This window comes from Mytilus californianus, unplaced genomic scaffold, assembly GCF_021869535.1.
Source record: "Mytilus californianus isolate M0D057914Y unplaced genomic scaffold, xbMytCali1.0.p SCAF_10, whole genome shotgun sequence".
In the NCBI taxonomy this organism is placed as follows: Eukaryota; Metazoa; Mollusca; class Bivalvia; order Mytilida; family Mytilidae; genus Mytilus; species Mytilus californianus.
The window spans coordinates 47,214,456-47,286,544 of NW_026262582.1; the positions used below are offsets into that span (position 1 = coordinate 47,214,456).

Here is a 72,089-nt window from a genome sequence, read left to right on the forward strand (position 1 = left end):
TTGAATGGCTGTTCTGTCTCGCCAATATACTGCATGCCACATCGACACTGAAGAAGGTATACAACATTCTGTGTTTTGCAAGTTACATTACAAAATATAGTGTACACAGACCTAGTGGAGTGGCAAGTAAATGTTTGAGTACTAGTATTCAGTATTTGTTGGCAAGTCAGACATCGTCTGTTACCACACGACTTGAACCATCCTGCAGTTGAACAGCTTTTATTAGAGGAGACGTCAGCTCTCACAAATAAGTCTTTCAGACTTGCTGGTCTCCGAAAAGCTAAGACAGGAGGATTGGGAAAGATCTTGCATAATTTTAGGTGATTGGCAATAGTTTGCCAATTGGCACGGATCAAACGTGAAAGGTTAGTAAAGGCGGGATTGTATGTTAAAACAAACGGAACTATTTTGCTGCGCCTCTTCTGTTTGTACTGTAATAGGTCATTGCGGCTGTTGTTATTAGCACGGGCAAATCCCTTATCTATGTCCAATTTCTTATAACCTCGTTTGGTAAAAAAACCGCGAAGTTCCTGTAACCGTTTAGTGACAGCCTCCCCAGAGGAGCAAATCCGCTTTACTCCGAGAGCTTGACTGTACGGGATACTTTTTGTACAGTGTTAGGGTGACAGCTTTGGGGAGAAAGGTACTGATGTTTATCTGTAGATTTACAGTAGAGATCTGTTGATATGACACCGTCCTTAATAGATGTAGAAGTGTCTAAGAAAGATATTTTGGAGTCGGAAATTTCATATGTAAATTTAATTAACTGGTGTACGTTGTATGCATGTCTGATAAAATCATCCAATTTTTGTTGGGATTCAACCCATTTCATGTCAACATCATCGATGAAACGGAACCAAGACAGGGGTTTGGATAAAGATGTTGAAATAATTTGTTTCTCTAATTTTCCCATGAAAATATTGGCGTATGACGGTGCCATTTTCGTCCCCATCGCTGTCCCGTTTATCTGAAGGTAATGTTCACCATTAAAGGTGAAATTGTTGCATTTCAGAACCAGAGTGAGCAGCTGGACTAAACATTCGGTAGGTGGTTCTAAGGTGTTGCGAGAATCCCATATTTCCTTACACGATTGTATTCCGTCATCATGAGGTATGTTGGTATACAATGAGGTGACATATAAAGTGACAAGGAGGGTTTCCGGAGGAAGAGGGTTCATGGATTCCATTTTACGAAGATAATCTGTTGTGTCTTGAATGTGAAAAGGAAGATTTTCTACATGAGATCTTAAATGCAAGTCTACGAATTCCGAGATTTTCTCAGTCGGGTGGCCGTTTGCGGATACAATGGGTCTACCAGGGTTGTTAACCTTGTGTATTTTGGGAAGCAGATACAATCGACCAGGCTTGGTGTTCTCTGGTTTTAAATATCCGATTGTATCCTCATCTATGTGACCGTCATCGTGCATGGTTTGTAACGCAGTAATAATTTTGGAACTAAACTCGGAAGTAGGGTCATAGTCAAGCTTCTTATAAAATCTCTCATCAGAGAGCTGACGCTCTGCTTCAGCGATGTAGTTAGCTTTGTCCATTATCACAACGGCACTTCTCTTGTCTGCTGGTTTTATCACAATATCATCTCGGTTTCTCAACGATTGTATGGCTTTTTTCTCGTCAGAAGAGGTGTTATAAAATTAAGAGTACTTGTTGCTAGCTAGATGAACAACATCCGATTTGATTTTGTCGATAACATCTTCCAGTGTAGCAGATTAACAAGGTTTAGGAATCCATGAACTCTTCTTTTTAAAATGCGGAATTCTGATTTCTTCCTCCGAGTAAGACGTGTCTGAGTCTTCCTCATTATCCTTGTTACCAAAATATTCTTTGATTCTGAGGGTTCTGGCAAAGTTATTAAGGTCATCTTCCAGTTTCATATTATCTATGTTACTGGGAGTAGGGCAAAAAATCAAACCCTTAGATAAGACTTTAATTTCGTCCTCAGTTAAAGAGAATGTTAATAAATTGACAACCGTGTTGTTGGAATTGACCGGAATTTGACTTTTTCTTCGAAATCTACGGTTGCGAGGCATTTTATTTTTATTTGAATTTTTTGAAGGTCTGATTAAAGGGTGATTAATTTGCACACCATTACGTTTAAATTTGTTATATTTATAAGTACGTCTGAACCAGTGACAACACTAAAACAGATTAATCCATCGGATCACCAGCAGTAATGGTGATACATGGCTGTGTACATTCTGTATATACAACTCGTCTAAACATCAGCCCAACAATGTTAGATCTGTAAATTTGCTTTCGCAATTTTTTTGTTCTTCCCTCGCCAAGATTCGAACTCATGCTACTGAGATATCGTGACATCAAATCGCCTGCACTGTATCCGACGCATGAGTTCGAATCCCGGCGAGCAAATTTACAGATCTAACATTGTTGGGCTGATGTTCAGACGAGTTGTATACACAGAATATACACAGACTTGTATCACCATCACTGCTGGTGATCGGATGGATTAATCTGTTGTAGAGTTGTCACTGGTTCAGACGTACTTATAAATATAAATTTTTCTGTGACTGTATCTTGCATTAACTTGTAGGATCCTTCACAATAGATATTTCAGCTGATCTGTAACAATTCCATCTTCATGCCCTATATATCATGTACTGTATTACGACGCTAGATTAAAACTGACGAGGAAAGGTAACACCCAGCCACCGAAAGCTTTATTATGTGAAGCCTAGCTGGTCGTGTGGTCTATCGCGTCGGATACAGTGCAGGCGATTTGGTGTCACGATATCTCAGTAGCATGAGTATGATTCCCGGCGAGGGAAGAACAAAAAATTTGCAAAAGCAAATTTACAGATCTAACATTGTTGGGCTGATGTTTAGACGAGTTGTATATATATATATATATATATATAAACAAGTCTAAATTGAAAACAACGTTCAAACCTATGATTGCGTTGGATAGAAACCGCAATTTTTATACGTGTGCATGCAAAACAAATTTCTTGGTAGAGGGGTCTAAATACAGTATACATATATACTAGAAAACACCCGCGAAATCGCGGGCATTAGAGCGTAATTGAAAGTATGTAAGCTGTTGTAGAATGAATTTTTGTAAAAGATTTATGACTGGAGAATTTCAGGAAAGGTATCAAAAGTCTTCGGTACTTGGGGACAGGACAATTTTTTTTTAGCCCTCCCCCTTTTTTCCAAAGTCCGTTTTTTTTTCTTCTGTTTTTTCTGTATCCATACATATACTTTAAATAAAGTGTATTTGCTATTTACTATCAAAGTTTACTATCAACGGCGGTAACTGATATATTATATAGACTAAGAGACTATCTACGGCGGTCACCGATATATTATATAGAGACTCTCTATATAATATATCAGTGACCGCTGTGGATAGTAAACTTGGAATTGATAGTAAATAGCAAATACACTTTATTTATAGTAGATGTATGATCATAGTATACAGAAAAACGCGAAAATAATTGTCCTGTCCCACAGTACAGTAATTTTAAAACAGTCCTAAACGGAAGTCTTTTCTATGACTTAAAAGTCCGTCCGATGACGGAAACAATATCCGGACGCCTTTATTTTCGTTTTCTTCCCAAAATAATCCAAACTGAATAATCATAAGCGAGAATGACAAATGCGAATATGCATGGTACCTATAGGACACAGAGGCACGATGATTAATTTATTGTGGAAGGAAGAGAAGCGACACACAATGAGGTCTTCTCGTTTAATAGTATAAATATTTGAAATTTTTCATTTGTTGCCGAATCTTTGCAAATGGATATTCTTAATTCTTCGTTATTTGAAGAAGAAAAAAAAAGATTAAAACAAGTCAAGAAATAGAATTCCGAAAATGATTGCAACTGGATGTTCAATCGTTTCATTCACAAGACAGTTGGTCTTTCTCATAAACTTAGTATTTTTTTTTAAATATTTGTCACTGAGCGTTACGTAATCAACGCCAAATCAATTATTCGATATTTGTTCTGCTGTTGTGAAAGGAGAAAATGTATACCTTCACGATTAATTTGAAGAAAACAAAACTTTTTTGAAACTACACGTCCTATTAGTTCTTCAATTTTAGTGTAGAGAAAACTATTCAAGAAGAAAGACACGACTCTCGGATCCGTGAACTTCATTGGAAATCTCATGTCAACAAATGCATTTTCATGCCTTACTAAATAACATATATATTACACTCCAAGCTGTGCTGTTCGTGCATTACACGAGGGTCTGGGTGGAACTAACAGAACAGAAATAAACGAGTAAAACATGCAGAATAAGGGACAGAAACAATAAAGCACAGAGAATAATACACAATGTAGGATGTTAAAAAAGAAAGAATAGAGGAAATTGGTTTAACACGAAAAATCCAGTCCATCTTACATATTGAAAGGGTGTGCTCTATATATAGTTATATTCATATAGATTGATATTCGATTGAAAATAGTTCGTAGTTGTCAATTCCTAATCATTACAAAAGAAATAAAAGTGTAATGAATTAAAAGAAAACCGTACTAGTTTACTTATAGCTTTGTACGTAAGAATGAGGATTAACTATATGTTATAGAGCGACAATGGCATTTTTTTTTTCTAGACTTAGAAGGGTTACTAATAAAACGTTTTTAGAACCATATTTTCCCGCATGTTACATTGGATAATGCCATTTAACTTAAATCTGCTCTATACATAGATGGAAGGCTTGCTTGTTGTTTTATCCACAGTATAACGCATAAAATGCATTTCAGGACGAAAGCATTGGGTTTGTGACAAACATGCGTGTAGTGAACTGTCTGACAAGTTGCTAGTAGTTCTCCTTATTCGGATAACTTTTCGAACTCTGATCAGACTATTTTATCCCTTTTCTCTGAAATACGTTGTGGCATGTCGAGAAGCAGCAGTTATCATTTTTAAAATGATATTACAAGTCCAATCAAAATACTCCGTAAAGGTTGACAAAGTAATTATAATTGATTCTCGGGTACTATGATTTTTAATAAGACGGTATTAGATTGTCAACTGTACAAAAAATAGATAATGGAAACGGGGAATGTGTCACAGCTGGCACCTATATATACAACAATCCATTTTCCATGAAGTTCAGCAAAATATACACCACACTTAACTAAAAACACACATAGAAATCAAATAAAATTAAAAAAAAAAAGATAAAACACACAAGACTAACAAAAACAAGAGGTTCATGACTTGAACAAAAACAATTTCAAAGTTCAGACACAATTTTAAGATTTATGAAAAAGCAATCGTCTTATTTTCGTAAAATTTAATGAAAGTTGGCATCGTTTTAGATTTAAAAAAAATAACACTTGAACATCAGAATCAACCAACACATTGACGTGCTGACGAAGTGTTGGATCTCTGTGTATAGCTTCCACGAATGTTATCATCACGATAAAAATAAAACAACTTAAAATCAAGTATATCACAACCAATGCCATAACTCGAAAAGGCCCCCAATGTAAAAGCATGTATAAATATTTTGATGCCAGATATACATAGTACATGTACACAATTTTCAGATGATTTTCAAAAAGACTATTCAAAGTATCTGTACTCACATTTTAAACATAACATTCTACCAAGTTTTATCAGCTCTCTAGTTTTAAAATTATTTGAGTAGCACAAATAAAATTTGACCGTGGACGTTTGTTCTGATTGGTTAATATTACAACGCGCTCTGCAGGCCAAAGAGCACTTTGTCTTTCAGGGGTCAATATGAGACTTATTGCGAGGAAACGTTCTGCCCTATCAACAACACACCTTATATTTTGCATTGACAGTTTGGATTTCTGGTCCTTTATCATGATCGACAACCCCTTTTACAGCCGATTGCATTGAGTGTGTAGGTGAAGGTAATATCTTTGGTTAACTTGCTTGTATATAGACATTGACGAGCTTGCTTGTATATATATATAGAAATTGACAAGCTAACTAAGTCATTATTAGGTTAGGTAAACTACCCTCCTTTAAGAGTAGACTAGTCTGACAGATAACCAATCTGTCTGTAGGACTAAACTACTTCGAAAGGAGGATAGTATACCTTACCTAATATACTTCACGGTTAAATATAATGATGCAGTATAAAGTGAATATTACACTCTTTACACATTAAAAAACTCTTGCGCGACAACTGTTATATAACTAAAGGTATTTTAAATGTATCGCAATATTTGTAATACTTCATACATGTATGCATTAAGCATTTATTTTTTATTTAATTCCTTATTGTAACGCATTTTGGTCATCATCTCTTATGTGTGGGTCATTTTTGACTTTAATAATCTTAAAGAATTATTTGTATATAGGCACGACGAAAACGTTTAGCCAAGTTTCATCTGAAAACGATTTGGTTAACTCATTTCGTATATATCAAGATAATTTATTTACAAGAAGCATGCTATTACTATGTGCATCTATGATAGGGAGGAACCTCGGCAAAAACATATACTATTTAAAATACTTAATTAAATATGTAAATGCTATATACCAATCATTTTATCCGAAAATTAAAACCCACGTTTTCAGTTAGTTCGTTTACCAATACAATAAACGAATTTATTGTATGTCGTCAAAAATTGGTCACGAGACACTTGATTGACAGGTATAGTTTTCTATATAATTGATTTTTCTACAATTTTTGGGTTAGTAAGAAGCGCACTCGATCATAATGGGGTAAGACTATTTTATTGAATGAATTTAATGCGAAGTTTTTTAACTATAATTTTCATATATAATGTATTAACCCCACGGAACAAAATTTAAAGCAACAGTGTATGTATATTTGCTATTGAGAAACATTATTTGAGCCAAACCGCTTGTCTCATACATACTTATCGTCGGTGTGTTGATATTGAAATAAATTTAATCCCTGAAATCATTCAAACTTCGTAAAATAGTCATTCAAAAATTCGAGCATGATGGTCGTAACTAAAACAACAAAATAATTGAGGATTTAATTTATCGTAACGTCAATCTGTGAAGGTCGTAACTCTTAAAAAAGGTGTTTTTTTATTATATGAATATATCATATGATATATTTGTAATTTTGTTTTACATACAACGTATAATAAAGCAATTTTGTTCCGTGTAACACTTATCAACTCAAAATTTTAAAAAGTTTTTAAATCATAGTTTTTAAAAAAAATCTTTTAAATAGTCCTTTGGTTGAAGCTACAATTTTAATCCTATATGGCAATGTCTTTGAGAACATACATTATAGGACTTTAATTTGAATTATGCAAAAGTCACTAAAAACATATAGTGTTTATTCGGACTAAGTCTTAATCATAAAATAAATATTAATGTTTGGATTGTTGAATACTAATGATGGCACCAAGAGGCGGATCAAGCCATTTTAAAAGAAGTTGTCAACCAAGAATAAAGAAGGGCGTCTAGCCGTATGTCCCTATCTAAATGCACTGATCGTAAATAAAAGGGGTTCCAACTTCCAGAACCCCTCCCCCAAAAATGGGGGTTCCTACGTATGCAATCTGTATTTTTGTATGTCAAGCGTGTCCGGTCGTCGGGTTTCTAATCCAGTCACACCGATCCCTCAATTTGTTCGAATACGAATGTTTGTCTGATATATAAGAAGATGTGGTATGAGTGTCAATGAGACAACTCTCTATCCAAGAGCGCATTTCTTTCTAACCTAAATGTTGTAAACGTTGTGTGGCGTTTAATGTCGTTTGCTAAACGCTACAAAAGTAGAAACAAATACATTGTTTAATCATTGTTTACTGAGCCTGTTTGAACTTTCAAAAATGCATGCACATGTTGTTGGTGAACAGACTTACTACGCGGTTATTTTTAAATACCGCCGGGTTCCTTCAATCAACATAGTAATAAATCTCAAGACTTTACACCGATTTTTCTATTTCATATGACTTGTATGAATGTTTGTTGCCTATTATTAAGATTATTACTAACAGTGTTTCGGAATTTTTTGCTAATACTGTAAATTAAGCATGGGTCCCTTTTCAAAAGTCTCCCAACTATTGCCTTTATTTAGCAAGTTATTCTTTTATATTTTTGTTACGTTTATACAATATGATTGACACTAGGGCGAAGATTTCACTGAATTGTTTGTCTTTTTGCAGATTGTTCCAATGTTTTCTTATAATTTTACTAAAATTCAAGGTTGAAATTAGAAAAAAATGTCGCGTTTGTACTAACAAACGATGAACGACAAACTGTAGACGCATTTTAAGCGAGTGCATAGTTTGTCAAGGTTTATGTAAACTTTTCAAACGTATGTAAGAAACAAATTATCAAAATATGTGCGTACTTAGCCGTTTGCATCGTCTGTGTTAGAAAGAAATGCACTCCAAGTCACAATTTATAAAAGCAAACCATTAGAGGTCAAAGTACGGTCTTCAACACGGAGCCTTGGTTTTATTAAACCTTAATTTTTTAAATGTGTTAATGATTACCTTCATTAAACTGATACATGTAGGTACTTTGGGTCATACTAATTGCGTTATCTTCAGCCTCTTCTAACAAATACAACGCCTGACTCAAATAGTCGTCCGTCTTATACCCGTCCATATTGACAACTGCTTACAATGATCATGATGTACATTTTTGTATTAAGAATGCACGATCTAAACTGTTATATTAGCACATGGATTTAACGGGAATATGAAAAACAGCAACTTTGACATTTGTAAAATCTACTCACTTGTCAGAGTTTGAATAAAGATGTCAACGAAGGTTACCAGTGAGGTTTCATTTAATTTTTTTTTTTAATTAATCATGGTTTGATATTGTCAATGAAAATGTTATTAGTTCTGTTTCATTTAATATTCAATATAAACCAATATTGGATTTAGCATCGGGTGTAAATTAGTGATACACTTAAGGATACGGCGTGTCTGAATAAAAGCACGTCCTGCCTCCGTCCGTCGGGGTTTCTTATCCAGGCACACCTATCCCTTAGTACTGCTGTACCCCTATTTTTGAAATGATTCCATAATATTTGGTTTTTTTTCACACACCGTTGTTAATTTAATGTAATTTTTTGCGATTGTCATACACAGAGGTTTAGCTAGATATAAAACTAGGTTTAATCTACCATTTTCTACATAAGAAAATGCCTGTACCAAATCAGAAATGTAACAGTTGTTATCCATTGCTTTTAAGTGTTTGAGCTTTTGTTTTTTTGCTATTTGCCTAGGGACTTTCCGTTAAGAATTTTCCTTGGAGTTCGGTATTTTTGTTATTTTATTTTTCTCATTAAAACCATTGACTAGCCAGTTACTTTCAGATGTTGGGTTGTGCTATTTTGTGGGAGAAAGGGTTGAATTAATATATATCGGTCATTGTTTCTAATTATACAATCATACATTTCAGAAAAACGAGTCTAACGACAACATCATCCACTATAACAGTGTCATGGGGCAATAGGTTTGGTAAAGGTACCAAAAATGACAAAATCAATAGTTTTGATATTAAATTCAGAGATTCGAATTCGGGATTGTTTAATGCTGTACAAGCATTAAAAGACGACACTAGTATTGAAATAGATGACCTCAAGTCCAGCACTGAATACCTAGTCAATGTTTACGTATGTTATGAAGACGGAAAAATTATGCAATTTTTTCCAGGGGAATGTATGACAAAGGAATCTAAGACAAGTTTCCTCATGCAGAAAGCATTAGCAGACAGAACTCAAAAGCCTAATTTCTTCCACCTGCAACCAGTGAACACAGACATACATCCATTACAACACGTCAAAAACGAAGAAAATGATACGCCTGTTATTGATTGAATTCGAATTTGTGATATGAGTAAGTTTCTTGAAGATTGATTGAAATGCAAATATTTGTTTTACACATTTAAATGTTTTATTTTAATAGCTCCTGTATACAATTACCTTAGTCGTCCAGGTAACAGGCTAAGGGTCCCTGTTTACAAAATGAATCCAGGGGTAATAGACGGCTAAAAATATAGTCCACTTTTTACCTTGGATTTACAATTAGTTTCAAAAATATATCCCCATAATGTTAGAAGCATCGAACAGTTCTATGTCTTAATTTCAAAATATAAAGTAATTAATAAAATACCTATACAAAATTTTAATATGTGCATTTACTACAATAAATATGATAGGCCAACACTTTTTTTTATTATCATTTTTATGTATGAATATATCGATGAAATCGACTTCTTATACAATAAATTATATTTTATTTTAATTCAAACTATTACTAAATTTACTGTCTATTTTTTTTCTTAATCAATGACTTTAATTTGGTCTTATCGATGATGTCAATGCCTTTCAATTGAAGATCAAAGTTTACATTATTTTTCAAGTTATGTCATGAATAAACTGCAATTAACAATTGAACTTGCACTTTATGAACTAATGAGAGGTGTCATAAACTATTATGGATTTGTTTTTATCTGTTTTATTGGAACTAACATGGATTTTTTTTTGACAGTTTAATACATATCCAAAATTGTATTTCTTTCAAGTTATTAACAATTGACCTCGTGTCGCCATCCTTCCCAACAGACATTAGACGTTGTATATACGTCATTTAGACGTTGGACCCTGACGTTGCACCTACGTTATATTTTGGTTGTATATGATATTTTTTAGACGTCAAAATCTGACGTCCAGCCGACGTCGTGAAAAACGTCTATCCAACGTCAAAACCTTCATTTTAACTCTTTAAATATACTCTGATGTCAGTACGACGTCTATTCAACGTAATAACAACCACCTATAAACCTCTTTAAATATGCTCAGATGTCAGTACAATGTCTATTCAACGTAATAACAACCGCCAATAAACCTCTCTAAATATGCTCAGATGTCCGTACAACGTCTATATAACGTAATAACAACCACCATTAAACCTCTTAAATATGCTCAGATGTCTTCACATCATTCTTAAATAGTAAAGTACTGATCAAAGTACTTAAGTTGGTCAAGAAGGGGTCAATCAAACATAATTCAAACTAGTAAACGTCCTGAATAAGTGCTTGAACATCAGAAAATCGTTCTATATATCAAATTCTGGAAACCTTATGCTGAGTGCTTGTGAACATGTCACCACAACTACCTTGTACAACAATCTGATGTTATACATATATACAAAAAATAATCAAAAATCAAAAACATATGCATATTTAATATGGGATTTTTTAAACATTTAAAACATCATTGTCTATCATCAGCTCCATCTCTATTATTGGCATCTCCATTTCCATTATTGTCCGCTCCATTTGCATTGTTGGCCTCTCCATTTCCATTGTTGGCCGCTACTATTCCTGCTGCTGCATCAGCTTTTTTCTTACGCCCACCTCCTCCCATTCTGTCAGGTGCATACTTCAGGTATGCTGCAGTCACCTGAAGAATGTTATGTTCAGTTACTGGAAACAGATTCTTGGCAGTTTGTGGAATAAAAAAAATAATTTTTTTGTAGAACCAGACAGTGTTAAAATCAAGAATTAGTCAATTTTCATCCATATGACACATATAAGGTAAACATTCAAAATAATCTTGAAACAACTTCATATTTTTTCTCTATATTTAAAAAATTATGAATTAAATAAATCAAAGCTTTAAAATAAACCAATTTGTCTATTTCTTGCTCAAGGGTTGAAAAAATCTCATTTCTTTTAAACTTTAATAGCACAGAGACATGTTTTATTTTTTATTTTTTTTAAATTACCCAAAATCACAACTAGAGGCTCTCAAGAGCCTGTGTCGCTCACCTGTATTTACTGATGCTTTGGAAATCATGTAAAATAAGGTTAAAATCATAATTCATAGTATTAGATATTAGATATTATAATGATATCTAAGATAATAACAAAAAACTGCAGAATTTCTGTAAAATTACTAACTCAGGGGCAGCAACCCAACAACGGGTTGTTGGATTCGTCTGAAAATTTCAGGGCAGATAAATCTAAATCTGATGAACATTTTTTCCAACCTGTCAGATTTGCTCTAAATGCTTTAGTTTCAGAGATATAAACCAAAAACTGCATTTTACTCCTATGTTCTATTTTTAACCATGTCGGCCATGATGGTTGGAAGGCGGGGTCATCGGACAAATTTTTTTAAACTAGATACCCTAATAATGATTAAGGCCAAGTATGGTTAAATTTGTCTCAGTAGTTTCAGAGAAGAAGATTTTTGTAAAAGATTACAAAAATTTACGAAAAATTGTTAAAAATTGACTATAAAGGGCAATAACTCCTAAAGTCGACTGACAATTGTGGTCATGACGACTTATTTGTAGATCTTACTTTGCTGAACATTATTGCTGTTTACAGTTTATTTCTATTTATAATAATATTCAAGATAATAACCAAAAACTGCAAAATTTCCTTAAAATTACCAATTCAGGGGCAGCAACCCAACAACGGGTTGTCAGATTTGTCTGAGAATGTCAAGGCAGATAGATCTTGACCTGATAAGCAGTTTTACCCTATGACAGATTTACTTTAAATGCTTTGGTTTCAGAGATATAAGCCAAAATCTACATTTTACCCCTATGTTCTATTTTTAGCCATGGCGGCCATTTTGGGTGGTTGGCGGGGTCATCAGACACATTTTTTAAACAACATACCCTAATGATGATTGTGGCCAAGTTTGGTTAAATTTGGCCCAGTGGTTTTATAGAAGATTTTTATAAAAGCTAACGACGACGGACGACGGATGCCAAGTGATGAGAAAAGCTCAATGGCAATGCAATTCCAAAACTGTATTGACACTGCTTAAAAGAATATTAAAGAAGCAAATAAATTACCTACCCACAATAACCTTGCATATTTCTGTGGATTCAAAATTTAATTTTCCACGGTTTCCCTTCATGTTGTATTTTGCCATGAGTTCATTGGACATTACTCTGTAATGATAAATATATGTCAGAAAAGGAAGAAAACCTTTTTTGAAATGTCAACAAATTTTTCAATTGAAAAAAAGTCAGAAAATTTTATGAAATACATAAGAACTCTTATTTCATTCACAAACTTATTTTACTATTACAGGATTATAACAGTCACATGACAGTTTTGAATATTTAAACCTCATATCATTTAGTTGTTAATTCAGAAATACATGAAGCTGGTTTATGTTTCAATATTATAATTATGCAAGTTTTCTACAAAAAGGGTAAAATAGCACATAATGCCACAATCTAGTTTAGATATTGGTAAAATAAAAGTTTCACAAAAATAGAAGTTACCTTCGCAAAAATTTCTGGACATTGTCTTTATAATCACTGCCCCCTATCCTTTTCAGATGTTCTATCTGAAAAATAAATAAGTTATTACATACAAATTTATCATTATAGAGTGGCAATATATAGAACTCATGGAAAAGACAAATTTAGCAATATATCTTTTATAAAGAAACACTGCATCAACATAAATAGCAATAATTGTCACTTTTAACAATTGGTTAATTAAAAAGGATTTTTATTTATGTTAAATAATTAAAATGAAATCTTTAAATTCTATGACAACAATATAATATTTAAAGTTTTACCCTGGTCTTTTTTTCTTGGGGTCTCTTCAACAATTCATTTATATTGTTGAAGTCTTCTTCTGTGTCTGCCTTTGATGTTAATAAGTCAGGCAAAGGACATACACCTGCACCTACATTTTGTATAGGTCTCCCAGCCAGATCATTAAGCCCCGTCCTCAATTCCAATAAGAGTTGGAACACTTTTCTCTGAAATTCTAAAATTATCAAACAAGATTATTATTAAATCATAAATATAGCATACATTTAGTCAAATAAAAAAATACTTGTGTCAAGGATTTTTCCGTAAGGAAATATATGATGAGAAGGAATCTTTATTTAATTTTATGATGGATAAAATCATAACTGAATGAACAGTACTGAACTGTAACAAAAGCTTTATTTTAAAGATAAACTGCAAATGCATATTTAATTAAGAGTTAAAACATAGATTTATACAAAACCATACTTACTGGCCTCAGGCATGGGAAAGCCATCAGAACTTTTTTGTGCATTTTTACCGTCTCTCTGTCTTGATGCTGATGGGGTTTGTCCGTCATTCAGTCTAGCTGGAGTGCTGTCACTCTGTCTGGATTTCCGTCTTGACGTCAAGCTGGGTAGTCTGCTGTCCTTATGTCTTGACGTCATGCAGTCTCGTCTATTGTCTGACTGTCTCGACCTGTCTCGTTTTGACCTTGATCGGTCTCGTCTATTGTCCGTCTGTCTTGACCTTGATCGTGATCTGTCTCGTCTACTGTCCATCTGTCGTGACCTGTTTAGTGTCCTGTGTGTTTGTCTTGACCGAGATCTGGACCTGTCTAGTCTATAGTCTGACCGTCTTGACATAGATCTTGACCTATTTCTTCTTTCATCTGTCCGTCTTGACAGAGATCTTGATCTGTCTTGTCTATAGTCGGATTGTCTAGACATAGATCTTGACCTGTTTCCTCTTTCATCTGTCAGTCTCGACATAGATCTTGATCTGTCTCGTCCTTTGTCTGTCTTGACATAGATCTTGACCTTGATCTGTCTTGGCTATAGTCTGTCAGTCTTGAACATGACCTGACTCTCTCTCTTGACCTTGATCGATCTTGTCTGTTGTTGTCTGGTTTGTCAGTTTGTCTTGAATTTGACACGACTTTACTTCCACTCTCTCTTGACCTTGATCGATCTTGTCTGTTTTTGTCTGGTTTGTCAGTTTGTCTTGAATATGACATGACTTTACTTCCACTCTCTCTGGACTCGTGTGTTTTTTTCTGGTGCTGCTTTTCTCGGCGGTGGCGGTATTTGATAATCATCTAAAACAAAGAAAATGGTGCTTAAGGTAATCTAATGTATAATAGTTGAATCAATGGATGAATTACATAAGATTGTAATTCATTGATTGATTCAAGAAAGATAAGACTTTTTATACAAATAAATATATATATTACAGTTTATATTAAATTTTATAAACGATGTTGTCAAAATACTGTATTATACATGTTATAATACAAAAAAAGTACACCTTTAAGCTCAGAATTAGATTGAGATTTATTTTGTTCAAAAAATGTTTATTTTTATACCTTTTTGACTAGAACTATTACAGGCATTCTGTGACTTAGTTGTACTAGTCTTGGTCTGACTGCTGGAGCTATTACAGGCATTCTGTAACTTAGTTGTTCTAGTCTTGGTCTGACTGCTGGAGCTATTACAGGCATTCTGTGACTTAGTTGTACTAGTCTTGGTCTGACTGCTGGATCTATTACAGGCATTCTGTGACTCAGTTGTACTAGTTGTCTTACTGCTTGAACCAATTCTTTCATCATTTTCAGATTCTTTGGACATGTCTTATAATAGAAGATTGTATATTCTTATATTGCAACTATGTGTGTAATTACATTACTTGTTTTGCTTTTAACATTTTTATAAAATAATTTTAATTATAATTACACCTTATGTAAGAATCCTGGGTTTTGATTGGTTGATAGCCAGTGTATTTTTCACCAATTTACTTTTATCTAATGAATATCTTTCATTTTTAAACGCCGCCAGGGTATATGCAAAAGGATATGCCTTTTTACCCTCTCTGCTGTGGTATTTGCCAAAAAATACTCTATCCGACTGGACGCTTGTAACGTCACGATCATCAATGTGTTTTTGTACGTTAATAGTCGGTGTAATTAAACAGATATAGCATGTTCTTGAGGGGTGTTTGCAAAAAATACCTGTCTTGAGAATGAATTTCCCTCGCCTTGCGTCTTGCGAAATTTAACATTCTCTCGACTGGTATTTTTTGCAAATACCCCTCCTTAACATGATATATCTGTTCAAAATATATTTATGATAAATCCTAGTATTGACTGAATTGTCTGCTTTATAATAGACTGTTTTTTTCACATGAACAATAATGTAAACTTCTTACAATTGCTACATCAATGTAGAAGGTATTTGTTGTAGTCTCATCTGTAAAATTTTAAATTCACTATTTTTCTATGTTAGCCAATCATTCAAAATACAAAACCTTTTCTGTTAATTGACAATCTCATAAAATTATTCTTGAAAAACCATGATTTAAATGTTAATAAAATATATAATTTTACCCGTCACAAAATCTTTAAAGATCCTTTTGGTTTGCTTTCTTTTGTCAGTTTCCTCATATTCTTCTTCAATGCAGCTTTCCGCTGCTGATGTTAGATCAAAAGATTCACATACATCTTTACTGGCTGAAAAATATGTATAATGTATGAACATGTGTAGATATAATAATTCCATATAAGCTTAGGTTGAGAGAATGCAAAAAGTTGTATACATATAGCTATAGGTTGTTAAGAGACCAATATAACTACAAATCTAGTACAATATATATCGCCAGCTGATTCAATCAAAATGTACATGCTGAGCAATATATTCAATTATATGTAAATTCTAGATCTGCACAATCATAAAATTATCATGTAACACTTTATCCAGTACATAAACTATAAATATAAAGATACATGTTTGTAATACATACCAGATTTACATTTCACTTTCACCAGCTCAAAACGTCTCCAGCTATTTGCTGGTTTTGTCATAGCTTCGATACGCTTGTTGACATTTACTCCTGGTGGCCATTTCACCTCACTATTTTGCACCCAGCTGTATGGAAGAGCATCTTCCACTTCTTTCTGACCCTCCTTCCAAACTGCCAGGATCCTTTGAAAACCCCAAGGCAAACACAGTGCATATAATCTAAGACAAATGACGATATGCATGGAATGCCATGCTGAACAAGTGGTGTTACACCCATCTGATGGTTAACATAAGTTTGCGCTGAAAATAATTCGTCAGTTGTTTTTTCATGTAATTCGCAAGAGTACATTGTTACACGATTATTCTTCCAAAATCCTTTAATCACACACCTTTCGCATGATAAATACCCAGTGTGGCCTTTAATTTGTTTCAAAAATGCCCTTGCTGGTGCATCACATATAAATGCTCTCATTTCTACTTGAAATGTTTTGTCTTCAAAACTTACTCCTTGATTAGTTATTTCATCAAGTTCAGATAGAAAATCATCAAGAAACTCATGTAATGAACTGGGTTTTGAATTCCCTAAGTACAGGCTAACAATAAACGGCGAAAAATTTTCAAAGCTACATAAAATCGGCCAGAATTGCTTTCCTGATGATTAAATAAGGGCACACCATCAATATTTATATTCAAATAGATGTTTTGCAGATTATTTAAAGTACATGGAGGCAAGCCTTCAAGAATCTTAATCATTCCATTTTTTATTCCATAATAAATATACTGTCCACCACATTTTTCTTCAGAATCAACAGTTTTAGGGGTCTGTAGTAATGTGCGAGCATCTTTTGGGACTTGAAGACCTTCACTTTTCAAGACAACTAGCAGTTCATCTAAACAAGATCTTGTCAAATTATTTTTTGTTGACCAATCTACTATTTTTTCCTTCAATGACAAACTTGGCTCTTCGGTATCAGAAACATGGCCAATTTCTTGCTCCGAATCCGACGTGTCAACTTCCTCCACAAATCCAAAGTCTGATTCACCACTTGAATCAGTTTCAGTGGTATTCTCATCAGTACAAGGCTCATTTGCTTCCTCACTATTACATGAATGTTCTCCTCTCTCATTTCCTGATGAATTTTTTTCTTGACTTGAAATTACTGATGCATTTTCTTCATCTTCACTACTTGTACCAAGAGCCAATGCTCTAGCTTCAGCAGGGACCTTACGCCAACGTTTCAAGTTGAAGTTTGACATGGTCAACAAATCCTGAAAAAAATAAAACATGCACATGCAACAATAATTGTATGATCATTATATAGAGACTTCTCTTTTTATCCTATTTGGTTCATAATAAACATACATTTTTTTTAGTGACTCAAGCAGGGGACCTTAGTAACAATCTGCAAATTATATAAGAACAAGTCAGTCAAGTCCTCATTAAAAAAAAATTAACCAGTTAATATGTATTAGATACACCACAAGAGTGTTAGCCCGAGTAGGTGTATCTAATTTACACCCCAAGATAATTGATTGATGTAAAATGATTTCTATAATTAAAGAGAGAGGTCTTTAAGCAATTTTAATAGATACCTCAATAAAAATTACAGACGGACGGACCCACAGACCAGAAAACATAATGCCCCTCTACTATCGTAGGTGGGACATAAAAATATTTTTTACCAAATGACCTTAATTTTTTTACCGATCCTTTTTTAACACACATATTTTTTGTGTTGCAGTACTAAGAAAATCTGATAGTATTAGAAGTTAAATTCATGCACATGCAACATAAACATGTCTGATCAGGCAAAGGAATATAATAAATATATCATATGGATGAAACCTGGAGTGTCTAATTATAAACCTGGTCTGATATACATCTGGTGAAGTAAAATTGGGAAAAGCAATAAATGTCATTGCATGAAACTGAAAGTTATGTATAATAAACCATAATTTATTTCAATTGATATATTTAATCAGTCCACTTTCACACCTTACACTAGTCAAAATTATAATGACATCTTGTAATTGTAAGGCTATTTTTCATAATTAATATTATTTGGACGCTGTACATGTACGTACGGTGACCAAAACATTATAAAAAACAGCCTTACAAGACGTCATAATTATTTGGACTAAGGTTACACCTGCCTCATATTAACCATCAACTACAAGGGCTCTGTAAAACTAAAATGCTTTTTATCATCAAATTCACCCCCTTTTTTTTGTTGCTAAATTAGGTTTCATAAGCATGTATGCATACGTGTATGGTGACAGATGTGATGGATTGTTTTAGGTTAACAAATCTTAATAATTCTGATATAATGTCATATGGATTCAAATTTATAACCCCAAAAAGCCTTTAATAATATTCTAATTTCTATTCCCCCCAAAAAATATAATTCTATAATTACGAGGTCGGCGTGGGCATTTAACAGAGATTTTCAGGAAACTGTCAACTAAAATGTAAAGATGAAACTTTACGATTACAACACTAACCTTATATTTACTTCTAGTTGTTGATTAATCTTTGTCTTCGTTAATTTTTGTTGTTTTTCACGAGTACGCGCCTGTTTAAATCTAATGTTGGTTCCTATCGTAACAATTTGCATTGTGCTCAAGGAAGAAAATTACCGGGAACCAGACTATTAAATAATCTCTAAACAACACGCATAAAAAATATTTCTAATAATAATTATCCGTACATCAATATATCATAGTAAATTTTCCTTTTTAATTAATATTACACTTTTACGATTAGATTGAGTATACTACGCACATGAAAAATTATCTACAAAAATAATTTAAAGAGTATATTGAGTGGATTGCGTCAATCGTAACTACTCGGCCATTATTCTCGCGTGCAACCTGAAAGGCCGAGTAGTTCCGATTGATGATTCCGTGTTGGCAGTTGGAAGGGGGAGGGTGATTATGATCAATATGAAATTGAGATATAAAAATAAACACTAGAATATGGCATATATATTCGATGGAATATATATTGTTTTATGTAGAGGGATATATCTATTTCTTCTTAGGTCAATTATGTTTTGATAGGTACATCTATAGCAATTTGAAATAATACGTGCATAATTTGCACATGTGAATTTTTTTTTTTTTAGAATATTAAGACGACCGACATATGACCTATCCGACGTTGTGTTGACGTTGGATATGGTCGCGACCAAAAAGCAAGGTTGAATTGACGTCATTTTCCAACGTCCGGTAGACGTTTGCAATTCGACGTTAAGCCGACGTTGAATTTAGGTCGCCGACGTCGCGACCTATTTTCAACCAAATATCCACATCGGTACAACGTCAGATGCCTACTGGGTTATTTATATTTTTACATGCTTGTCCTGTTTACGTCCTGTTATTTCTAGACCGCTATGCTGTCTTTGCAAAATAATATGGTAATGTTGCAGGTGTCCTCGCTGGTTTTTTTTAAGTAGAATCATGGTTTTAGACTTCCTCGAAACTAGATTTTTATAACAGCAAGCACTCTAAGATCGTTACTCTTCCCTTATGGGAGTTGTTTTTCAGCTGATTTTTACGGTAAATTCTTTTTTGTGCTGTACCATCACTATAACATGTTCGTTAGGTTTAGTATCTGATTCTATTTTCCTGTCCTTTGCAGCAAGCTAACAGGGATTACAGTTTATTTCTTTCCGTAACACAATTCTTTATGGTTCCAGTATTTATTACCGCATTGGTTTTCTTATCTACATTGTTTCACATTTTGATGTGTTTCCCTCAGTTTTAGTTTGTAACCCGAATTTGTTTTTTTCAATCGATATATGAATTTCGAACAGTGGTATACTACTGTTGCCTTTATTTGACCCTTAGGATATTATACAGCTTACATTACGGTAAGTACTAAGCTCAGTGTTGAAGGTAGTACACTGACAAGAAATTGTCTACATCTTGGCATTTTTTAAATGATGCAAAGTTGTTTATACGCAATCATACCGAATCTCTTTTTTTGACCGATTTAACCGAAGGGTAGAGAACGCATCACTGAAGTATTGTTGAAGGCATCAGTATGGAATTACTGATTGCATCTTTGTCAAGATCAGGCAAAATGCATAACGGAACGCTTATCATTTAATATCAATTTGGGTGTGGCTTTACTAAAATAACGTTTTCCATTATGGGAATATATGTTATTGTTATTTCAACAATTTGCATATGTGTGTTTTGAAAGGTCCATTTGTGTAATACCACTGTTTAAAATACGCAGTAAGTAAGAATTTGAAATCACTGAAATAGTAAAATACCTGCTCTATCAACAGTGAGTGTCTACCAAAGTCAAAACACTCAACAAATAAATAAATTTAGCCTACATAGCGTTTTCTACATAATAAAATAGTTTTTTTGTATAATCAGTTTATTGAATAGTGCTTGCGTGTGTTTATGAAGCCTCATTCCGACATGACAAAAAGATAAAATACTTTAAAGCTAAAACTGCAAAAACCTGGTATTCTACCTGCATTTTATCATATATATATTTTTTTATTCAACACCTAAACGAATTTCAGCATCCAGATATAGCTAGACTTAACCTGATTTTGCTCAATGTTTAGATTTTCAATTTTAATGAAGCTCCACCTGGTTTGATATGGGCGTCAAGGGTGTGTCTCTTGTAAAGAAAGCTCATCCTTAAGGACTGTTGTTGTAGTATATATTAATTCTAACCAATAAATATTATACCATCCGTTTTTTTTTAGTTGCGAAGCGTAATCCTGGACCACGCGGAAATGAAGAAAAAACAGTGCTTCTCTTAGGAGCAACCGGAACAGGAAGGAGTACATTGATAGATGCCTTGATGAATTTTATAGCTGGAGTTTCTTACAATGATTGTCACCGATTTTTTTTAATCAACGAAACTTCAGAGGAGGAAAAAAAAAAAACAAAACAACTAGGTTATTATTGCATAATGTAGATAATGTACTAAGATTTCAATGTTTCTGAGAAAATGAGGATCATGAGTTCATTCTTTCGTTCATTTATCTTATCAGCTTAGATTTTCTTAGTAAGCTATTATTATTATCATGAGTAGTACTATCATTATTATTATTATTATTATTTAAATCATTATTATTATTATTATTATTTAAATCATTATTATTTTTCAAATTATTTACTTTCAATGCAAATTCCTCAAACTTATCTTCGATATATAACCGTCTTTGGTTTAATTCAAATGGGAAAAATATATGTAATACATCAAAATAGTCATTTAAATTTTAGAACTTGTGAAGGGTTATAGATATAACATAGTCAATTAAGTCAATCAGAATTAATCATCATCCTCTGGAAGTTAATCTTCTGAATTGCAAACTGCATATATTGCATACGTACAAGGTATTAAAGCTGGGCTGTGACTAGCCTCTTTTAAAAGTTGTCAAACATTTTCGCCGAGCGGAGCGATGCGAAAAAAAAATCAGCGAAGAGTCTGGGGTTCGCTGAAGGCCCCAAGAAGCTATAGAAAAAAATGGCGCAAAATCATGCATTATGCGCGTTTCCCAGACCCTTTCTTAATCTGAAACGCAAGTTCTGTTTTAATTTTTTGACAATATTCTGGTCTCAAACAAAATATATAGATTCAGTGTAAGACTTTTAGTTTTTTGGGACAACATCAAAAGACCAATATGTAGGACAAAGCAAACGTGAAACAAATATGAAACAATAACAAAAAACTATAACTACTGAATTTCAGGCTCTTGTCTTCGACAAACACATAAATAAAGTGGCAGAGTCACACATATTAGCTTGCGACAAACCTCCCCTTACTTGGGACAGTGGAACAACAGAACAAAATACGAACAAATTATCAAAACCAGTTGAAAAGGCCTTTATATTTATCAAATTCAAAACAAAACAATAAAATAAAAAAGATTTGCAAAAACACAAAAAACACAATGTGCAGATCTGGCAGAACTCGTTGTTATTGAAAGCTAGTTCTAAGCCAATAAAACTATTCATGTATCGAAGATTAACATATCAATTCTACACAGCCAATGGATTTGGTAGCGTCTGTGTAAGTGTTAAGACGTCATACAAAGGCAGAAATAAACTTGACCTTGCGAAATACAAAACTAAAGTTATCAACAGATTGTAGAAAGTATATGTATGTGTTTAACAATAATATTTAGTGTTGCTTGAGTTCTCCTTTAGGTCAGAGTAGGGATATAGGGTCTTAGATTGATTGATTTATTGCATATTTCGTGCATGTTTGTGTCAATAGGGTCTTAAATCCCAAGCAGGATTGTTGTTTGCAGAACGTTTATACGCATAGTTCTACTTATGAAATAAGCTTATATACAGAAAGAATAATGTGCATAATATCACACGTGTGAACAGTCTTAAAGCAAATTTAAATGTGCACTGCTTGTCGGTTATCGTGTTGATGTAAAAGTAGTAGTACTGTAATCGACATTGTGTGTCGTTGTATTTCTTAATCCTATATTTTATTTTATTTTCTTGTTCTACTCCAAAAAAACAGTTTATATGGATTGCCGATTTGGTGCCATTGGACAGAACCTCTCCAGGTTCTGCAACTTCCTCCACCAATAAAAACGTGATGACCGGCATAAAAAAGTTAATAAATTCAAAAGGGGCGTAAAAACATAAACAAAACACACAATCATAGTTTTCTTAAATACATTGTAAACATTGTTTTGGTGACTTTAACTGCAGATACCGCTGATACTAGCTATATAATGGTACCACAGGGTAATAACTGTCTTTTGAAACACACATGACTAATTATACCATGGCGTTCTAAAGGTGTTTACATTTATATTTCCAGTGCGAATCACAAACGACGTCAGTTACTGTTTATCGAATACCAAAAATGGAAGGTCTTAGGGTTACTTGTGGAGTAAACATCATAGACATACCTGGATACAACGACACAAGAAAGACCAAATTAAAGAGTTATTTGACAAAAAAATTGATCATCTTGATGCAATTTTGATTGTTGTACCGTTCTCAACAACAAGGCTCACAGATGCACAACAGCACGTATTTTCCAACATTTTGAAAATGTTTGGTGACGATATTAGAAAAAATATTTTTTTAGCCAGAACATGGGATGATTCAGGAAATTTAGCTTGCGTAGAAGTCCTCGATAAAGCTCAAGTACCATATGCTGATATTTTTAGATTTAACAATGCAAACCTCTATACGGCTTTCAGTTCAGACGAAGACACAGAATCGCTAAACAAACGATTTTGGAAGAGTAGAACGAATTCGTTTTCAAAGCTTTTCAAAAAGCTTGAATCAACACAAACGACAACTGTAAAATCCAGCAAGGAAATCATGAAAGCCAGACATAACTTGGAATTTCAGCTCATATCATTAGAAGATACGCTTTCCAAAGAAGCTCAGGATATTGTAAACTATAGAGAAGACAAGGTGGTCTTAGATGCAATTGAAAAAGAGACTCCGGAAAATAAGAAAAAATCAATCTACAGAAGAACAGTCCCTGAAATGAGACGTCAGTTTTATGGCAAATCATCTATTATTTGCCTCAAATGTGAAAAAACATGTCACAAAAACTGTTGGGTGATGTTTGACTTTTTAAAAGGGACATGCGAAGCAATGAAAAAAGGTCATTGTACAGTTTGCGATAAAAGATGTGATGTAGCAAATCACGAAGTAAGCCAAGATGTATACGAACTGCATTACGTGGACACATTTTGTTCAGGTGAACAAGTAGTCAATCGGCAAAAAGAAAGGGACAAATCCTTTGGCTTACTTAAAAAAACTCTTGAACTTATTAAGGAATTAATCGAAGAGATTAATAATAAAGCTCTGCAAAAAGATGCGTTAACGATTGAACAGTACATTGAAGATCTTGCTAACAAAGAGGAGAAAGACAAAAAACAGGGTTATGAAACAAGGACACAGGTACAAAGGAAAATTCTCGAATATAGAAGAAAGATGGGCCTATCGGGAATCTAACAATGAATAATCTTGTGTAACATGTATAAGAACAAAATCCTTATCTCTAATCATTTGTTTGTAATAGACCATTTGAACATGCAAGAACTAATTTTATTATATGAACGTTTTAATATTTGATAAATTCAGGTGTTAAGGTAAAAATTATAAAGGGTTAGACGGGCTATGTACATATTAAACCATATCAGATAGTCTGGCTGAGAGTAACCTGGTTTCTTTTGTGTCAACAGCGACATCTTAGAGTGAAAACATCAAATAAACAGACATCGTCATCAAAATAAGTCTTTCAAGAAGGCCACGGTTTTAAATTGTATTCTTTTTCGTTTGGTCGCAATTTGTTTTTATGTTGTTTTTTTTCTGTTCTTTTTTTAGTTTTACTTATTTATATAAAGATTTAGCATAATAAACAATATAGTTTGATATAATTGTTTATTCATTTTAAAGATTTGAAGTCGATTTCATATAGAATGATGTCATTCATGAAACGTACAAGATACTTGGATTTACAAAAAAAATACCAGTTAGATTTAAAAATGTTCAAGTACATAATCGAAGAAAACAGGAATAAACAACAATACTGAACAGTACAATAAATAACATCAACAACCAACACTCGACCCTTTCTGAAAAAAAGGATTAGGGATATGATCGCTAACCTGTTCGCCATGTCACCGCAATTCTGAATGGACACATGTTCGCCAATTTCAGTAGGTTAGGAAACATTTTGAATGAAACCCCAATTGTCAAACTTCCCCAACCACGGAACCATTTTGAATAGTATTCCTGTTTGCCAACTTCACCATCTTCAAAAACATTCTGAATAAGACCCCTTATTTCCTACTTTGCCAACCTTGGAAACATTCTAAATAGGACCCCTGTTCGTCAACTTCGTCAACGTCGGAAACATTCTGAATAACAAAAAGTAAAATCACAAAAACACTGAACTCCTAGGAAAATTCAAAACGGAAAGTCCCCAAAAAAATGGCAAAATCAAACGCTCAAACACACCAAACGAATGGATAACAACTGTCATATTCCTGACTTGGTACAGGCATTTTGTTATGTAGAAAATAGTGGATTGATCCTGGTTTTACAGCTAGCTATGCCTCTCACTTTTATGACAGTCGCATCAAATTTCATTATATTGACAACGATTCGTGAACAAAACAGACAGCAATATTAGGTAAAAATGTTGAAAATAGGGGCACAGCAGTCAACATTGTGTTATAATCCTAATCACAATAAAAACAAACAAATATTTAACAAAGAAGCACACAAAAGCATATATCATGTATATCAAATTTAACAACCTCATTCATTGCTTTCTTATTCTAATATTTTATTTATGTTTATTAAACCCACCCATAAAGGATTGAAATATTTTAAGTACTGGGACCGAATGGTTAGATAAACATTTACTCTGACTTAGAATCGCGTGTTTGACGTCAGAATGTAAACGTCACACAGGTAGAGACATAACATAATTTAGTCGTTTAAAGTATGAAAAGATTATAGTCTAAGTTTCTTTAAGGCATATCATCTGCAGAATGTAAATTAGAAGTTTACCTTGTCCTTCTTGCCGCTTGTCTATATGCTTATTGTGCATCTCTTCTAGAAAAAAAAGAGCGACATCATTATGTATCAAAGATACACAAAAGGGCAAATACGAAAGATAAGAATACAAAAATCATAATAGAACAATAACACAATGGCAGGATGTTTAAGTACAGGGCCACGTCGTAAGTATCAAAGAAACACAAGAAGTCACACGGACGAAACACATAAGCAAAAGTGAAAGATAATACAATCATTACAATGCCGGGATACATAAGTACAGAGCTTCGTCAAATAGATTACACCAAAAACAGACCAAACAGTAAAATTTATATTAATAAAGACAAATAAAAAAACACTATAATAGAGGGGCGAAAGATACCGGAGGGACAGTTAAACTCATAGATTGAAATCAAACTGACAACGCCATGGCTGAAAAATAAAAATAAAAACAGACAAATAATAGTACACAATACACAACATAGAAAACTAAAGACTAAGCAACACGAACCCCACCACAAACCGGGGGTGATCTCAGGTGTTCCGGAAGGGTAAGCAGATCCTGCTCCACATGTGGCACCTGTCGTGTTACTTATGTTATTACAAACCGGTAAATAGTCTTATTCGGTAGGTCAAATTCGTGAAAAGGGAAGAGTATTGGTGTTACGACATAAGGAACATATCCAATATCATCTGTGAAACGGTTATTCCATAACGGTCAACCAACTCGTGATGTCGTCCGTAAAATTTACGACGGGATGATTTCAACTTCTTTAAATTGGGAACTCTTGGTTTAATAGCTTCCTTGTAACAGCAACCCTCTATCAAGGAAATCATGATAGAACAAACAAGTCCGGGAATATCGTATCAATTGGGAGATATATACTCCGTATGCAGGCGCTGCTGGAATGTTGCTACATAGAAATGGAAAGTTCGCAATTGGGAAGCTGAAATCATCTCTTTTGTCGTAAAGTTTTGTTTTCAACCGACCCTCATTGTCAATTTCTAGATGTAAGTCAAAAAATAAGGCAGACTTAACTGTATCTGTAGTATCCTCTATATCTAGTTCGATGGGATAGATTCGTTCAACATAGTCACCAAAGTTTGTATTATTTAATGAGAGAACATCATCTATATAGCGGAACGTAAAGTTAAAGGATATTTCTAACTTCTTATCTTTCTTCCTAAGAAGTTCCTGTATGAAGTCAGCCTCATAATAACAAAGACAATAGTCGGCAAGAGAAGGGCACAATTCGTTCCCTTTAGAATTCCGGCAGTCTGTTGAAAAAAAACGTCCTCCAAACGTAACAAATATGTTGTCAATCAAGAAATCAAGCATCTTGATAATGTCAGTTTCAGAGATTTTTTTGTTTGAATCAGAGTGATTCTTGACAAAGTAGGATTTATCCCTCCCCACGACAATACACTTGTATCTACGTTCGCCATTCTTTTTTATGTAACAAAGCAATACCACCTCTTTCAATTTGTCTTTTAGTTTGGAATGGGGAATACTTGTGTTAATTGTAGAAAAGTCAAATGTTTTAATATTATTGCAAGATGAGAGAGTCTTAGATTGTATGTACTCTAAAAGACCTTTGGAATTTTTTAGTATCCACATCTGATTCACGCCACCTCTAGAATAGGCAGTTTCACAATAACTGTGAAGCCCAGCTTTGATTGCTGATAAACTAGATGTTAATAAATTAGAAATAGGTTTTGTGGAGCACTTGGAAGACCCAGCAATATCCCGTTGTTTGTAACGACACTTATGTAGTTTAGGTATCCAATGCAGTGATGGAAGATCTAGTTCTTCATCTTTGGTTGAAATTCAAAGGAACATAGAACAGTCCTATGATTATTCAGGATTTCCTCTGGTAAATGTCGTATATGTTGAGTTTCCAAGTGTATTGTCAATACCTAATTCAATTATCAAGCAGTTTATGTAATGAGATCTACATACAAAAAACGATGTTGTTTGGAGCTATAACTGCGGGGACAACAACATATTTGTCATGGTGGTAGAATACGTGTTTTGCAACATTTGGGTCTTTAAAGATTAACGTAGCATGGGTATTGATAGACCTATTTAGTTGCTTAACTCGAATTTGTATCAACGACCTCACAGCCTTACTCCATTCGAAAAGAGTATATACATCTTCTTTCTCGTGTTTAGCCCATTACCTGTCATAATCCTCAACTGAATCCATCAGTATTTTGAAGTTGTATATCCAATTGATGGATTAAGGCTCACGATATTTCGATATTACATATTTCATCTTTTCCAATGCGAATTGGTTTGAAAAGTCTGTGACTTGCGATATCCGAAATGATAGCTGTAAGTTTGTATTGGTTTGGATGACGGTTTGTAACAGTGGTTTCCAAACATAAATTGAACAGAGAATGAAGTTTTGAAAGGGGTAATGAATAAAGTTTCGTGCAAATAGATGAATACCTAACGGCTTTTGTATAAATGGCAGCAAGTCATTTACAGAGATATCATGCAAAGTAGGTGATGTATAATGACGATTACCATGACTGCGTCTACGTCGAAGAGTAGAGTTGAAAATATTCATCACATTCACCGAGCTACAGGAAGGACTATCTAGAATACCTATACCATCAATTTTGTCATTGCAGCCATATGGTGTCGCAGTTATTAGGTTATACAAAGGAACTTCACAACGTTATTAAGTTATACAAGGGAACGTCACCATCTAAACATGAATAATAACCAATAGGAAATCGGACTTAGCATAACAAACAATATAGTTTAATATACTTTTGTCAACCTTGGAAACATTCTAAATAGGACCCTTATTGTCCAACTTCGTCAAATTCGGAAACATTGTGAATAACAAGGGAACGTCACCATCTAAACATGAATAATTAAGTATAGGAAACGAAAAGTTATCTCTTTTATCGTATATTTTGCGCCCCGTTTAAGATATAGATATCGAGATCTGGAACCAAAGAATCATTGAAACAACGTATGAAACAAAAATTTAATAAACTAGTTTTTAGAGATGTGGATGATATGTTGGCTATCAATAATGACCAGTTCAGTAGAACACTATTATCTACCTGAACTGACTTTTAAAAAGCAAATACTAAAATAGATTTCTGCCCTTTAATAGATCTGGATATCTATATCTTTAACGGAATGCTGTATACCAAGGTTAACAATAAAAAGGTTGATTTTTGATTTTCTATTGTTAATTATGTATTTTTAGATGGTGACGTTACCTTGTCATAAACATAGATATCAAGATCCGGAAGCAAAGAACCATTGAAACAATTTATTAACATTGTGCACCATGGTAAATCCCCATCTAAAGAGGCATTCTTACCCAACCTAATATGATAAATTGTTGAATAGATCAAAATGGGTAAGATCCCAACTTCTAATATTCTTCATTCTGATGGTTTTGTTTTAGTGTTCCGTAAACCATGATTTATTTTTCACTTTCGAGCATGCATTTCCTCTTTATCGTTAATTATTAAACACAATCATCTACGTAATTTTCTACCAACGTTATCTAAGCATTTTAATCTAGTTTATTTATCTATTCTTACATTTGAGCCTACATACATGTATTGGAACAATTTCCGTTCTGGAACCTCATTTAAGAATATAAATAAGGTAATTGCTATGTATATTTTAAGGATATTCATCATTTTGTTTTGTTGAAAAGAGTAAAATATAACGTTAACATTTCCCCTTGGCATTCTTAAATCCACACCCTTCTGTAGATCACTCAAGGTACTTCCTAATCAACCCTTCAAACATATATACAACTAGAAGACACCCGTGACTGAATTAAAGTATATAACTTATCAATTATTGGTAATATTAATCATTTTGAAAACAAAAGGGCCTGGAATAGAGTAACTTTTAATCAACAGTATTGTCCTATATTAGTTATAAATAAAGTTGAATTATTTGAGTCGTCGTTTTTGCGTCATGTGTAAGCCTTATTGTTGCCTGGATTTTTGGTATTGGTATTGTCATCTTATAAAGTAATGCTGATTTTAAGATGCACAGTTTTCTCTGCTTTCAAAATCTTTCTGTTTGAACCCGTCGACCTGGAAATTATCAATTATTGGTAATATTAATTATTTGGAAAACAAAAGGGCCTGGAATGGAGAAATGTTTAATCAACAGCTATGTCCTATTTAGTTATAAATAAAGTTGAATTATTTGATTCGTCGTTTTTGCGTCATGTCGGCTAACAAATTGGAAACTGTACCTATAAGTCTAGATAAAACAAATTTAGTATTCGTATTGTCATCTTATAAAGTCATGCTGATTAAAATACTACAAAAGGAAACAATGTGACTATGATTAAATTTAGTAGTGTCAACCCTGCGATTATGACCCGTGTATATAGCAAATCCTACATACACCGTTTGGTGGTGCTCCTGTCGGAAGCGGAACGTACAGATACGGTAATAGGTAACAGGTGAATATACTATTAGTATCGGTATCGGATTCTACCCGGAACTTGTTAATTATTGGCAATATAAATTATTTGGAAAACAAAAGGGTCTGGAATAGTGTAATTTGTAATCAACATCATTGTCCTATGTTAGCTATATATAAAGTTGAATTCTTTGATTTGTCGTTTTACCCCATGACGGCTAACAAATTTGACCTTGTTATTTTAGTATTATATGTAGTTATGCACATCTATGTATACGATCCTTATATATATTGTCGTTCAATTTAAGGGAGACAGATTTATATAAGTTCTTCTTGTTTCCGAATCCCAGTATTTCTATTTTATAATTGTTTTTTGTGCACTTTTCAAAAATTAAATATTGTTTAAACTAAAGTTTGTCGTCTGACATTTTTTAATGTAACAGTTTTAAGGTACAAGAGAAAATAGAAGTTTAGAATAACAATGTCACCTGAACTTGTAGTGTCCATGGTTACAAAAATATATTGAAGCCTAGCATTTATCACTGCCCGTTTCCGGAAGGTTTTATTCAGTATGATTTTTTTTTCAATGTATTTCTTACTTTTTGTAGTTTCCAAGTCTTGAAGAGATTTGAAATAAACATATTTATTATACAGTTACAGATTATAAACATACCACATTGCCATGCAATCCAATAACTTTTAAAAAGTTCTAAAATATTGTGCTCTCCATTTAGATTCCCACCAGAACTATTTTCGAAAAATTACACTGTACGGTAGTTTGAAATAATTTCAAAACCGAACTCTACACTAACTTCGTTTATACCAAAATAACATGAAAAGATTTGAGATATACTCTATTATTGAAGGACTTTTCATTTTTCATATGCTTGCGTTTTCCATGAAAATGACAGACTTTGAAGAACTCCTGGTAGATTAATTCATAACATGTCGTAGTTTTAAAAAGGGACAGAAATCAAACGTTACGTGACAATCTCTTTACGCGAGACATCGGTACAAACATTCTATTTGACCTTTCTACGTTTTTTTTTATGAATCTCACATAGGGAGACGGACACTCCTTTTGACAAAGTTTTACTGTCAGTTGGAAAGAGTTGGAAGAAGACTAAAATGACAACTGTTCTATACTCCAGTCACTTGTGGGGTATTCAGAATATATATTTTCATTTGCACAAATGCACTATAAGTAGGAGTTTTCATAAGATTTGGTATATTTACCTCTTGGAAATTCAGACGAAAAAGTTAGTAGATAAAAATGGTAAACAATAATACAAAAAAAAGTTACTGCTAGAAAAGCTCACAAAATTATAAACCTCCGCCATGAGAATGTCGCAATATAGTTTAGAAAGTTGGAATGCGACACACTAGGTACAATTACAGATCTGACGTTATGCAAATTGAAATCATCGTAAATTTCATAAAAAAAATAAATAAAACATAAGCCTTGGTTCAGTATACGTATTTCATATAACCTAGCTCGAAAACATATCTTCTTTTAAACGTTTTCTATATCATCCGTCACCGGTGATGAAACACACTCATTGCTATAAGAAAAACATTATCACACATTCACATCCCTTTTTAAAAATACATAAACAATTTATCTTACTTTATACTACACCGATCCGTAGAAAAAACGAAAATGGAGTAATCAGAATGATATACGATTTGGTCGACGATATGTTTGTTGGATTTGGTGGAATAACATTTCAAAAGCGATATGATTTAGCCATGAGTACTACAGTACTTGCAATTGCTTGACGTAAAATTGACTGACCGATGAATGATCGGTGATCAATGACCATTATCCGACAGATACCTAAAACATATACAAGCTATACTGTGACAACAGTCAGAGATCGATCAGTCAACTAATTGAATGCAAGGATCGGACGGATACACACATAATTACAAATTGTACGTGAAACGCGAACTCATTTACAGTATTTACATTCGATAAACGCGGAACTTCACAAAGACACCTCTACCCGATAATTTGCGAATAACGTAGTTGTAAAAAATCAAACAATTCCAGCAGCACCTGCATACAGAGTATATCTCCCAGTTGATAACATATTTTAGGGCTTGTGTTTCCTATCCTCATCTCCTTAATAGAGGATTGCTGCGAACAGGGAAGCTATCTAACCAAGATTTCTAAGTGGCTAAGTTGAAATCGTCCCTCCGACGAACGCTATCACGACTTAGTAGACTGTGATGAGATATACGTTTAAAAATAACAGCGGATATGTTCCAATTGTCTTAATTATGATCCCGTCTCCTTTTCTATGAATTTGACCTACCAAATAATGCTTATCATTGGGTTTGTACTAACATGAGGAACACGACGGTAAACACATGTAGAATAGGATCACCAGAGATCATCCACATTTTTGGTATGGTTCATGTTGCTCAGTCTTTGATTTTCTTTGTTGTGTGTTGTGAACTGTTGTTTGTATGTTTAAAACATGACGTTTTTAGTTGATGTTTTTTATTTGGTATCATTTGCCTCTCTTTTTTTGCAGATTTTTGACATGCTTAGAAAAAAAGTAAAATCACAAAAATACTGAACTCCGAGGAAAATCCCTAATCAAATGGCAAAATCAAGCTTAGAATGTTTCTGTATCACTAATTCTAAAAGTCATAAAACTTGTTATTTGTAATAAGTACCCTATTTAGCAATAATACATTGTATAAATGAATTAGTTTTCATAGAATAATATACCGGTAACAGAAAAGATGCATAAAAGCTTTGTTTGTTTTGAACGGAAGTGCAATTAGTAATTTATGTAAATGAAAATCATGAAGCGCATTTCGTTTTAGCGTTAAGTATATGTGAATATGTCTTAAATCGTAGTATAGTTGATTTGTATAAAACATTGGATGTAGTTTTTAGAAATAAGAAAGCTATATTCAGACACAGGAAAATAAGTCATGTGACCGTCCGAAATAGAAAGTATAATACTGAAAAATATAATGTAATAGAACAAGGGTATGCTGATGTGAAAATATATCATTGAAGACACATATGAATAGCTTATATTCTAAAATTTATTTTAAAAAAAGTGTTGCAAGTGTTTTTCTTCAAGATATGGCATATAACACAAGATTCAAAGGCCCATCATATCACAATTTGTGCTTTTTCGTAGTTCCGAATACATTTATTTTGTATATAATTCTGATTATCTGTATTCTTTGACGTATGCCAGCACACTATAATTTCTCTTCCTAGGAAAACAACAAAGTTTACCATAAATGCCAGAGAGCCCTTGTATTAATCGTTTTGATGACTGAATCGACAGTATCCCAATTAAATCGTTGATTTTAAAAGGCTCAATTGACGTCGTACGAGTAACTCCCCTTTGTAAACTGAAGACGCCGATTGTCCTGGAAATTATTCAAATGAGCTGCTGTTTGTCAGTTCATCTGATAAACTTTGCAATATAAGTACAGTTTCAAAATCGGCATTAGTGAAGATCATTTGACTAAGATTAGAAATCATGTCTAACTAATATGAAGATAAAAGTACAGAAAAATGACATTCAAGTTGTTTCTTTGAAAAGAATGTCATCTCTCCAACTATTAAGGTGGTATGGAAGTATAGATTAAAAATGATAGACTTTGTTCATACTTTGCCAAAATATAGCATATATTGTGATATGATCAAATATATAATAAAAATGATAGGTCACCGAGTATTTTCTCAAATTATAGGTTGTGACAAATTGGGACATTTGCTATGGTTTATACAGGAAAAAACATCATTATGTGATTAAAAGCTAAATTTAATGATATAATTGTAAAATAAATACGAGAAGATAGTTTTTATAAATGTTTTGAGAATATCAAAAGAAAAGATAGGTTCACCGCACGAGTTTTTTTCTGCTAAAATATAAAATAGCAAAATTTCTGGTAGTTTCTCTAAGAAAATGCAATATTTCAGAGTAGCCTCCTCTGCAAATGCCAATTTTAAAACATTAAAAATCAAGAAAAATGATAAAAGCTTGTAAAAATATTAATATTCATAAGTTAACATCTTATAAAGTTGTTCTTTTAAATGAAAATTCACATAAGTTATTTGCATACCTCATCAAATTTTGCTGACTTGATTGAAAATCTAGACCTTAGGTTCTCTGTTATTTTCAATTCAAGATGACGAAAGACACCAATACCACCTTAAAAAATTGAAAACAACACGTTTAATAATGTCATGCGTCCGTAGCGCTTTTCTGGATTTACCTTCATCAGGAACGCTCAATGCCAAACATTTGAAATCCGAGGGATGTATAAGTACCGAAACAGTTGAAGAGCTATATGACAAAAATACCTAAAACAAATAGCCAAATTCGTCTAAGGTCAACTTTGCCTGAAGGAGTTGAAACCTTAGTTTCTTTATAATTTCAAAATTTATAAACGGACAATTTTAGAAAAGTTTGTTATAAATCATGTCAGTACCGAAGTACTGACTATTGAGTTGATGATACCCTCGGGGACTGATAGTCCACCAGCAAAGGTATCGACCCAGTGATGTAAAAAAATGAAAACAACACGTTTAATAATTTCATGCGTCCGAAGCTTTTTTCTGGATTTACCTTCATCAGGAACGCTCAATGCCAAACATTTGAATCCAAGGGATGTATAAGTACCGAAACAGTTGAAGAGTTATATGACAAAAATACCTAAAACAAATAGCCAAATTCATCTAAGGTCAACTTTGCCTGAGGGAGTTGAAACCTTAGTTTCTTTATAATTTCAAAACTTATAAACGGACAATTTTAAATCTTTCTTTTGGAACTGGGTTTAATGTTTTAAAAAGAATGATGCATACTTCCTATCTCATTAATAATGAATGATTATCTTTACTACTTTTTAATCACATTATCCTTGTAGAAAATAAATCACAATAATATACTGCGGATTCATTATTATTCGTTGGATACCAATTTTCGTGGGTTTCGTGGGTACAAGTAAACCACGAATTCAAATATTCAACGAATTAAAAATTTGCTATGGCTTTGTGTGCTCATATTTGCAAAACCACGAAATCAAATATCTACGAAAATTCACAATGCTATATCTATCCTTATAGCAATTATGAAATTATTTATACAATACATTTGATGAACATCAAGGAAAATCAATACTCCCTTTATAATAGGGGTTTTCAAGTTGACCTGATAACATCTATTCTATGTTTTAGTATGCATTTATAAATCATTTCCCAAGTTTTGTACATATTCGTTTAACCTGAAATATAACACAAATGGTAATGTCTTCGATCATATATCCGGATATTAAAATATAATAGATATAATAGATAGCTCGTGCAAGTTGATTTTTTTATGTAAGTTTCCTTTCGTTTTATAGGGTAACAAATAAGTTAATCAGTGTGTTAACCTGTATTAGATGTAATCAACTGGTTAATTCTTGTTTCACTTTCAATGTTGACATTCTTATCCTTTTTATAGCTGGACACTTCTAGTTCATGCGAAACCGATGTATAGTTAAGGGATTAAATTAAAGGTCACCTGAATACAAATTCAATGAGGTCGAATTATTCGCTCAATTTATTCATCAACATTTCTTTTGTTGCAATTTGTTTGACGTTAAACTTTATTTTGATTAAACTATGGCTGATAAAGGCGAATTATAATTTCCCTGTTTCACCTTCATTAGTGACTGAACAAATTAAGTATCATATTATTATTTTCACCTTCATTAGTCACTGAATAAATTAAGTATCATATAATTTTTTTTTATATCTCGTAGCTAATGCCCCTTTAAGTAGAATAAGTACAATTTACAATAAAGTTGGAACATACATAAACAAGTTTGGAATGCATTTACTTTGTGTACTGAACTCTGCTCAAAATATATGAATTTCCTTATTGTATCTTCCGCCTATCTTTAAGATCATCAAAGCACCACGTAATTTTATTGGAAGCCATTGTTGAGATCAGTAATGAAAAAAAAATTAGTTTGTGAGTGAGTCGGTAACGTTTTCAGATCGATATGACCTTGTTACTTATATCTCAACTACAAGCTGCTGCATAATTTTTACAGATCAGATATGTCATTAAAACATCTATTTACACTGTGCATTCATAATCGTGACGCTATGACTCAGTTGTATACATGTATACCATTGTTTCGTCGTCACGACAACCAAACACGACAGAACATTTGACCAAGGAAGTATACCAATTTGATGAGACTATATCAAAAGCATAATATTATATATATATATATAATAATGTCTGAATAATAGCCAACGATCAATCTTAAATGGCGATATTATTATGATACAGTGCACTGCAAAATATAATATATATAATATATAAATATAATAAGCAAGTCTAAAAAAAAAGTAAAATCATCAACACATGTCAAATATTTCTGATAACTTTTATCCATCATTTCCTTCATCGTTAAAATGTCAATTATTATATATGTATCATGCTCTCCAATTCGCTTACGAAAATAAAACATATCCGCATATGTATTTTATTAAAAAAAAAATTGCTGCAAATTATTTGTAATTCAACTAAAATTGTTTATCTTGGTTTCTCATTTATAGTCGTTTTTTAATATAGCATGTCGTTTTAAAAGTATAAAACTATATCAAATAAAATTGAAAATGTAAGTAGTAATAAAAAGTATTTTTAATGTTCAAATTAAGTCAACAAACCGATCATTGCTCAAGTTAGTTTTATCGTCGTTAAGTTTGAGTTAATTAAAAAAAAATATGTTTGAATGCAGGTATATTTAATTAAACTATTTGGATGTATCGGTAGGAGACTAGAATCTGAGGCCTAGTACTTTGTCGTTATTTGTACAAAGAAAACAGTAATCGATAAATCTTATAAGAATTTAATAAATGAGACAAGAAGAACACACCGATCCTATACACAGATTGTGTCAAATTTGACTCCGTATTTCATCAAGACTGATTCTGAAATTCAGATAAACATGTGTTGTTCTGCAAAATATCACGTGTGAATGTCAATGACAAATCAATAGAACGCGGAAAATGAATTAGATATTTTACGTCAATAATCTTGCTATGCAAGGAAAACCATAACATTTTTACATTATCAAATATAAAATGTATGATGAGCATATCATTTTCATAGATATTCATACTGAAAGACACTGAAGAAGACAGTCCACTAAAGACAAAGGATAAAGGTGGAATACTAAAACAACAAATAAACTACAAATGAATGCTTCATTTATTACACATTTTATGCTTTGATTACCTTTAAACTTTATTCAGATACCTAACTTTAATGTATTTTGTAAATCAAAAAAGCAAGTTAGATGTTATAAAAAAACATAGCATTGGGATACAATTAAAGAAGATTTTCGAACATTTGCGGTTTTCAAGTAAATTTCATATGCATTTTAATATGCATATGCCGCACAAACAGTTTAGATATTTTGGAAAAAAAAAAATTATACTAGATTAAAACGTTAGCCACTTATCAGACCCTTAGCATTGCATATATGTGCAGTAAATTAGGATTCTTATTGTTGTGATATTAATTTTACATTAAAATAACGAAAACTATGATAGAAACAAATATTTTTGGTGTTTATTGAAATGTGAGCTTTTGTTATAAAAAAAAGAAAACACATGAAAATATAAAAAAAAACTTAAGAGGCTTTGCTACTTTTTTTTCAAATAAACACATGCTCTGAAGTATTCGGCAAGTCGAGCACCACTAAAGGGGGAAAATGTGTCCGAATACGTAACGGCTTTTTATTGTTTATTGATAAATGAGCATTTTTCTCAAACTACTAAAAAATTGAATCTTAAAAGAAATTACATTTCGTAGTTACTTTCATTTTCGAACAAATACTTGTCTGAAAAATAGTCGATCACCTTTGAAAGACATAATACGCATCAGTTGCAGTAAAATTGATACCGTTGATGTAATATCAAGCCTTAATATTCGTTACAGTAATATTGGCAAAGTTATGATAAAAAACAATTACAAGACACCAATTGGAGGCACAATAGAAAATAATTTATTGTTTTCATTTCTTACCTTTCGAAAAAAAGAAAATCAATGTTGTACCGTTAATGTTATTTCGTTTGAAATTATTATATCGTGTATATGTACTATAGTGTGTTGAGTAAGAGTCTCGTTTTTCGGCAGATCAACATCAATTCGTTTTAATTGAGTCTGATTCGAACTAGAATTGCTACTTATTATTTTGTATAGTGTGCTGTGGAGCGACTGATATCAAAAGGAATATGGGATGATCGGAAGGTTAATAACGTTAAGCTGGATTTAAGCAACTGAAAGAATTTACAGTTTAGAGGAGTACATTTGTTCTAATGATTTTGTGTTTCATTACACATTATGTCGCTATGCTTGCCTTCCTTTACTCTTTCCAATCTGAAAAAAGAAAAACAATAACAACAATAGGACATGCTTTTTGTTTGGTTTAAAATATAAAGAATAGTAAAAATACACCTATTTGAGAGACAAAAACAAAAATATATAAAACAATTTAATAATTCTGTTTTTCTTTTTCAAGCAAATACAGAAATGTACCTATTTAATGCGTTTTAAACAGTATAGACTCTTCGTTTTAATTCTTGAATGTGTAGAAGGCCATCATTTATAAAAATTCTGAACGTATATCATGTTGTTGTTATTTTTAAATCAGTACTCTTGATATCATTTTGTTCTTCAGAAGCTTTTATCTCGAAATTTTTAAACCAAGTAAGGATCAGTACCAAAACACATGCAAACTTAAATAACAAAATGAAGATCTATATTGATTGTCAATGCCATCTAAAAAATAAATCTACAAAATGACTTAACGCCGAGGAAAGTTCAAAATGGAAAGTCCCTAATCAAATGGCAAAATCAAAAGCTGTAACACATTAAACAAATAGACAACAACTGTCAAATTCCTGACTTGGTGCAGGCATTTTTTAAAGTAGAAAATCATGGACTAAACCGGGTTGTAAAGCTAGCTAAATCTCTAACTTGTATGACAGTCGCAAACAATTCCATTATATTGACAACGATATATGAACAAAACAAAGAGACGTAATAGGTAAAAATGTCAAAAATTGGGGTACAGCAATCAAAATTATGTTTTTATCTTGATCCCTTTAACAACAAATATATAAACAAAGATGCATCATAGCACAATAACACAATGACAGGATGTATAAGCACAGAGTCACGTCATACATGTATGTACTATCACAAAGAAACATAAAAAGGCATATAGACAAAATATATTAGCAAAAATGAAAGATAAGAATACAAAAATTATCATAGAACAATAACACAATGACGGGATTTAAGTTCAAATTTCATTTTTTTTTATTTTTAACCTTGGTTATAATGTCTAGGGATATAAGAGAAGACTTCAAGAAAGGCACCTTATAAATGATAACAGCTCCGACGTACTTAATACTGACCTAACGACCCCCTCTGTGCCAAAAAAATAAACAAAAGTGCAGTCGACCATATGCTATTAAATAGTAAAACAAAAAAAAAACTTTAGTAATGATTGGCGTTTTAATTGCTTTTTGTAGTCTTTCATCGGAAACGTCCAGAACAAAAATAGAGATCGCCAAGGATCAATAAGTACCAAAACATGTTAAGATGTATTTTACCGAACGGAGTTTAATCAATAAGCAATTATATTCTGGTCACCTTTGCTTGCGGATGTAGACAACTTAGACATGTCATTATTACGGATTTCTTTTACACAGCGATTGTTTAGGCCTCGTTAACCGAGTGGTTGTTTAAGTTGTTTTGCCAAAACAAAACGTTTAACTATGTTTAGTACACAAAATATGATCGAACAAATTCCAATATCAGATAATTAATTAGAGGAACATACTTTGAATGTGCACAGGAAGTGTTAAATCAGTATAGAGAGCATAGATATGACTGGTATGATTTCAATAATTTATTGTTTATTGATAAATGTCTATGATTCATCCTTGGAGAGTCTAGACTCATGTTCAAACTAAATCGGAAATTTGTCATTTTATTATTTTTGTGTTTTGATATTCATCTGACATCAGTAACAATATGCAATACATATGTTAGCTGTCAGAAATGTAAGAGGGTGCAATTAATTGAATTGGATAATGAAAACCCCAATTTACATAAGCATCTTTTTTGTTCAACTAATATTCTTGCACAGACAACTCTTACCCAGCAGATTAATGTTACGTGATAGTTACAATCTAATAGCTTCAGAAAAGAACAACACACGTTTTTCAAATACGATAAAGACTGCACAACATGGTAATTTTTATAAATTAACTGTTTGCAGAAGTATGAATTATATGAATTTCTTTTTTTTTCTCGAAAACTAAGGATTTTCTTATCTTAGGCATAGCTTGCCTAACCCGTATTTGTCACAACGTTTTGGAATTTTGGGTCCTCAATGCTCTTCAACTTTATACTTGTTTGGCTTTCTAACTATTTTGATCTGAGCGTCCCTGATGAGACTTATGTAGACGAAACGTGCGTTTGTCGTACCAAATTCTAAGCCTGGTACCTTTGATAACTATTGTATAAGCCTAAAACCAATATATAACGAAACAATTACAATCGAAGAATGTTTAACCATTTCAGTATAATGTTAACATGAACTTATTCTTTTTGAGCATGCTACCTACACTAGCTTGTGAACATATGGAAACTCAATGCTTTACTCACCATGCACAGTTAATTAGTTCGATTATCTGTACGATGAATGTATTTGATGAACCTACAAAATTTCTTTGCATGTAATATCAACTTTTTTTCAGTATCATATTGAACAGATTGAAGATATATCATTGATATTGAAAAAATACAACATCACATACACTTTTGTGAGTTTAAACCTGTATTTTCATCTATGTAGAAAATGATTTTCTTACTCAGTTATATTATTCAATGAGTAATGGATTCTCTTGGAAGTAATTAAGACTTTCCAGTGAATAAATTACAAAACAAAAGCTATTGAGTTCATTAAATGAGACAATAGAACCAACCAAAGTTTAATATAGATTGAACAACAGGGTAAAACGGAAAAGTTTCATTTAGATTGCATTTACTGTGAATTGAATTAAAATACACATGAAGGTACCGTCAGGAGACTAGATAACTTTTCAGTAATTTAAATAGAAGAGTTTAATTGATAAATCTCATCACGATTTAATATTTGAAGTTAGAAAAACACAGCAGTACATCATTAACGAAGATGTATGTCAAATGTGACTGGAAGTGTAATTAAAATTCTAAAATCAGAAAAGCGTTAACGTTTTGACATAGTTCATGAAAGACTAACTTCGAAATATAAATAGAAAATGTGTTGTTTGACATTACCAATATTACGTCCTGAACTTAAAAATACATATAAAGAACGTGAAAATGAATAAGATAACTTACCTTAATAATTTTATTGTGTCAAATATATCATGTATTTAGTGCAATTGTCACAGATAACTGATATTCATTTTGGGAAAAAAAGAACAATTCATAAGACACAAAGGCCAATAGTGGTATACTAATAAACAAATGGATTTTAAGTAAATGCTTATTTTCGTCCACACAACATGCATTTATTTTAGTAATAGTTGTTTCAGAAAGTAAACATTGACGTTATTTATAAATCTAACGCATCTAATTAATTGAAAACAACTGTCATATTCCTGACTTGATACAGGAATTTCCTTATGTAGAAAATGGTGGATTCAACCTGGTTTTATAGCTAGATTAACTACTCACTTGTATGACAGTTGCCTAGAATTTTCTTATATTGACAACACTGTATGAGCAAAACAAATAAAACAAACAGACAAAGTGGGTCAAAAAAGTTTATTAAATTGGAGTAAAGCAGTCAACATTGTAACATAACGTCAAACACTATAACAACAAATAACTGTCCCAACAAAGAAATACAAAATAGCAAACAGATACGGTACATAAGCAAGAATAACAGACAAGAACGGACAATTGATCATATCACAATAACAAAATGGCGAGATGTATATAAGTTCCGATCCATATCATTTGTATATAATCAAATATGGATAAACAATGCAATTTGTTAGATAATGATATATTCATTTTCCATGAGCATCTATTTTGTCAAACTGGTATACGTGCACTGACGCAGCAATACGTGATGAACACTATCTCGTAGATTCAAAAAACACAACGCAGTGTTTTATCAAATACAAAAAACATGATTAAGACTACATCACATGTTCGTATGAGCCTAAACCCAAAAGACTGACAGTTAAACAATAAAAGTAGTATTTTTCACCTGTTTGTTTAATAGCATGATCAAATATTTGTTGATCATGCAACTATTAAGGCGTTGATAAGCTAGTGAGAACATGAAACATCAAGGCTTTCATATACATGAAAGTTTGATACGGTTACCTCATTGTCTGATCATTACATTAAAAGAACATTATCTGTCAAAATTTGTGTTCAACGAATTGACAAAAATTCTTAAATTCGATTTAAAATAAAGTAAAACGTATATAAACGTTGATAAAAAAAGTTTACAATTAACAATTTGCTATGCATAAACACTAAAAGATGTATCAGCATTTCGTGTGTATTTTAGCCTTGACGCCATTTTATTTACCATCGAGGTGACCTTCTTAGACTGCCTTCGGTCATATATCCCGATATTAAGATACATAAAGATATAAATAGATAGGGAGCTCGTGCAATTTTTTTTCTAGGTCTGTTTTGTTTCATTTATTAAGTTCACAAAGCAGCCAAAAACGTGGTGGTGGTATGCCGTAAATACTACACGGACGTTCTTAAGGATGAAATGTCAAATCCATCCACATTAAAGTCCGTGCGCTCTACAGAGAGTCATAAAGTAAACAAACATTTAATTACCACATCATAGCTTAAGGCTTCTTCTGAACATTTGAAGGTCCCTACTATGTATTGGTTACCTAAACTACACAAAAAACCAGTAAAATATCGTTTCATCTCGTCCTCTAGTAAGTGTTCTACAACGAATATTTCAGTGCTTTTTTTAGTTCCTTAACTACTATCAAAGAGCTTATCGTAAACTGTTGTAGTAAAATAAATGAAAATAGTGGAATTAACTTTTTTTGGAGTGTAAACAATTTTTTTGATGTGTTAGATCAATTACGTGCTTTTGGTGTTTCTTTTGATTCTGTTGATAGTTTGACTTTTCTATTCTTTACACAACATTTCCACACAATCTTATCAAACATAAGTTTTCCTGTTTAATTAAATGGTCGATTGGGAAATCTGAATGCAAATATATTTGCTGCAACTCATTTAAAGCCTTCTTCTCTAACAAGAAAGGTAAATATGCTAGATATACTTACTGGAGGTGTGATGAGATGATTGAAGCTGTTAATTTTCTCCTTGATGATATTTATGTACGTTTCGGCAACCAAGTTTATCGACAGGTTGTAGGTATTCCAATGGGCACTAATTATGCCCCTTTAATAGCAGACTTGTTTTTGTACTGTTATGAATCACAATTTATGACCAAACTCACTAAAGACTAGTCTAAATTTTTCCTTGTTGGGTGGTGATGTTCCTTTGGCACCATCTTTCGGATTTTATATTTCACAACTCGTTCGCCATACCCGTGCCTGCTGTGACGTTTTTGATTTTAATGAACGTAATTTATGAATTACAGGTGAATAGATACATTAATTTCCAAATGTACACACATTTATTTAAATTTAGTTATTGAATTGATTTCCCCTACTTTTTGAATATTTTTACTCCTATCATTACTTTTCTTTCAGTTTCGTTTCCTTTCTATGTTTTATCATTTCCCGATCCTTTTTTTCACGCAAAACATCTATGCTAGTTAAATATTTGGTATTCATGGTTTTCTTTGTGGCATTATGCATGTCCTTTGTTATTTTTTCTCCGATCAGCGTAAAATTTGACAAAATGTTGCTTTATTATAATTTGCCGGCAATGATGTTTCTCTACTTTTACTTTTTTTTTAATTAACGATAATACTATACTTTTTTTTTCTTTTGACGATACGAAACCTGAAGACGGACAACGTTCCTTAAGTAAAACAAATAAAATAAAAAAAACGATGATCTTTATGTTTGTTTTAAATATTTATCTCATTTGATCAACTTTTGAGTTCTAACTTTAATTTTTTTCTGATTCTTGAGTTATCAAGGTCTTTTCTTTTCTATAAGGAAAGACCTTACTGTATTTCTTCTGATTATTATATCATTATTATTCTTTCCGCGAAACTTTAACGACATTTCCCCCAAAAAAAACGTGACATGTGAAATGATATTAGGTATCTTGTGGTGAGGGCACGACCATGTAACATTTCCTTTATAGCGGTTATCTCCCCTAACACCGAAAACGTTTTTATCATTCTAAGTCCGTAACCATAATAGGTAGAAAAAAAACAAAGGGTGGAATTTGTTTAAGAACAGACCTTGGTTCTTCCTTACATATGGGTCGAAAAGATCCAACGACTCATTGGTAGGGTTATGCCCCTTCGAAAATTAACCGATGTCGGTTGGCCACTAAAACTCCTAAACCGTAAGTTGTAGCCACCTAGGATCTTCACCAGTGATCTTCAATTCACGTGACCATGAAAACTGACCTAAAGATTTTGACCTTAGCTTGTTATCGGATTTACTCAATAACCGTAAAAGATGTCTGATAAAATGTAAAGGAGAAAATGTGTGTAATGTTGAGATCTACATTTGTTTTGTTTGGTCCAAATTTATTGGACCAACTATTATGGACCCAGGGGACCAAAACTGTTTTTCGGGGTCTGAAATGATGATTTTTTGCTTATAACTCAAAAGAGGTTAGAGATAGAAAGAAACTTTGAATTGCAAAAATGTTCAGCATAATAAGATCTACAAAATTAGGTCAAGGTCAGAGGTCAAAGTCCATAGCAACGACATGAAACACCTTAGCAACCATATATTTTGGAATTAAGAAGGCTATGAATAATATAAATATGAAATTTTTAATAATGGAAATGACATTTTTGTCCCTAGCAACGACATATAAGTCCTAAGCAATCACTTATTTTTTTAACTTTAAAAACTATGAATAGTACATATGACATTTTTAATACTGGAAGTAATATTTTTATCCTTAGAAATTATTTCTGTACTTGTCAACCGCTTATTATGAACATAAAAGTCCTTAGCAACCATATATTTTTGAACTAAGAAGGCTATCAATAACAGAAAAAAAGGAAAGACCTTTCAATTGTTTATGAACAATTGACTTTTAAATTATAATATTACTGTATTTCTTCAGATTATTATTATTATTATTATTATTATTAAGGTCTTTCCTTTTTCAAAAGGGAAAGACCTTACTGTATTTCTTGTTTATTATTATTATTATTATTATTATTAAGGTCTGTCCTTTTCCAAAAGGGAAAGACCTTACTGTATTTCTTCTGTTTCTTATCATTATTATTATTATTATTATTCTTTTTCCGCCAAACTTTGACGAAGTTAGCAGCCTTAACCGTAAGACGTATCGTTTTCAGGTTCACACTTTGAATCGGTGTAAAAAATACCTATCCGGAACTCACCCTGTGAGTCAACAAATTTTGTCGGTTCGGAGTAATCCCTCCTAAACCTAAAATCCTTGTTATCATTCAAACACCGTAACCGTTATAGGTAGAAAAAAAGCGAAGGGTGAATTTTGTTCAGGACCAGACTCTGGTTCTTCGTTACATTTGGATTGAAAAGATTCAACGACTCATTGGTAGTGTTATGCCCCTATGAAAATTAACCTGTGTTGGTTGGCCACCAAAACTCAGAAACCGTAGACACATAGAATCTTCACCAATGATCATGAATTCATGTAACTTTAAAAAAATGCCTCAAGGTCAAATTTGTATGTTGACCTTGATCTTTGACCTAACACCTTGTTATGGGATAATCTCAGAAACCATTATACTTACAGAAGTTTTGGATAGTGGAAAATGTTTGTGTCATTACGGCGCAATTTTGTTACATTTTGGCCGAAGAGATTTGACCTTTCTGTAAGGGGCATAACCCCTGTTTTAGGTTTTTGAAAAGACGAAATCAGCTTTTACTATATAACCAAAGGTCCTAGACCCATGGGGTTTTCAGCAATGACATTGTGGACTAATGACCTTGGCAAAGGTCAAAAGGTCAAAGGTCAAGGTCATGTCCCAGACAGCGAATTATGTGTTTTTGACCTTTTTTAAAGGATTTTAAGTGTGTTTTAAAGATCTTTGAGGTTGACCTTGACCTTTGACCTTAAAACTGATTTATTGAATATTTCAAAAACGATAATACTTACAGAAATAGTAAATAGTGAAAAATAATTGGGCCATAAATGCGCAACTTTTTTTACATTTGACCGAAGAGATTTGACCTATCCATAAGGGGCATAACCCTCGCTAACTGTTTTAAAAAAGACAAAATAAGCTTTAACTCATGAACCAAAGTTCCTAGACCCATGAGGTCTTTTGTTATGACATCGAGGACCAATGACCTTGAAAAAGGTCATAAGGTCAAAGTCAAGGTCATGTCCTAAATAGCAAATTTTGTGTTTTTTTTCATATTTTAAAGGTGTTAAGTGTGTTAAAGAGCTTTTCAACGCATTCTACGCCTATTGAAACATATATTCTACATTATGAAAAGGAAAGAACTCTCAATTGTTCAAGAACAATTGACATTTTAATTATTATTATTCTTTTTCCGCCAAACTTTGACGAAGTTAGCAGCCTTAACCGTAAGACGTGTCGCCTTCATGTGCACACTTTGTATCAGTATCATAAATACCAGAACTCACCCTGTGAGTCGAAAAATTTTGTCAGTTCGGAGTAATCCCTCCGAAAACTAAAAACCTTGTTATCATTTAAACACCGTAACCGTAATAGGTAGAAAAAAACCGAAGGGTGAAATTTGTTCAGGACCAGACCCCGGTTCTTCGTTACATTTGGATTGAAAAGATTCAACGACTCATTGGTAGGGTTATGCCCCTTTGAAAATTAACCGCAGTCGGTTGGCCCCCAAAACTCATAAACCGTAAGTCGTAGACACCTAGGATCTTCACCAATCATCTTCAATTGATGTGACTCTGAAAAACATCGCAAGGTCAAATGTGTATGTTGACCTTGACCTTTGACCTACCACCTTGTTATGGGATAATTTCAGAAACCATTATACTTACAGAAGTTTTGAATAGTGGGAAATGTTTATGTCATTAAGTCGCAACTTCGTTACATTTTGACAGAAAAGATTTGACCTTTCTATAAGGGGCATAACCCCTAGTTTATGTTTCTTAAAAGACAAAATCAGCTTTTACTGTTAAACCAAAGGTCCTAGACCCGTCGGGTCTTCAAGAATGACATTTGGGACCAATGACATTGACAAAGGTCACACGGTCAAAGGTCAAGGTCATGTCCCAGATAGCGAATTATGTGTTTTCGACCTTATTTAAAGGATTTGTAGTGTGTTTTAAAGCTTTTTAAGGTTGACCTTGACCTTTGACCTTACAACATTTTATTTGATATCTCAAAAACGATAATACTTACAGAAATAGTAAATAGTGTAAAATGTTTAGGTGACTAAAGCACAACTGTTTTACATTATGACCGAAGAGATTTGACATATCATTAAGGAGCATAACCCCCGTTAACGCTTTCTGAAAAAAACTAAATTAGCTTTTACTCTTGAACTAAAGGTCCTAGACCCATGGGGTCTTTCATAATGACATCGTGGACGAATGACCTTCACAAAGGTTACAAGGTCAAAAGTCAAGGTCATGTCCTAAATAGCGAATTTGTTGTTTTTTGTCATATTTTAACGGTTTTATGTGTGTTTGAGAGCTTTTCAATGCATTTTACGTCTATTGGGACATGTATTTTACATTACGAAAAGGAAAGACCTCTCCATTGTTCAAGAACAATTGACATTTTAATATTGTTCTTACATCTGTTCTGAAAAAAAAATCCACATGCTTGATCAGATGTTCTCTGACACTACATGTCCAATTGACCCCACAATTTGCAGTCAGCAGGGTATATATACATGTATTACATCTTCATAAAACAACGTGGTGCAGATATCTCTCAAAAATTTTCCTCGAGAAAAGAAATTGCAATGCCGTAAAAATCGCTAGCTAGTTCCGTAAATCTCAGTGAAATCCTACAATAAAATGTCCGCTCCTAGATTGAAATACAAATCTGTGTTACAAACTGCTACTGAAAAATGTACATTATATGAAAATAATCAACAAACGTGTTATAAAATTACACAGGATCAATTAAATCCAAAGCATGCACTGCTCGTGAACTGTGATCGAAACGTCAATTACCTACAATGACAAAAGAAATACATTGTGTGTACTCCGTAGCTATACATGTTCTCTGTCCAACGTCTCCACCTAAAAAGAAATAAACATACTAAGTTTTAGCTAATATAAAGCCTCGTCACGTGACGCCACAACCTGGCGCGAAACAAAGACGCGCGCGGACCCTGAAATAGAATACAAACTTTCCAAACTAAATATAGAAACTTAACCAACACACTAATATGGACCCTTTAAAGAAAGAAAAAAAGAAACAAACAAACAAAGAAACAAACAATCAAACAAACAAACAAACATACACATATATCAATCAATCATGTTTCAGAAGGGGGAAAGACCGTTTACAATTGCTTTTTAAAGCAATTGATTCATATTTATTATTCTTTTTGTTCCGCCAAACTTTGACAAAATTTCCCTCCGTAACCGTAAGCCATGTCGTTTTCAGGTTCAGACGTTGTATCGGTGTCATAAGTACCTATCCGGGACTCACCCTGTGAGTCGTAAAATTTTGTCAGTCAAGAGTTATCCCCCCGAAACCTAAAAACCTTGTTATCATTCAAACACCGTAACCGTAATAGGTACAAAAAAAAAGGGTGAAATTTGTTCAGGACCAGACACTGGTTCTTCGTTACTTTTGGATTAAAAAGATTCAACGACTCATTGGTAGGGTTATGCCCCTATGAAAATTAACCGATGTCGGTTGCCCACTAAAACTCAGAAACCGTAAGTCGTAGACACATAGGATCGTCACCAATCATCATCAATTTATGTGACTTTGAAAATGCATCAAGGTCAAATTTGTATGTTGACCTTGACCTTTGACCTTACACCTTGTTATGGAATAATCTCAGAAACCATTATACTTACAGAAGTTTTGAATAGTGGAAAATGTTTGGGTCAATAAGGCGCAACTTTGTTACATTTTAACCGAAGAAATTTGACATTCCAGTAAGGGGCATAACCCCTGTTTTAGGTTTCTGAAAAGACAAAATCAGCTTTTAATATATAACCAAAGGTCCTGGACCCATTAGGTCTTCTACAATGACATCATGGACTAATGACCTTGACAAAGGTCACAAGGTCAAAGGTCAAGGTCATGTCCCAGATAGCGAATTATGTGTTTTTGACCTTATTTAAAGGATTTAAAGTGTGTTTTTAAGGTTTTTAGGTTGACCTTGACATTTTACCTTACAACTTTTTATTCGATATCTCAAAAACGATTATACTTACAAAAATAGTAAATAGTGAAAAATGTTTAGGTCATTAAGGCGCAACTTATTTACATTTTGACTGAAGAGATTTGACCTATATGTAAGGGGCATAACCCCTGTTAACTGTTTAAAAAAAGACAAAATTAGCTTTAACTCATGAACCAAAGGTCCTGGACCCATTAGGTCTTCTATAATGACATCATGGACTAATGACCTTGACAAAGGTCACAAGGTCAAAGGTCGAGGTCATGTCCCAGATGTCGAATTACGTGTTTTTAACCTTATATTAAGGATTTTTAGTGTGTTTTCAAGCTTTTAACTGTTGACCTTGACCTTTGACCTTACAACTTTTTATTGGATATCTCAAAAAGGGTTATACTTACAGAAATAGTAAATAGTGAAAAATGTTCAGGTGACTATTGCGCAACTTTTTGTTTACATTTTGACCGAGGAGATTTGACATATCATTAAGGGGCATAACCCTCGTTAACGGTTTCTGAAAAGGCAAAATTAGCTTTAACTCTTAAACCAAAGGTCTTAGACCCATTTGGTCTTCTATAATGACATCGTGGACCAATGACCTTGACAAAGGTCATAAGGTCAAAAGTCAAGGTCATGTCCTAAATAGCGAATTTGTTGTTTTTGTCATATTTTAACGGTTTTACGTGTGTTTGAGAGCTTTTCAATGCATTCTAAGCCTATTAGCATGATTAGAACATGTATTTTACAATACGAAAAGGAAAAACCTCTCAATTGTTCAAGAACAATTGACATTTTAATTATTATTATTATTCTTTTTCCGCCAAACTTTGACGGAGTTAGCAGCCTTAACCGTAAGACGTGTCGCTTTCATGTTCACACTTTGTATCGGTGTCATAAATACCTATCCAGAACTCACCCTGTGAGTCAAAAAATTTTATCGGTTCGGAGTAATCCCTCCGAAACCTAAAAACCTTGTTATCATTTAAACAAAACACCGTAACCGTAATAGGTAGAAAAAAACCGAAGGGTGAAATTTGTTCAGGACCAGACTCTGGTTCTTAGTTACATTTGGATTGAAAAGATTCAACGACTCATTGGTAGGGTTATGCCCCTTTGAAAATTAACTGCAGTCGGTTGGCCCCTAAAACTCAGAAACCGTAAGTCGTAGACACCTAGGATCGTCACCAATCATCATCAATTTATGTGACTTTGAAAATGCATCAAGGTCAAATTTGTATGTTGACCTTGACCTTTGACCTTACACCTTGTTATGGAATAATCTCAGAAACCATTATATTTACAGAAGTTTTGAATAGTGGGAAATGTTTGGGTCAATAAGGCGCAACTTCGTTACAGTTTGACCGAAAAGAGCTGACCTTTCTATAAGGGTCCTAAACCCATGGGGTCTTCAGCAATGACATTGGGGACTAATGTCCTTGACAAAGGTCAAAAGGTCAAAGGTCAAGGTCATTTCCCAGATAGCGAATTATGTGTTTTTGACCTTAATTAAAGGATTTTAGTGTGTTTTAAAGTTTTTTGAGGTTGACCTTGACCGTTGACCTTAAAACGTATTGATTAGATATCTAAAAAACGATAATACTTTCAGAAATAGTAAATAGTGAAAAATAAGTGGGACATAAAGGCGAAACTTTTTTACATTTTGACTGAAGAGATTTGACCTATCCGTAAGGGGCATAACCCCTGTTAACTGTGTTAGAATATGTGATACTTGTAGTAAAACATTTATTTTTAAGACTTCCTCAATCATGGTCAGTAAAGCAGGCGAGAAATTTTTATATGTGTCCTCTTGAAATGGCTTCAATAATAAATAAACAGAATAATAGTCAGCTAAGATTTTAATGTTACTGTGTGTGTGACAAAATAAGCTTTAACTCATGAACCAAAGGTCGTAGACCCATGGGCTTTTTTGGTATGACATAGTGAACCAATGACCTTGAAATAGGTCATAAGGTCAAAAGGCAAGGTCATGTCCCAAATTTCGAATTATGTGTTTTTGATCATATTTTAAGGGTTTTGTGTGTGTTTTAGAGCTTTTCAATGCATTATACGCTTATTTAAACATAAATGTTACATAATGAAAAGGAAAGACCTATTGTATTTGTTCTGATTATTATTATTAGGTCTTTCTACATTTTTTGTACTTTTCTGTGGAAAGACCTATTGTATTTGTTCTGATTATTATTAGGTTTCCACTTTTCTGTGGAAAGACATATTGTATTTGTTCTGATTATTATTATTATTATTATTATTATTTTTTTTTTCTTCCGCCTAATTTTGTTCTCACGTAAAATTTTTGTTTCGCAAGATGTCGCTTAGATATTTCTTATATAATATCATACAGTTTATGCGCTTTTTATTTTCACCCATTCTAAGCCGAACAATTTTCTTTGTATGAGTTATCTCCCCTAACACTGTTTTCCTTGTGACTGCATCTCCTCCGTAACCGTAAAAGAAAGCGACACATTTATTTTACCAAATTGCTCGTTATATCATCCGGATGTTTTGTCCAATTTTGACCGAAGCGATACGTAAACTCCATATGAGAGTTATTTCCCCTTCTGTATTTGACATAAGGGATATATAAATGTATAGCATGAATGGTAAGTGATAGAGACCTGAGGTATATTGATTTGAGTTCCTTGGTTCATTTAAATGAAATTGAGGCCAAGGTCGAAGGTCAGGGTCATATTCTAAATTTTGACTTTTCCTTGTAATTGATCTCCCCTGTCACTTTTAAAGATACAAATTAAAGAACAAGTGCAAATTGTTTGCCTAATTGTGATTAAGATATGATATATCTGGTCTGAAACAATCCAATGACATCTTATAGGAGTTATTGTCCCTGAAATGATTCAATTTAAGGTTAATTGATTATTACTCCAACTTGGTACATGATAAAGCCATAAGGTCTTTTGCAAACTGTTGGTTGACATATGACCTTGAAAAATGTCAACCGGAAGTGTCCTTGAGTGAACCGGAAGTAGTATTTTTTACACTTATTTCATGGAAAAGTACCTAGAAACCATATATTTTTTGAATGATCAAAGGTTAACCTAACCCGAATAATTCAGTCCCTCCCCGTAATCGATCTCTCCTACTTGCGAAGGCCTGAATTCCTTACACGATAAAAACTCTTCACGAATCATGGATTTTGAGTGGTGCCCTGTAGAAGCGGTGACCAATCAGCAATCAGATCAATTTTATCGAGATAGGTAAATCCCGATCTAATTCCGAATGATTGATTGAAGATTTTTCATTGTCAATGCATTCAGGCGTTAATGGAGTAATCGTAGATCAGCGGAATATAACGACTGAATTATTCGGGTTAAGGTTAACCTATCTTTTGAGACTGTAAGTGACATTTTATAAACCGGAAGTAGCATATTATCTTCCTTATTACAGGCATAAGTATATACAAACTATGTATTTTTGGAATCAGTGTGAATAAAGCTATCATATGAGATCGGAAGTGACATTTTCTAAACCGGAAGTTGGCAATTATCTCCCTTATTTCAGGCAAAAGTATATAGAAACCATTTATTTATTGAATCAGTATGAAGAAATCTATACTTTGACGCTACTAATAACTTTGACTAAACCAGAAGTAGCATCCTATCAATTATTTTGAAAATTGATGTGGAAAGACCTTCAATTGTTCTTTGAACAATTGGTTTTTAATTAGGTCTTTCCACTTTTCCGTGGAAAGACCTATTGTATTTGTTCGGATTATTATTATTTTCTTCCGCCTAATTTAGTTCTCGCGTAAAATTTTTGTTTCGCAAGAAGTCTCTTAGATATTTCTTATATAGTATCATACAGTTTATACGCTTTTTTTTCAACCATTCTAAACCGAACAATTTTCATTGTAGGAGTTATCTCCCCGAACACTGTTTTCCTTGTGACTGCATCTCCTCCGTAACCGTATAAGAAAGCGACAAATTTATTTTATAAAATTGCTTGTTATATCCTTTGCATGATTTGTCTAATTTTGACCGAAGCGATATGAATATTCCATATGATAGTTATTTCCCTTATGCATTTGATATAAGTGATATGCATTTCTATCTTGTAAACCATAAGTGATAGAGACCTAGGATCTTTTGATTTGAAATTCTTTGTCTAAAAATAAGAAAATTAGGTCAAGGTCAGAGGTCAAGGTCGTATTTTAAATTTTGATTATGGCTTGTTTTCAATTCTTTTCAAAAACAGTATAAGATATCGACAACATATTTTTACTAAATTGTAAGTTGCGACATGTCGTAACACATAAGTTTTGGGTAAAAGGGTACGTTCACATTAAATTGGAGTTTTCTCCCCTCTTTTATTAAAAGTTAAGCATATAGTGATATAAATCATTAACCATATATAATTAAGACCTATGGTAGTTTGATTTGAAGCCCTCAGTTTATGACCTTGAAATTGAGCTAAAGGTCATAGGTAACATTGACGTTCTAGATTTTGACTTTTGCTTTTACCTCGTATGTATACGTGATAAAGCCATAAGACTTTTTGCATTACGTTGCAAGCCACTTGAACATGGAAAAGCCAACCGGAAGTGACCTTGTGTAAACCGGAAGTAGCTATGTTTTGTACTTATTTAATGTAAAAGTAAATTAAACCATATATTTTTGGGATCAGTATCAAGTCTATCAAATAAAACCAGAAGTGACATCTTTCAAACCGGAAGTAACAATTTATCTCTCTTATTTTGAAAAAAAAAAGTATAGAAACCATGTATTTTTGGAATCAGTGTACAATAAACTATCATTAGACGCTGAATATGATATTTTAAACAAAATTTTAACAGTTCTATTTCAAAATAGATCTTTATGAGTGAAAAGACCTTCAATTGTTCTCTGAACAATTGGTTTTTAATTATTATTATTATTATAATTACATTTTTTTCTTCCGCCTAATTTTGTTCTCGCGTAAAATTTTTGCTTCGCAAGATGTCGCTTAGATATTTCTTATATAGTATCATACAGTTTATGAGCTTTTTATTTTCACCCATTCTAAGCCGAACAATTTTCTTTGTAGGAGTTATCTCCCTGAACACTGTTTTCCTTGTGACTGCATCTCCTCCGTAACCGTAAAACAAAGCGACAAATTTATTTTATAAAATTGCTCGTTATATCCTTTGCATGATTTGTCCTATTTTGACCGAAGCGATATGAACACTCCATATGAGAGTTATTTCCCCTTATGCATTTGATATAAGTGATATGCATTTCTATCTTGTAAACCATAAGTAAAAGAGACCTAGGATCTTTTGATTTGAGGTCCTTGATCCAAAAATAAGAAAATTAGGTCAAGGTCAGAGGTCGAGGTCACATTTTAAATTTTGATTTAAGACCTCGACAACATATTTTTACTAAATTGTAAGTTGCGACATGTTGTAACACATAAATTTTGGTTGAAAGGGTACGCTAATATTAAATTGGAGTTTTCTCCCCTCTTATATTAAAAATTAGACATATTGTGATATAACTCATTAACCATATATAAATAAGACCTATAGTCTTTTGATTTGAAGCAATTGGTTTATGACCTTGAAATTGAGCTCAAGGTCAAAGGTAAAATTGACGTTCTAGATTTTGACCTTTGCGTTTACCTCATATGTATACATGATAAAGCCATTAGACGTTTTGCATTACGTTGCAAGCCACTTGACCATGGAAAAGCAACCGGAAGTGACCTGGTGTAAACCGGAAGTAGCTTTTTTTTTGTACTTATTTAATGTTAAAGTAAATTGAACCATATATTTTTGGAATCAGTATCAAGTAAACTATCAAATACAACCGGAAGTGACATATTTCAAACCGGAAGTAACAATTTATCTCCCTTATTTAGAAAAAAATGTATAGAAACCATATATTTTTGGAATCAGTGTACAATAAGCTATCATTTGACGCTGGATATGATATATCAAACTGAATTTTAATAGTTCTATATCAAAATTGATCTTTATGGTTGGAAAGACCTTTAATTGTTCTCTGAACAATTGGTTTTTAATTATTATTATTATTCTTTCCGCCAAACTTTGACGACATTTCTCCAAAAAAGTACGCGACATGTTAAAATGATATTAGGTATCTAGTATCGGTTGTCCAAAAGCCATCTTGTAGTTAGGGCACGAGCCCGTACCGTTCCTTTATAACGGTTATCTCACCTAACACCGAAATTCTTGTTATCATTGTCACTCCGTAACCATAATAGGTAGAAAAAAATCAAAAGGTGAAATTTGTCCAGGAACAGATTTTGGTTCTTCGTTACATATGGATTGAAAAGATTAAACGACACATTGGTAGGGTTATGCCCCTTCGAAAATTAACCGATGTCGGTTGGCCACTTAAACTCAGAAACCGTACGTTGTAGCCACCTAGGATCTTCACCTAAGATCATCAATTTACATGACCAAGAAAATTGACCTACGGTCAAAGGTCAAGGTCATGACCTAGATTTTGACCTAAGCTTGTTATCGGATTTACACAAAAACCGTAAAAGATGGCTGATAAAATGTAATAAAGAAAATGTGTGTCTTGTTGAGATCTACATTTGTTATGTTGAGCTCAAAATTATTGGACAAATTATTTTGGACCCAGGGGACCAAAACTGTGTTTCTGGGTCCGAAATGAAGATTTTTTGCTTGTAACTCAACAGAAATTAGAGATAGAAAGAAACCTTGAAATGCAAAAATGTTCAGCATAATAAGATATACAAAGTTAGGTCAAGGTCAGAGGTCAAAGTCCCTAGCAACGACATTAAACACCTTAGCAACCATATACTTTTGAATTTAGAAGGCTATGAATAATATAAATATGACATTTTTGATACTGGAAATGACATTTTTGTCCCTAGCAACGACATATAAGTCCTTAACAATCACTTATTTTTTTAACTTTAAAAACTATGAATAGTACATATGACATTTTTAATACTGCAAGTAATATTTTTATCCTTAGGAATGACTTTTGTTCTTAGCAACCACTTGTTAGGAACATAAAAGTCCTTAGCAACCATATATTTTTGAACTAAGAAGGTTATCAATAAAAGAAAAAAAGAAAGACCTTTCAATTGTTCATGAACAATTGACTTTTTAATAATATAGCCTGTATTTCTGATTTTTACTCGATCTAAGCTGGAAACAAATAATTATAATATGAATATAACATAAGCATGACATAAACTAAGTTTTGCGGACATTGTGACAGAACGGCTATACTTTTTGATACGCTCTAAAAATCTCGGAGTCTAACGAAAAACGTAATAAACTATTTAGTTTTAAAAAGAAAAATTGAAGAACTTTTCCCACCATTTTATTTAATTTCTATGATCTAACCATGCTTATTTGATAAACAGCTGGTCAAATCAAATTGCAGAAAATAAGGTTTTTGCCGCTGTGACAAATGGCTGTACTTTTAGAAATCATTTCGGTAATGACTTGATTTATGTTTCCGGCATTTAAAAGGCATAAACCAGGAATAAAGTAAACTGTTTAAAGTAAAAATTTGTTTTCCTTTCAGCTTTTCCAATTTCTCGTTTTCAAACATAACTTTTACGGATTCAATGATTTTGATTTTGCTTTAACATGCAAATAATAACAAAAGCAACATTCTTGTCAACTTTTACGCTGATCGGAGAAAAAAAATAATATATGAAAGACCAGGAACTCTGATCTTTTGCCCACAAATTGTAACGTTGGAGATTACGTTTTAGCGTGATAATGGGATAATAAAGTAATATAATTTTTGGTATTTTTTTTGGTTCCTCTCTATCTTTATTTTCAAGCCTATTAAATTTTATTCAATCAATAATCACTATATTTTTTATCGAGCTGACCAGTCTATATAATATCTATATTGTGGTGTTAATCGGAAAAAGGAGTTCGTACCAACATCGTGCGCAACGTCAATGTTAGAGCAGTAACTCCTTGAAGGCAGTTAGTTGTTGGTTTAAATCTTTACTTTATCGGAAGATAATGACGATGTTGATTTGCTGGAAAGTATTACTGGCTATTGATCATAATATCTACGATAGAAGGTAATGATTTACAAACGTGCCAAACATCGTCTTTTGACGGGGAATTAATCCCGTAAGAATTCAATATATTTATTTTATTTTTTAAATGCTGATTTTTGTTAAATTTACAGTTGAAGGTGTAACACCACTAATTTGGGATCGGTCAGCAACACATACCATAAAGCAGAACTTATTTAACACAAACTAGTTCCTTCGCAGGGTTGTTACTTTCAAATATGTAGAATATTTTGGTAATGTTGATGTCAAATGAAACTTGAATGACTGGTGGTCATTGTAGAACACTTTTTGACTTAAAATTTTGAAAATTAAAAAAACACATATAGGGAACTCAAAAAGGAGGGTACATTTTACCTCTATTACCGAAATCTGAAGTACCTGTTTTGGTACACACGGGTATTAGTTTCTCTAATATGCAATTAAAGGTATGCTGATGTCGTCAGTACAATACACCATAAGGTGTTGTTTTGACATGTAATGGTTGTCACTTTATTTGAACTAAAGACACAAGGGCTGTGTCTGCTTGAAATTGAAGAAATAAACATAGAAAGAAACAGGGCCATGCATTACTTATGTACTCCCTGAAGGATTATACTATCATGCTTAGAAGGTAATATAAATAACTGCAATTTGTAAACATACTCCACTTTAGGGAAATAATTTCGATGAAGACTAAAAAGGAGTAAAAGAACCAAAGCAACAATTCATGCAAAGCACGTGTAATAATTTGTCTACGGAGTGCAATTAAGATTCAGTCAAATTTAGACTTATATATAGCATCTCTGCCTACTTAAGCTTTCACGTTACTTGACACACATGATAAAAATGGTTACACAAATGTTAATATTTACATGTACAAATGTAATGGCAATAAATCTTATTAGGCGTCGTCTCCCAAATTTTATAGCAATAGTGAGTAGGTTTATGATATGATAACATCAAATACTTTTTATTTATATCGATATTTGCGACTGTTGTCGCGTAGGCTTTCATATAAAACCTCTAATCTGTATTACATCATGCATCACTTGCTTGCTTTTGGTGTGTATATGATACAGATTTTTTTCAATACAACATGTCTTAAGGTGAAATATATTTGCTTACGTATATGTTATTTGGACTCCGGTTTATAGATGTGTCATTTGCAAAACAAAAATTTCATCTTCGTACTCGATCACATATTATAGTCCGTTTCTGTGTATGTTGGCGTTTGTTTTTGTTGCAATTCAGTGTTTCGGTTGTACCGTTGTTTCTTTCTTATACTTGATGTGTTTCCTCCGGTTTGGTTTGTGAGCCAGATTTGTTTTTGCTCAATCGAATTTTGACCATTGGACAGTGGTATACTACTGTTTTTTTTTATAAAAGGAAAAGAAAAGAAAATACTAGCTAATCAAAAATGGATGAATTTTAAAAATGATTTTACATTAAATTCTTTTTATTTTGGTACACTTTCCTGTAATTCATCGTGATAGTTTCTCACATGTTCCCATTCGTTCGGTAGATCTCTATAAAGTGCGATCATTTTTTATAAGTTCCACATTTCGAAAAACTATCTGATATTTGCTTTTGAATGTGTTCATTAATTTTGACATTTCATCCTTAATGAGTCTTTTTTCAGTGTCGTTCTGTATTTCGAAGCCAGATTGATCTTCAATGTCACGTGCAATGCTTAAGGTGTGTTAACTTTCATTTTGGCGTCGACCATATTGTTTATAGTGATGAGAAAAAGAACAAGAGCATGTACAACCAATCCATCTATGAAGACATTTGATGCAACAACAGTTGGCATTCCTACACGTGCATCTGCAAATACGCAAAGAAAACAATATCCAGCAAAAACATGTCCAAACCTTTTCAAAGAAAATTGCTAAATACCATAACATCACAGTAACTGTAGAACAATCAAAAACACAAGTTTGTAGGCACATGTGGCATTTAATGCAGACCGTTTCAGTATTCGGGAATGTCAAATCTCTGTGGGCAATTTTTGGTTTAGTAGCGCATCGCATATCATAGCTTCTTATTATCTCTTGCCTTTTCTCAATCCTAAGTTTTATTCTGTATGCTTCAATTAAACACTAGTGTAGTCTGATTCTGGTTACAAGTACCTCTATAGTTTTTCCTAATGAAAATTTGATATAGACAGGGGGCTCCCTGAAAAGATTGCTTATGGTATTCTGTCGTTGTTTCCATATTTCTATGTGCTCATTTCCACTAAACAATCATGAGTTATTAAAACTAAAGTACATGTGCTCCAAGTAGGGCACGTTCGCTACTTTCAGTGAGTTGAGAGCCTTTATTTCACCACCATCATCAAAAGTAATTAACGGAATAATATAACTTATGTCTTTTCCAAACAATGATACGATATTATTGAAAATGCATCTTTGTTCTTCAGTTAGTCTACAAAAAGACTTAACTACAAGACAAGCTGCATCAATGTTTTGAACTGAGCAGAAGAGATCAAGTAATTTCCGACAATGACTTTCATTATTTTCGGAATGTAACTCTTTTCCATCTAATCCAGGGACATCAATTATATGTAGGTTGAATTTTACCTTAATTCCATTCTGCCAACGAATTTTGTAGCATATGATATCTTTTGTTGAAAACGTGAACTGCAATATATAATATAGATATATCTAATTATTTTCATTCAATAGACAAAAACTACTTCTATTTGGGGTTAGTTTATTTCAATTGGAGTAATATTGTATGCTATAGTCGTCGACGACGAATAATATTATCAATCAGAAATTGTACAACATAGACTTTGACATAATGCACTTATCTATACTGTTCAAAATCTTATGTCTTTGAAAAATTACATTCTCAAGTTGCTCATAATGACTTTTTAAACCAGTAAAGGAATTGATATATATATATATATCTTTTTTTAATAAAAGTAATTTTATCATCACATATTTCTTATATCAACTGGTTTAGTTTCATGCATTCAAAATTATGTTAGATTATCGATTTTGCGAAACGGTAACCAATCGTCAATTAGGCGGCCAATCAATTTACATGAAATAGTGCCGTGAAAAGTTCATATATTCAAAGCAGGCTTTCTTACCGAAGTAGAATTTTCTTCCTCTGTTATTTTAAATCTGAAGTCGTCAGCATATGAAACATCTGTTATATAATTAACAATTGCATTCACCATTGTACTTTTTCCTGATCCTCTGGCACCGACTAACAAGAGAGTTCGTTCTTGTACATTCGCTACTTCTGCAACTAAACAATGTTTTCTAGCTTAATAAATTCATTCTAACAGATTTTACACGACGAAAACAACAAAACGTTAATTAAAAGCATTATTCAGTCTAAAAGTGATTGCTCAGTATGACTTCATTTGTTTATTTATAATAACGTTCTGTTTACTTTGATTATTTGGTAGATTTAAATAAAAGTATAAAAGTAAATGTCTTCAAACGTAATCCAGTTAAAAATGTGTAATATGACTTGATCCGTTTGCTATAAGTTGGGTTTTAAATATGTTATATTTATTTTAAATACACATGATACAGATATTCTTTTCATCCCGGGAAGGTGGTTGTCTGATTAAAATATCATTTTTTTTTTCTATAGCTGGAATATTTAATAACGTTTGTTAAATTTTTACATTTAATGATAGATGAGTAAAAAACATGAGTTATCTAGTAGGTAAATTTGGTTCGAGAGAGATAATTTCTCTCTTATTTGAATTTAATTAAGGTTTATATTTTGTTCCTTTAATAGTGTTTATACAGAAATCAAACAAATTCACCATTTGATATCGATACAATGTTACTTATGTTTATGTAGGAGACAGCAATCTGAGGTCTAGAACTTTTTTACTGTCTACTATAAAAGAAAGTGTATTGCTTCAACTTCATTTTGTTGAAACTCTCGTCAAATCTAAATTATTGAGGCGAAAAAATCTCCCCAGTACATCCCAAAGATATTTGTAATAGTTGGCGGAACATATTATTATAATATGCAATCTAAAAGTCATTGATAAAAAAAAATCTTCACAAATTTATCAACCTTGAAATACAGATTAAAACATCTTGTTTGAAAACTCAACATTCATTACAAAAATGTTACCACACCCTGAATATATGAGATCAAATATAATGAAAAATAAACAGGCATTTAAAAATAAAAAAAAGATAACTTACGTCAATACTTTTGATGAGTCATGAACATGTTTATGTACACATATAATGTGCATATCATTTCACAGATAATGATATTTGAAAGTGAAAAAATTTACCAAATTATGCTTTCATTTACTTCATCGTTTATTTTTATGGTTAACTTTGAAGTAGTTTTGACAAAAATCAAAGATATGAGGTGCAACTAAGTTACATTGAAATAAAAAGAATTGCAATATTAAAATATCTTTTACCAAGAAGATCAAATTTATTGCTTCTTTCATCTATAATTGTATGAACGTTTGCATGTATATTAAAAACAGCACGACTAGATATTAATGTACGACAACAATTAATCGATAATATGTGATGTTGCTTAATGATATACACTGAACTTATGATCTGGGGTTTTCATAACAGACATCTGAGATACGTACATCAGGTTATCCCTATTGTATAAAAAAGTATTACCAAAAATGCCGAACTGAAGGGTAGTTTTATAAAAGGTGAAGTCTTTATAATCTGACAAATTCAAACGCTCGACTATATCAATTAACGGAACGAGAGGGAAAAAAACTGTCTTGGTTCAGGCATTTTCCAAAGAATACGGTGGGTTATATATATATATAAACACGTTTAAATGGAAACAACGTTCAAACCTCCTATGATTGTGTTGGATAAAAACGGCAATTTTTATACGTGTGCATGCAAAACAAATTTCTTGATAAAGAAGTCTAAATACAGTATCTATATACATACTAAATGCTGTATTTAGACCCCTCTAACAAGAAATTTGTTTTGCATGCACACGTATAAACATTTCGGTTTTTATCCAAGGCAATCATAGGTTTGAACGTTGTTTTCAATTTAGAGTTGTTTATATGTTTTCGTTTGGGCTTGTATTATATTTGCCTTCGGGTTTATAGATCCGTTCATCCTATTTCGACTCTTCAAAATTCAAGAGTCTATCCTAAATTGAGGTAATTTTTATGGCCTTCCAAATACCGATTCGATTCCTAACAGCACTGAAGAGACATTAATTGTCGAAATCCGGATATGGTGTACAAAGTTTTGCACCTCATGTTTGCGGTATACCATCTTTCCGCAAGTTTATTGTTTTCTGTTTGGTATTGAATTAATAATATAGGTCCATTTTGATACACATTGTAATCCGTTTATTTGGCAATCGCCAATGGCAGTCAGCAGGGTTTAATAACATCCGTTGATCGACATGTTAGTCAAATGCGTTTTGTTAAAATATACTTTTTCACTTTTTTTGGTTTTTAGAAAATGTTGTTTGTGCTGTATTTAGACACCTCTACCAAGAAATTTGTTTTGCATGCACACGAATAAAAATTGCGGTTTTCATCCAAAGCAATCATAAGTTTGAACGTTGTTTTCAATTTAGACTTATTTATATTTTTTCGTTTGGGCTTGTATTTAATTTGCCTTCGGGTTTATAGATCCGTTCATCCTATTTCGACTCTTCAAAATTCAAGAGTCTATCCTTAATTGAGGTTATTTATATGGCCTTCCAAATACCGTTTCGATTCCTAACATCACTGAAGAGACATTAATTGTCGAAATCCGGATATGGTGTACAAAGTTTTACTTCTCATGTTTGCGGTATACCATCTATTCCGCAAGTTAATTGTTTTCTGTTTGGTATTAAATTAATAATATAGATCCATTTTGTTACACCTTGTGATGCGTTTATTTGGCAATCGCCAATGGCAGACATCCGTTGTTTGACCTGTTAGTCAATTCGCTTCGTTTAAATATATTTTTTCACTTTTTTGGTCTTTCGGGAAATGTTGTTTGTGCTGTATTTAGACCCCTCTACCAAGAAATTTGTTTTACTTGCACACGTATAAAAATTGCAGTTTTTATCCAACGCAATCATAGGTTTGAACGTTGTTTTCAATTTAGAGTTGTTTATATTTTTTCGTTTGGGCTTGTATTATATTTGCCTTCGGGTTTATAGACCCGTTCATCCTATTTCGACTCTTCAAAATTCAAGAGTCTATCCTAAATGGAGGTAAATTATATGGCCTTCCAAGTACCGTTTCGATCCCTAACATCACTGAAGAGACATTTATTGTCGAAATCCGGATATGGTGCATAACACATTTTTTGCACCTCATGTTTGCGATATACCATCTTTTCGCATGTTTATTGTTTTCTGTTTGGTATTAAAATTAATAATTAAGATTCATGTAATATCTGCTGATCAATTTATTTGGCAATCGCCAATGGCAGCCAGCAGGGTATAATAACATCAGTTTTTCGACCTGTTAGTCAAATGCGTATTGTTAAAATATACTTTTCACTTTTTGGTCTTTTGGAAAATGTTGTTTGTGCTGTATTTAGACCCCTCTACCATGAAATTTGTTTTACATGCACACGATTAAAAATTGCGGTTTTTATCCAACGCAATCATAGGTTTTAACGTAGTTTTCAATTAAGAGTTGTTTATATTTTTTCGTTCTGGCCTGTATTATATTTTCCTTCGGGTTAATATGATCCATTCATCCTATTTCGAATCTTTAAAGTTCAAGAGTCTATCCTAAATGGAGGTAAATTATATGGCCTTCCAAGTACCGTTTCGATCCCTCACATCACAGAAGAGACATTAATTGTTGAAATCCGGATATGGTGTATAACACATTTTTTTGCACCTCATGTTTGCGATATACCATCTTTTCGCAAGTTTATTGTTTTCTGTTTGGTATTAATATTAATAATTAAGATCCATGTAATATGTGGTGATCTATTTTTTTGGGAATCGCCAAAGGCAGTCAGCAGGGTTTAAGAATATCAGTTGTTCGACGTGTCAGTCAAATGCGTTTTGTTAAAATATACTTTTCACTTTTTGGTCTTTTGGAAAAAGCTGTTTGTGCTGTATTTAGACCCCTCTGCCAAGAAATTTGTTTTACATGCACACGTATAAAAATTCATAGGTTTGAACGTTGTTTTTAATTTAGTGTTGTTTATATATATATTAGCACTTTATTATGTAAATCTATATAGCCGCATAGTAAATGAGTTATATTTTCATATAAGGATGGATTGTATAATACAAATGATAGCAATATTGGAACATAATGACTTAAAAATATTGTTTGCATCAATTTAGAATGCCAGCATGTCTTTTTTTTATTCAAAATATTGAATCGTAAACAAATTTCAGTAGTTTTCATACCTCAGACTGACTTGTATAACAATATTATTTGTCCACATCAACCATAACTGACCATATTTGCACTTTATTATGTTAATCTTATAGTCCCATAGTAAATCAGTAATATTTTTCATATAAGGATGGATTGTATAAAACAAATGATAGCAATATTGGGACATAATGATTAAAAAGTTTGTTCGCATCAATTTAGAGTGCCAGCGTGTCCTTTTCTTATTCAAAATGTTGAATCATAAGCAAATTTCAGTAGTTTTCATACCTCAGACTGACTCATATCATAAAGTTATTTGTCAACATCAACCGAAACTGACCATATTTACATTTTATTATGTAAATCTTATAGTCCCATAGTAAATCAGTAATATTTCCATGTAAGGATAGAATGTATAAAACAAATGATAGCAATATTGGGACATAATGATTAAAAAGTTTGTTCGCATCAATTTAGAGTGCCAGCATGTCCTCTTTTTATTCAAAATATTGAATCGTAAACAAATTTCAGTAGTTTTCATACCTCAGACTGACTCGTATAACAAAATTATTTGTCCACATCAACCAAATCTGACCATATTTGCACTTTATTATGTTAATCTTATAGTCCCATAGTAAATCAGTAATATTTTTATGTCAGCAGTTCGTGATGGTTTTTATTTTAAACAAAACTGTTTACCGGCATCATTCAACACTCACATGACTGATTCATGTACTTTATAACAAGGAATTGTATATTTAGATATACAATTCCTTGTTTATAATGAAAACTATGAGAAGTTCTCTTCTTGGAATAGTATACTGTTAATATATTATGTAGGTTGATTGATTTTGTTTGTAGCATAACGTCCAGTGGCAATATTTCATTTATGTTCAGATCGAGTATATTTTTCGGACGTACCAAATATCATTTATAATCGTTATGGATAAGTCTGTTTAAATTGACGAGATGGTACAAATGAACATACTAATACAACACTTTATTAATACCCCTTTCAATACACTGTACAATTTTCGTCTGCACATTTGGCAAAACAGAAGCTTAAATCCAATCAAACAAGGTGAACTACGATTAAAAATAATGTATCAAATATTAATGCATCGAGCTATACCTCATAGTATATATGAATTCGAAGAGACAGTTAAAAACGGGGATCGAAGCAACGTAAACCATGATGTTTATATCCCATTATATACAAATAGTTTTCCGATGTGTTGGATAACCTTCCTATCCGCCTCGATACTTGTACATGTAACTTTTGAAAAGAAAATATAGAAAATCTGCTAATCGGTAAAGTTATTGGAACTGATTTTTTGTAATTTGATAAAATTAATATTTCGAATTAAAAGTGATATTGAATTGTTCTGGTTTGAAACACATATACGTAAAATATTAAGATAAAAGTCGTTTTAATAGAATAAATGTACAAATGAACACGAAGTTTATTTCTTAATTTACGCGCGTTTACTTTCAAGTGCACGTAAAAATAAACTTGTGAAATCTGTAGTAAACGCCCGTTTACTTTTAAGTGCACGTACAAATAAATTTGTGAAATCTGAAGTAAACGCCCGTTTACTACTGACTAAACGGACACAGAATAAACGCCCGTTTACTCGGGTAGACATTAGAAATTTCCATTTTGACCGCGTTAACGTAGTTATAGTAATCGCGCGTTTACTAGTAAACGCGAAAATTGGAGTTAACTAACGAAATATGTGCACGCGGCGTTAACTTGCGTTTACTTTATGTAATGCTTGGTCTGCACCCAACTGTATTTATATATATACTGTCGTCACCGTTAAAGCTTTATAATTGTGCTAGTTCATATCGCACATTTTTATTTTTATTTAAAGCATATATTTGAACTCTCTGTTGTAATTAGTCATATAACCTATGTCGTGTTTAACACATATTTAGAATTGTGCAAGCGTCTTACCTGATGTTCGGTTTGACATTTTTATTGTATAAATTTCAAGATTGGTATAGTTTAATCTAAGTAGACTGATATATGATTCATTCAACATCACAATCATATTTACTGATGAAGGATATCTGTTATCCGAAATATTTATAAATAATTACATTTATAGTTCCTTTTTTTGTTATTGGTGTTGTTGTGTACACTTTTTATACAAGTCTAAATTGAAAACAACGTTCAAACCTATATATATATATGTCAAGCCTACATATAAGCAATTTCAAAACTCGTTCACATATATTCATAATTATTACAAGCTCACAAATATCTTTGGATACAACTTTTTAAAAGCAACGTCTATCAAATGTCTCCTTTTTGTTATACTTATATCTAAATGATGCTCTTGGATTGATTGTGGCATTCATTCCCTCTATCAGTCGTTTTTGTTTTTGTTTTGTAAAATCTGCATTGTTAATAGATAACCCAAAAAATTTGACCAAAAAAAACCCAGTTCGCGATAAAGGTATAAGGTATTTTTCCAAATTTTTGCTGTTGTAAGAGTTATAATACTAGAATACACATACATTATTGTACATATGTAACGTAATCCATACTAAAACATAGTTTATTTTTTGTTTCTTTAATTAATAATATCCCTTTTCAAGATTTGGATAATTTTACACATTCAAGTGGTTTTGCCTTTTCATTAATCCTAAAATAGTGGTTTGTAAAACGAAACTTAGGTCAAACCCGTTTAAAACTAGACTGCGATTTATGCAGGATTTTGTTGAGAATATGTCCGTCATCGAAAGACAACATCAGAGGACGACATAGCAATAGTGTATACGGTCCGTAGCTATCTAAAATTAGCGAATGATGGACTGTTGTGAATGTTCTATACACGGACACGGAGGTACATGGCAAGGAGTAGAACAGTATGTAATTTTTTCGACAAAGGCATTCAGGAGTGTTGCATTCGTTTGCATTAAAATTGTAGAGGATATAATATAAAATGCTAAGATGGAAACTGCTCTATTACATCCCAACTTGTAAACAGTAACTACAACAATGACACATAAAAGATACAAGTATTTGTGTCCTGTGTAATTTGACTGAGACTACGAACACTTTTTTTCTTAAATGTCAATACTTTCATGAATTTTGGAACAAAGTATATGTGCGTGTAAGCAAAACCAAGATAGGGTTGCATAACTTTAATATAAAACCTTTAGTATTGAGCTATAAAGTAAATGATCTTAATAGTATGTATCATGACACAAATCTTTTCTTAACTATCTTGATCTATTCAATTCATAAAAGTACTCATATATCACATTATAAACAAACAGGTATACATGTAGATGCTTATGCAATTTTCAGAAGTGAATTTTTGAACACATACGAAATTAACAAATTAATTAAAGCTAAAACTAGCAGTTTTTTAAATGATATGAAAAGATAAATATGATCACGAATAGCTAGATATCTACTATTTTCAGATATACGAAAATTTTGTAAAATTTAATCATGTATGCATTAAATAGATCTGAACACGAGATAATAAATTAAAACAGCATGCTTACTGAAAACGAAAGTAATCACATGACAGCTCAATCAGAATGTTAAAACTAACTTACGACGACTCCAAGACTTACCACTTACAATATTTAATTAAAGTTTAAGCTGTTTGCGAGAACAGTCAATAAGACGCATGAATTCATCACGACAACTGAATATCGGTTCTTTACAAAAGGTTAAGGTCAATGATCATAAAGTTCTTATACTTAGAAACAGAATCGGACAAAATTGTACAAATCCCCCCCCCCCCCCCCCCACCCTTTAAAAAAAATCATATATAAATTTTACCATGCAATGTATATTGCTTAATCCTTATACTGCCAACGGGTCGATCAGGGCCGATTGACGTTACCTTTACTGCCAATGAGCCGATCGTGCCGATCGACGTTACCTTTAACTGCCAGAAGGCCGTTTGGGCCGATTTATGTGTTCTTTAATTGCCAACGGGCCGATATGGCCGATGGTCAAGGTTAAAAAAAATACAATGATTTTCAGCTATGAGAGCATAAAATAATGACGATCTGTCAATATTCTTTCATTCTCCTTTCATGACGTCATTTAGCCATTTAAATGACGTTACGATGATGTCATGTAAACCAGCGCAATGGCTTCCATGATGTCTATCATATTTGATATTTCTTTATTATGTTCGTAAATCAAGCCGTTGGGTTTTTTTTTTTGGGAAGGGGGGGGGGTTGCAATGTTCCACAATTTGTCATTTCGGGACCCTTTATAACTTACTGTACGATATGGGTTTTGTTCATTATTGAAGGACGAACGGTGGTTTACAGTTTCTTACATCTATGTCATTTGGTCTCTGGTGGATAATTGTCTCTTTGGTAATCATACCATATCTTCTTATTTTTATATTGTTGATTATTTCAATAAGGCAAATCATGTTGTATGCACATGGATTTGCCTTTTATATTTTAACTTTTAGTTATATAGGTCTTTACATGTTTTGCTTCTTATACATCTTTGGCATTTAAATATTTTGTTTTGAGCATATATGATGAATGTTAATCCAGAAAAGTGCCACTGAAGCATAACATATATCAAGTGCTAAGTAAATATACAATGCTCACTGGGTTTTTTTTTTCCTCATTAGTCCAGAGTCCGTTCATTAAACTTTAAGGCACACAAAATTACCGGACTTGAACTATATGTCCAGCCTACATTTGAGCAACTTCAAAACCCTATCAAATATAAAAGTTTTAACAGCGTACCAGTTACTTGGCAAACAATATTCTTTATATGATGAGATCAAAGCATTCTCTATCAAATGTCTCCTTTTTGTTATACCAATATTTAGAACATACCCCTGAATTGGTGTCTAAAATGTCATCTTAATTTCCTCCATCAATATAAGTCTTTTATCACTTGCACAGACTAAACTTTATTTTATAAATCTGTAGGATAGTTTACCCGAAAAAAATGACAGAAATTCCCGATAAAGGTATAAGGTATTTTTCAAAATTTTACGCGGTTGTATGAGGTTTAATACTAGTATACAAATACATATGTAGCGTAATCCACACTCAAAAATAGTAACATTTTTTTATTTTTTTTTATTTATTAATAACATCCCGATTCAAGATTTAGACAACTGTGAACAAACTGTTTTGCCGTTTCCTTGATCCTAAAGAGAGGTTTGTGAGATAAAAGTTCGGTCACATCCGTTTAAAACTAGACTGCGATTTATGCAGGATATTGTAGAGAATTTCTCCAGCATCGAAACAGAGCAACCACGTCGACGAAGACGGCAATAGTGTATACGGTGCGTTTTATCTGTTTTGAGCGAAGTGAGGGACTGTTGTGTATATCCTAAATGCGTACATGGGAGCACATGTAAATGAGTAGAACAGTATGTAATCTCTGTGACAAAGGCTTTCCTTCAGAAGGGATGCATTCGTTTGCATGAAAATTGTAGAGGAGTTTTATTATTCCCTTCCAACGTGTCCCAATTAAAAAAATCATAAATAAATTTGACCAGATATTGTATATTTCTTTCAGGCAAAGAATGAGTAATAGGACTATATTTCTTTGATTTATGTTTAGTATTAAACGCAACATACATCACTCTTGTCTATTTCGTGGTGGTCAGATGTTATAAGAACAGAAAGCCACAGTACCCTAGGAAAAACCACCGACTTCGGCACAAAAACTAACTATCAAAGTCCATTAAGTTCGGAGTCGAAAGCATATTTAGCATTTTGAATATCAAACAAAATATAAATATGAAGAGTTTATACTTCCAAATATACTGTCGATAACGTGAAAATGGTCTTTAAATGTTGCGAATGTATGTAAAACGCGACTTTCCGAAAATCCGTCCACAGAATTCTATGTAAAAATTATATTCATTTCCAATTTAACGATAAGGGTTACTGGATTTGTATTTGCTGTCTTAATCATTTATGTATGCGTGTATGATAATATGAAAATATACTATTTCAGGACAACACGATTATTTTGTTGTTTTTACCTTTTTCCCGCTCAAACTGAAACTAATTAATTTCTACTGATGCCATAAAAAAGAATATGTTTGTTTGCGCTAACCCTACCTACCCAGTAAAATAGCTGCCTATTCAAAATCTTTTATTGTCCTGATGTGAAAAAGTTTTTTTTTAATCAGATAGGCATGAAGATAAAAAAAACATATGACACTTCAATTTCTCTTTGTCGAAAAAAAAAATGCCTACCTACCTACCCACTGTCTCTACCTTTGGGTAGGGTTTGGGCAAACCAAAGTATTTTTAAGTGTGGCCTGAAAAAAAAAACGAATCCGGTGACCCCCTAATATTTTTCACACCATTTAAACGTAAATGTTTATAGCAATAACACAAAGGTTTTAATCTAAAATCTGTTGACGGATTTTGTAGAAGACATAACAAAACAAATATTCGTTTGTGTAACATTTCACACAAATTCATGATATTGTATTTTTCAAAATCCAATTTACTTTTGAATCAGAATTAATTAGTTTGTACATTAGTTTCTCTAATTCTTCGCCAGTTTATCCCTTTCTGCACCCACTGTATAAATTTTTTTTAATCAACGTGTGGTTCGTTAGATCTCAGTTCTTCATTGGTTAAAATCCGATTATGACGTCGAATTGTCTTTCTTTTCTCTGAATTTCCTATTGTGACGGCATGAAAAAAGTCGACCATGTCTGATGACGTCACATAGATAGAACACATCTTTTTGCAGATCATTC

The 72,089-nt window shown here is 32.6% G+C and overlaps 1 protein-coding gene across 1 annotated transcript; it reads right to left on the reverse strand.

The window, feature by feature from the left end:
* Nucleotides 1–11,187: 11,187 nt before the first annotated feature.
* LOC127718753 (probable ATP-dependent RNA helicase DDX46) lies at nt 11,188–14,719 on the reverse strand. Its single transcript, XM_052224808.1, has 5 exons — nt 13,974–14,719; nt 13,525–13,718; nt 13,223–13,287; nt 12,793–12,883; nt 11,188–11,376 (listed from the first exon to the last, which is right to left on the reverse strand). Exons 1-5 carry the CDS (start codon nt 14,470–14,472, stop codon nt 11,188–11,190), a joined length of 1,038 nt encoding a protein of 345 aa, XP_052080768.1. The 5' UTR covers nt 14,473–14,719.
* Nucleotides 14,720–72,089: the final 57,370 nt, after the last annotated feature.

Excerpts from the sequence above, each read along its gene's own strand:
- LOC127718753 (XM_052224808.1), bottom strand. The coding sequence starts at position 14,472 with ATGTCGAGACTGACAGATGAAAGAGGAAACAGGTCAAGATCTATGTCT. Across the intron at positions 13,719-13,973 it reads CTTTCCCATGCCTGAGGCCA|AATTTCAGAGAAAAGTGTTC; the intron begins GTAAGTATGGTT and ends TGATAATTTTAG. Across the intron at positions 12,884-13,222 it reads GTCCAGAAATTTTTGCGAAG|AGTAATGTCCAATGAACTCA; the intron begins GTAACTTCTATT and ends TTATCATTACAG.